This window comes from Malus domestica, chromosome 10 (genome assembly GCF_042453785.1).
Source record: "Malus domestica chromosome 10, GDT2T_hap1".
NCBI lineage: Eukaryota > Viridiplantae > Streptophyta > Magnoliopsida > Rosales > Rosaceae > Malus > Malus domestica.
The window spans coordinates 21,881,125-21,953,213 of record NC_091670.1 but is presented as its reverse complement, the minus strand read 5'-3'; the positions used below and the strand labels follow the sequence as shown (position 1 = coordinate 21,953,213).

At 37.9% G+C, this 72,089-nt stretch overlaps 4 protein-coding genes and 1 long non-coding RNA gene across 7 annotated transcripts; 1 reads left to right on the top strand and 4 right to left on the bottom strand.

Annotated features, from left to right (window-relative positions):
- Positions 1-6,169: 6,169 nt before the first annotated feature.
- On the bottom strand, positions 6,170-8,298 carry LOC114827633 (thaumatin-like protein 1). The gene is made up of 3 exons (XM_029109743.2): positions 7,958-8,298; positions 7,142-7,811; positions 6,170-6,670 (listed from the first exon to the last, which is right to left on the bottom strand). The coding sequence occupies exons 1-3, from the start codon at positions 8,028-8,030 to the stop codon at positions 6,346-6,348; spliced, it is 1,068 nt and encodes a 355-aa protein (XP_028965576.1). The 5' UTR covers positions 8,031-8,298; the 3' UTR covers positions 6,170-6,345.
- Positions 8,299-34,656: 26,358 nt separating this feature from the next.
- LOC103412608 (thaumatin-like protein 1b) lies at positions 34,657-37,351 on the bottom strand. Of its 2 annotated transcripts, XM_008351163.4 has the most exons (4): positions 36,795-37,257; positions 35,992-36,682; positions 35,338-35,396; positions 34,657-35,202 (listed from the first exon to the last, which is right to left on the bottom strand). In XM_008351163.4, exons 1-4 carry the CDS (start codon positions 36,853-36,855, stop codon positions 35,198-35,200), a joined length of 816 nt encoding a protein of 271 aa, XP_008349385.1. In that variant the 5' UTR covers positions 36,856-37,257; the 3' UTR covers positions 34,657-35,197. The 2 variants fall into 2 exon arrangements, with proteins under 2 accessions (XP_008349385.1, XP_008349378.1); XM_008351156.4 differs by lacking the exon at positions 35,338-35,396 and having other exon boundaries at positions 36,795-37,351.
- A 5,524-nt stretch (positions 37,352-42,875) lies between these two features.
- LOC103412623 (auxin transporter-like protein 2) lies at positions 42,876-47,447 on the top strand. The gene is made up of 8 exons (XM_070806876.1): positions 42,876-43,311; positions 43,411-43,596; positions 43,762-43,874; positions 44,030-44,213; positions 44,324-44,421; positions 44,935-45,142; positions 45,299-45,556; positions 46,871-47,447. The coding sequence occupies exons 1-8, from the start codon at positions 43,153-43,155 to the stop codon at positions 47,138-47,140; spliced, it is 1,476 nt and encodes a 491-aa protein (XP_070662977.1). The 5' UTR covers positions 42,876-43,152; the 3' UTR covers positions 47,141-47,447.
- A 7,410-nt stretch (positions 47,448-54,857) lies between these two features.
- LOC103412633 (uncharacterized) lies at positions 54,858-56,318 on the bottom strand. Of its 2 annotated transcripts, XR_525749.4 has the most exons (5): positions 56,121-56,318; positions 55,945-56,007; positions 55,588-55,644; positions 55,434-55,513; positions 54,858-55,079 (listed from the first exon to the last, which is right to left on the bottom strand). It is a non-coding gene; the product is annotated as an uncharacterized lncRNA (long non-coding RNA). The 2 variants fall into 2 exon arrangements; XR_011572179.1 differs by lacking the exon at positions 54,858-55,079 and having other exon boundaries at positions 55,413-55,506.
- Positions 56,319-63,740: 7,422 nt separating this feature from the next.
- Positions 63,741-64,845, bottom strand: LOC114827632 (glycine-rich protein 2-like). Its single transcript, XM_029109740.2, has one exon. It carries the CDS (start codon positions 64,704-64,706, stop codon positions 64,080-64,082), a length of 627 nt encoding a protein of 208 aa, XP_028965573.1. The 5' UTR covers positions 64,707-64,845; the 3' UTR covers positions 63,741-64,079.
- Between the last annotated feature and the right edge of the window lie 7,244 nt (positions 64,846-72,089).

The following is a 72,089-nucleotide window of genomic DNA, read 5'->3' as shown; positions in this document are numbered from 1 at the left end:
ATGGAGGAGACGACACAGAACATTAAGGTGATAAAGGCTAACTTGAAAGCGGCCCAGGATCGGCAAAAAAGTATCGCCAACAGACATTCTACAGACAGAGTTTATGAGGTTGGTGATTAGGTATTCTTGAAATTATCGCCGTGGAAAGGTGGTGTGCGATTCGGCAAGAAAGGGAAACTCAGCCCTAGGTATATCGGGCCGTACCAGATCTTTGAATGAGTTGGGGAAGTTGCTTATCGACTTGCTTTGCCACCAGAGTTGGCAAGAGTGCATAATGTGTTTCATGTATCAATGCTACAGAGGTACGTTTCTGATCTGTCACATGTAATCCCTCCTCAGCCTCTGGAGATCAATCCAGAATTGACCTATGATGAGGTTCCAGTGACTATCCTTAATTGGAAGGATAAGGTTCTTAGGAACAAGACCATGCAGATGGTGAAGGTTTTGTGGATGAACCACTCAGTAGAGGAAGCCATTTGGAAGACAAAAGAATGTATGCGAGATATGTATCCACGTCTATTTTATGGCTTTGATAGTAGTCAGTATTGAAATTTGTGGACGAAATTTTTATAAGGGGGTAGATTTTGACGACTCGTCCCTAATTTTCCTATGTAATTTCTCCCCGAGTATATGTATTGACGATTATGCCCTTATTGGCAAGTGACGTGGACTTATTCTTAGCGCTTTCCTTTTTATTTCTCGTTATCGCATTTAAATTGTACACGCTAGTACGGGTAGGCGTAGATTTTAAAGTGAAAAAAATATCTACTTCGGATAGATTTTGATTTCCTTTTACTGTAGGAAATCTAAAAACATATCCATTGGATTCCTTTTTATCCTACCCGTGCATCTTCTCCATTATTTACTCACCAATCCTAACTATTCCTGCACCCTATCAGAAAGGTAAACATCCTATCTCTCTTTCTCTCTCTTCTCCCTCTCCCACGCCGAGTTCTTCTTATTCTTCCTCTCTGCAACAACCATAAAACACACCAAAACTCACAAACGCGAAAAACAAATTACACCATTGTTATCATCTCAGTCCCACGATCACAACCATGTCCTTGAAATCTGGTGTGGACGAGTTTTAACTCACCAACTCGAAAGGTCGACTCAACGAGTTCGACATATCGATTTTCAAGCCATTTATGGCTTAGGTGAGCTTTGAGAAACCTTTAGAACCTTCATTTCATTTCTATGGGTTGTTATTGATCCTTTGTTTGTGTTTTGGCGTGTGGTTTTACCTAGAAACTCGAGAACAAGGAGGACCTGCGTTTTTCATTCTAGAACTGTGGCCATTTAGTCACTTTCAAGCCATTTTTCTGGTCAACCTCGACCACAACTGGACTTCTTCTAGTACAAACTTGTTCTCTACACTCCTAACTTCAAAATGGCTTTTGAATCACTGAGTTTGGTCAAGTATCGAGTTAGAAATCAACTTTGGAAGTTAGGAAGAAAATTTCAGTTTTTGGAAAATTTGTAACCGTCGTCGTTTAGCCACTTTCAGGCCAAATTTCTAATTAACTCGGACTATATTCTAACTTTCTATGAATTGGGATCGGTAGACCACATTCCTAGCTTTAATTTGGCTTTTGTAGAAGTGAATTTGGTTAAGAATTCGTTAGGAGCTCTGGAAGTTGGACTAAAAATCTACAAAAACTGCAGACTTTCGCGAGGAAGGTGAGTACAGTGTACTCGCAGGGCGCGTGGGTTTTTCTGTTATGTGCTTTAATTAATGCTATTTTTGTTATTTCACATATAGGGGAAACTTATCCCGAGGATTTTCGAGGCCAAGCTAGGCTCGAGGGCTACGACCCAGCGACGTATTTGTGAGTGAGCAGTTGTTTTATACCTATATATATATTTATAGTTTCCGTAAATGCATATTTACTTCACTTTTACGCCTATATTGCCTAGTATCATTATTGTGATATAAACTGTGATAAATGCTACTATATGTTTGTGATATTACTGTCATGGCATTTATACATATTTGTACATGCTCATCTTGATGCACCCGGTGTTAGTACTCACCCTAGGGCTAGGGCCAGTCCTTCATGTGTATGTTCACATCTACACCGTTCGCTCACCTTGGATCCAAGTTAGGTGTCAGTCCTGTCAGGTAAATTGCACTTAGTCAATCCGACTTGTATGTGATGTGCTTTTGCACCAGTCTTCACATGATCGTTGTACTAGAGCATATTGATTATACCCAGTCATGTTCGTGTCAGAATCTATCTGTTCGAACTTGTGTGTCAGCTTAGATGGATGAGCACTTAGCTATACTTGATTATCACCTGATTATTACTGTGGCATTCGATACATCATTACTTGGCATATTTCTGATTATTATACTGCTTTAATAGTATCGAATTATCGTTTATATACTTGAGTAGTATGTTTAAGGAAACTATACTTATTTTACGGCGAGAGGTTAGTATATTCAAAGATAAAGGTTTTCTTATAAGCATTGTTTTGCTGACCCACTCAACTTTGTTTTTCGCCCCTCCAGGACCTAGATAGCTGTACTCTTTGTGGCACTCGAGGAATCCCGGCAGTTCTGACATTTCCTTCTGTTTTAGACGTATGAACTTATCACTATTATGTAATAAGTGTACTTTGGTTGCTTTGACTACTCTTCTGTAGTCTCACTGTCTATTACGCTCTGAATAATTGTAGTGGGTTCAACCCACGAATTGCGCACTCTTTCAATGTTTAGTTCTAATTAGTTTTAATCTTATTCACTTTTTACATCACTTACCCTTATGGTTACGTCACCTCACGATGATGGCCAGCATGCTTCGACCTTTCCAGGTTGGGGTGTGTCACTTTACCCTTTATTTTGTCCTTATCGTTAAAACTCAAAGTTGTGAGATACTTGTGTTAAAAAATTAACTTAGAAAAAATAAAACTTTCTACCACTTATTTAATAACACGTGATATACCATTGTGTTTCAGGCATAATGAAAATTTTCTCGTTAAATTTTCGCAAAAGAAAAGAAGAAAAACTTTTGTTGGGACTAAGGACTCGTTTGTCAATTGTTTTAAAATGATTGAAACCATTTTTAGATAAAATGGTTTTGGATTTTAAAAGTACTTGAAATGTTTCCCGCTAAAAGGACAAGTTATGTACTTCTTGTTGGGAACACATCAAATGCTTTTCAAAAATTAACTTGCATTCTTACTAAAATTTGTTTATAAAATATTGGGAACTTTAACGAAAAGCTCTGGTACTGTTCACTTTAACAAAAAACCACGTTTTTACACTAAAAAGTCAGTCCTTGTACTATTTACTTTACCCTTTATTTTGTTCTTATCATTAAAACTCAAAATTTTCAAGCCATTTTCATTAGTTTTTCTTAAAATATTTTATCTAAAAGTTTAAAAAACTTCTGCCCGACTATAAGCTATCCGCCTACATCGACATAATCACAACGCAAATTGTGCAAAGATTGGTCCAAAAAGTGGGTCTGAAGTTATACGAAAATTTTCAAAGGTGGGCCAAAGAAAACCTAAATTCTCATCTCAACAGTGTCAACATCATGTTCCTTTTACGGGAAGAAAAGCTGAGGGCTTATGATTAGTAATGTTAAAAGAAATCAAAATTTTAAATCAAATTTACAAACTAAATAATATGTCATCAATAAAAAATAAGCATGTTAATAAGTATTTAATTAATAATTTAATTATTAATAACTATATTATTTGGTTTTTAAATTTAGTTTTAAAAATTTAGTCTCTCTAATATTATCCTTACATATCCACTTAGTATCATCCATAGTCTAGTGATATTCTTCTTCACTTGTAAGTGAGATATCTTTAGTTCAATTCTCGTCAATGGCAAATTTGAACTACATTATTGCTAGTCTATTGTGAAGCTAAGCCTACTGTCTCCCCTTTAGTGTAGATAATATTGTTATTTGCACAAATGTGCCACTTTTGGTCCAAATCCCTCTTTATTTTAAGGATTTGTAAAGATTTGATTTGTATTTGTTCTTGGGTCCCCAACACCCACTCAGGATTAAGTTATTTCCCTTTAAAATCCAACTAACGACTTCAACCACAATGCACTATCTCACCAAACCAAAATTATAACATGGAAATAACTTAGGGTTTCGTTCCTTCTTGTGTCTATAATATTTAGAAAATTGTTATTAGCACTCCAATAATCACATTTTACGCTCCTCACAATCATATTTTTTTTTCTAATTATAGAAAGTTTGAAGTGCAAAATAAAATTTTTAGAATGCCAATAATAATTCTTAATATTTATTGTATACTCAACGTTGTATAACAAGTGCAATAAATCTCGATAAATGGATATTCAATAAAATCACAACATTAGTTAAATAATAAAAAGATAATGCTAGAGAAATAAAATTTGCAAACTAAATGATATGTTACCAATAAGAATGAACACGTTTATCAACGCCTAAGTCATAATCCAATAATCAACTTTTATGTCATTCTAGTCTCGACTAGAGCCGGTGTACTAAAATTATAACCTTGCTAAATGCAGAAGATAATAATTTTTTTTTAAATCATTTAAGGCCTAACGAATATAAATTAATAAGTGACGAGATACATAAAAGAAAAAACACATAAATATTCATAATACATATTTAGGATTTTTTTTTTACTTTAAAAACTCATTTGTAAGTGATAGTTTTTAAGTTCATTTCACGTTAAAGGAGAATTCAAATCAAAGTATTATGGTTAACCCATTGTGAGTCCACTCTCATACTCTCATAATGTAGATATCGTATATATTAAAAAGACAACTTACATTTTCTCAATTCAACTTCTCAAAATATGCCTCCAAAGTATATTTTATCTTCGAGGGCATTAAGTTTGGGGGAAAAAAAAACTTGATTTAGTTCTTAAATTATCTTACAAATTTAAAGTCATATATGTACATTTGTTGCTTTTATAAGATATCATGCATCATTGTTAAAAAATAAAAAATGAAACAAAACATAAAATAAAATAAACTTCTTAAATCAAATACTGTTCATTTATTGATATAATGGAAAGGTGTCATGCCTTTTCATGACGGCGTGGGTTCGAAATTCATCGGTGACTAATTTAACATTTAACTTACTACCGCTATCGTTTCACTCAAAAAAAACAACCTCTCTAAAATAATAATAGTTTTTCTTAGGAGCAGCCTCTCCATAAATGAGGGTAAGGCTAGCCGACATTCACCTCTCTCAGATCCTGCTTAAAACGGGAACCTTGTGCACTGGGTACGACCGTTTTTTTTTTTTCTTAGTCCCAGTAATATTCGTTTATAGAGATTGTATTGTAGATAAGTTTTTTTTTATCTGTGATTGCACATATTCAGAATTTACTCCAACAAGTTGTCCCAAAAAATTTGAACGTTGAAGGTTTGAACTCTCACGAGTCATAAGAAAAAAAGGTAGACAGATAGTAAACATAAACTTGAAATGCCTGCAAAGTGGTGCCTCTCTGTCAAACGGAAAGCAGCCTACAATTGTACTCACCCATTCACATTATAGTATTATTCACTTCCCTTTCGAGAGAAACCTTCACAGCCACGAATAAATTCTATTTCTTTTGATAAAAAATCAAAGCAGAAAACAAAACCCAAAAGCAAATATCCAGTTGAAGATAAAAAAAAACTGATCAATACGTCATCGCTGTGTAGTGATATATGATCAATTACATCTTCATTATTAAAGACTGAGTATTTCTACAACCAAATGTCCAAACCCAATCATTCAAGCTAATTCCCCGTTCTAAAGCCATCTAAAGTTAAAAGAACGGTTCTCAATCCTCATTTGTTGCTTTAATAAGTACATACCGGCAGAACTTTCAGACAAGAGCCTTGAGTGGGAAGAAAAAGGGCTTCTACTACTACATAAAGGGCTTGACTACAACTCGGAATGCCTGTTTGAAATCCCGGACTAATTACACGACACTAGTGTTATAGGTTTTCCACGTAATGTTTCATAATTAATTTGAAAAACCGTCACCTTGGCGTATTTGTTTGACAGAAGTCCTTGCTACCCAAAAAAAAAAAAGTTCAAAGAGAGAAAATGATCAACTTTCTTATGCGTATGTTACAATGATGAGGGAATCTTAATGGATTTTACCATCTTGATGAATCTGTAAGCTTTTCCTACCAAAAGCAAAACTCCGGCGACACTAAAACACTCAAAAGCTCTGTAGAATTCACATTGCAGACCAACAAGACAAGGGATCATAGAGTTGGAAGGAAACTTACCTGCGCCCGTTGTTTAACATTTATCGTCATGTGCTACTCACATGATCTAACAAATGTACGACACTCATCACATGCAACGGGTGCATGAAAGTTATGGCCTACAAGTAAAGATAGGACAAGACGATACATAAAATTGCTGGGGTAGTGAGTGTTGAGTGTAGAGTGGGGAGAGGCACTGTCTTAGGTGAGTCTCCCATGGCCAAACCAGCTAGCCATGACCCGTCAGCCAGCATTGCTTCGCCAGCCCCGGTGCCGGAACCTGCCCCAGTACCCGTATCCACACCTGTACCAGAACCGGACACTGCACCGCCTGAGCCGGCACCTGAATCTGAATAAGTGAACCCGGGATCCGACCCGGCAGTAGCAGCCCCTTGTGATGGTGTTGCTGTCATTGGTGTGGTTGAATCTCTAGAAGATTTCTGACTGCATGCCCACATGATCAAATGTTAGGGGAAAAAAAGCATATAAAACAACTAATTTATCACAAACCAAATAGTGTGACAGTCCAAAGTGATGAAAATAATACATATTCACATGCAAAAGCAACCCCAACAACCTAAATTAATTAAATAAAAACCCAAATATTAAAAACAAAATACTCCAAAACATAATCAAACATTAAAAAGAGAAACTTTGGCAGCATGGCATTGGCAATTAGCCACTAAATCATCCACACCAAAGTGAAAATCACAAAATGAGAGAATATTAGATCTTATTTATATTTTTTAGAGAATAATCTTTAACTTTGTTGCTGTTTTATAACAAGTCAGGAACTCATAAGATCTTGTGTTCGAATCCGCTCGAATAAATTTTAAAATGAAAATCCCCGACCGATGAGTTGTACAAAAGCTTGTGAGACAATAAAGCAAAAGCATGTAGCTTTAATTTATTTACCTTGGGGAAGAGGGGCAAAACGTCACCGTATAATCAGCACCGGTGCAAGTAAACGTACTCGTAGCATCGTAGTAGGCGTAGCTATACGACTTGGGGCACGCCGCCTTAAACATCTGCGAGTAAACCGACGGGCTACAAGTGTTGGGTGTAGCATACGCGCCGCTGCAACAGTACTCGGGAGTCCCAAACGCCTCGCACGCGCTCTTACAAGCGTCGCCGTCTCCGACTCTCAACTCAGTCGGGCACATCCTGTTCAGATCGGAGGAGCACCCGGTCGAGGCGCACTGACCCGACCCGCCGGTCCCCTCGACGAAAACGGGCAAGTTGTACCCGTCTACGAGGCTAACGTCATAAAAGTCCTGTCCCCCGGTGCCGAGAGTAAACTCGGCAAGCGTCGCAGGCGGGGAGGCTCCGGCGCCGTTGCATTCGACTTGGCCAGAGCCACAGTCGCCGGTGGTGCAGGACCCGGAACCGGATCCGTCGAAACTGCAGCCGGTTCGGGCCCAGAAACGACCGGACCAGCCGGTTGGGGCTTGGAAAGTGCGGGCGGTTTGTTTGGGAAGCTCGAATCCGGTGGAGTCGAGACTAGGACTGTTGGCGTTAGCGAGAATGCCGGGCCACACTGTGTAGTCGCATCTGTTGACGAATGTGAATGTCGTCGCTAATACACCTGAAAAACAAAACAGAGAGAGAGAGAGAGAGAGAGAGAGTTGTGAAGGTGTTAGTGAAAATGTGAGTTTGGAGAGTGACCCAGATGAGATTACGGAAAACCCATGAAAGCAGAGAGGCTGAGAGAGTGAAAGTTTGGAGCTTTACCTGTGGAAGCCATGGCTAGTAAGAGAAGAAGGATGACGGTGAGAGAAGGGAAGGATGTAAAGAAGGGATCCATGTGGAGCTTGTTATGATTTTTTCTCTGTGTTGGGACTTTATTCTAAAACAAAGTTGGAGGCTGGCGGCGGCCTACGAGGGAGGAGGATGGCGGTGATGTTGGAGGCTTTGGAAGTGAGGACAATGCAGGGGGTTTATGGGAGAGAGACACAGAGGGAGAGACTGGAGGGAGGGAGGGAAGCACTTGAGAGGGAGGGCGAATGGGGTCCAATACAGCTAAAAACGACAATTTTGGTATGGGGAGTGGGGACTGAGGGGACTTGGAGACTGAGCATGAGAGATACAAATCAACTATAAAATAGTAGCTATGTCAGTCTCTGTGTTTTTTCCTCAAGAATATGAAAACAAGTTATACAAATTATATGTTATAGATACACTATACGGTACTAAGCCTTTGTGTCAAAATACAATGTCGATTAGAAATAATTTTATACACATCTTTGCATCATGTGTATGGAACATCATGTTATTTGAACACTATACCACATAACATCTGAAGAAAATATAAACTTATACAATATATGTGTCCATTGCAGAGGTGCAAGAGAGACTTTTATGTGACGAGTTTATTTTTATTGTAGCGTTTCAAACCATTAATATATGGCTATCGGCAAAAACTTTTACATAAGAGCATATATTAGTGATTCGAGATGACACAATGATGATGAACTCATTTCACTTATTGCAATATCTATTGTCCACCTAATTATAATTAACAAATTGTTATTGTACACATGTCATAATATAATCTACACATTTTCATAATGATCATTCAAAGATTGTGTACAATAAATCAATTAAGTTTGAGGTCATTTAGTTATTCATATATATATTAAATTAGTGTATAGTTCATCATGAAGATCTCATATGTTACCAGAGCCGGTCGCTTCATTTGGTAATATAATAATGAACTATCTATAATTTGATTGAGCTTTACTAGAAATTACCAAACATATCGCTTGATTGGCTTCACTTAAATAGATTGGTTTGGTCTAAAACAATCACAAATAAACTAATATAAGCGTTTAGACAAGTTGAATGAGAAATACATTATGAACTAGTCCTCCAAATTTGTACATGAAATGAAATCCCTGCAATTAACAAACCCATGTCTTTTCTCAGTAAAAGAATTCAACATGTTTATGCAAAATCATTTTTATTTACACACCAAATGAACGCGGGAGCTATACGCTATGGATGATGATTCTCTACCCTCCTATTCTCATCCCCTTTCATCCCCTCCTCTTACACATTATTTTTTGTTTTATTATCTCTATAAAAAAAAATCAATATAAGATGTTGATATGCCTTAACCGTGATCGTTCAAATAGGAGGGCATGGAAGGGTAGAGAGATTAGGAGAGTAAAGAATCATCCTCCATAAGCTATTCCAGTACGCGAATCCTTAACAGTTTGATGGGTAAGGCAGTGCATGATTTACTTACACGAGTTAGTTTTTTTTTTTTTTTTTTTTTTGAGAAGAAACGATAGTGGTATTTCATTGAACTTCACAAACAATGACAAGGGTTGCCAATCGGGTACATAAGCTCCAGTGATCAAGAAATTGATCTGGAATAAATTTGCGCAAGTAAGCAAACAACAACAAACCCCTAAACGGCTACCACAAGCACTGCCCTACCCTACAAGATGTTTCTAGTATGAATTTGTCACAAAAACACGATAGACGCAACAAATTAATACTGGCAAACACATAGGTCATTGCATAAGTGCTAGGCTACATAGAGTCATCGCAAGCAAGATCACAATAAGTCATCATTGAAAGACGAGACCACATACCAATCTCATAAAGCGAAGACAAATCCAGTCACTACAAAACATGAGACCACAATTTATAGGGCGAGGCAACAAAACCAACTACATACTACTCTGAGAAAGAAAGGAACCACCGGTCAGTTCAATTCATTGACCAAAACACAAACTAAGACCACACCATTAGCACACTAGTGAGCTCCACAACATCCCTGAAAAGATCAGGTCGCACAAGGCAGAGTCACATGTTATGGTTGCACAAGACAGTTATGCGTCATTGAACGCTCGAGGTAGCAGGTCCACAGGATCTGAGTGGGCAAGGATGCAGCCACCAAATTGGAGAGTAGAGCATCATAGCCACGGAAACAAGCTGATGGAAGTGGAACTAACCCACCAACAACCATAAATCCTACCTCAACTGCTAATTAAGCCACAAATCAAGGAAAGAACCTTGAAACAGACAGCTGCAGATCTGGGTAGAGGCACAAAACAGTGGGAAAGAAATACCGGAGAGGGAGATGAGGCGCAATTGAAACTAAGAGAGGGTAAAGGGAGATGAGGGGAAAGGGGAAGACATGGGAGAGAGGGCGGGGCATTGAAAGGGAAGGGAATGAAGGGTGAAAAACAGAGGCAGATGGGTTACTAGAAGGTTAGGAGGGGAGAGATAGGTTAGGAGGAGGGTGAAGAGTGGATGCGGTCGACTCCAAGCCGGAGCGAGGAGCATACGGCTAAGATTGCAGAAAAGTTAGGGTTTGGTTTTAGGAAGGAGAGTCGGGGAGAGAGCAGGATTGCAGGACATCAATTTACTCACACGAGTTAAGTCAATAAAGAGTCGAAGATTTAGGAAGTAATGCGACCCACTAAGTCTTTTTTCGTTGCGTACTTATCACATCACTCATAATGACACACCCCGATCCTAGAATCAAGGCATGTTGGCCGTCACGTGAGCGTGACGTAACCATAAGTGCGGTGCGGAAGCAAAATAAGAGAATTACGAAAGAGTAAAAACCAACTACTAGCAAGAATAACCAAAAGCATGCTAGAGAGAGTTAAAGTATGCAACACACAATTTCAGAGCATAAGCAACTAGGTGCAGTCAAGTAAGACTATAATTAAGTTACAACACCCGCAGGTGAGTCCTACATTAGGAGAGTCTGTCAGAACGCCGAAGAGAGCCTCGTGAGCCACCAACTGCTAACTAGAACCTGGAGGGGTGCAAAACAAAATTGAGTGGGTCAGTAAAACAAAACTTTTTGAAAACCTTTCATTTAAAACATTTATAACCCCTCGCTGTAAAACCTGTATACTTTCCTAGAAAATAGCATACTAGCATAATACTTTTCATTTATCTCAAATCATCAATCTTTCTTAAAAACCAGAAAGTATGCCATGTTAAAAACTTTCAAAAACATAATGAATGATGCATCAATGTAACAGGTGAAATAATGAATTAACCGGAGACCCTGTAGTTGATCCTGTACGGTTAATTATATAGCTCAACATCAAATCCATCCGGAGTCACCTCGGTGACCTATACGGCACTACACTGCATTTACATCGAAACTACCTGAAGTAGTCTGTACGATAAGGATGGTGTAATAATAATACGCTCTAGTGCTTCTCTCATCAAACATCTGTGTACACAATCTAAGGTCACCTATCAGTCGGAACCCTCTCATGGTCTGTACGACATGCACCTACTTGAATCCAAGGTGAGCGTGCGATGCGAGGTGAATAATATAAGCACTAACACCATGATTGCAGGTTATGAGCTATCAACATAATACATATCAACAATGCACATGAATAACATAAACTCACCTGATACTCACATGTGTGTCCACAACACCAATTCACATATATATATATATATGCATCAATTATCAATTCATATAACTCATATCATGTATGCATGGCATTTGAAAACGTATTTTCGTTCAAACTCAATTTCTGGGAAACATATAAATAGTATATAGGTATAAACAAAAATATTGCACACTCACTGATAAGTCGAAGGGTCGTAACCCCCGTGACGTCCCTAGATGCGCTCATCCTCGGGATAGGTGTCACCTATATGTGAAATAACTATAAAAACGTTATTTTAAAGCATATAACCAACAATTCGTAATAACTTCTCATACGATGCTCAAATCGGGTATATGAATATACCACAGTGACCTACTCGACGTCACGGACGTCGACAAATTTTTAAAATAATTTTTGGGCTTGTCACGCGCCCCCACGCGCGTCTTTTTCCTCAACCAGTCATCGGACCGGTTTTTCCAGTGGCCGGATTCTGGGCATTTTTCAAACGCCTTGTTCTTCGTCATTTCTCAACCCTTTTCTTCGTATTTTATACCAAAATGAAGCCCTAAACATGTAGTTTCACGTTACACTACTTTAAGGCTCTAAAAATCACGAAATCTCACCGGAGAAATTCCAAGAAATCGGCCAACTTCGAACTACACGATCCCGACGTCCAAAACTTCCAAACGAACGTCCCCGAGCTTCATGAAAACCTCTTAAAGCTCACTATGAGCTTGGATTGTCCTAAAAATCAACCAACATAAAGTTCATGAATAGTGCCAAAATCGGTGCTTGTGATTTCGACGTGAAATCGAAAGATTTCTTACCTGAAATGGGTGTGGTTGAGTTCGTATAGTCCTCACGAGCACGATGGTACCTTCACAATCTTCGATCCGTGCTTGTAGGCTCGATGGTGAGTGTGTCCGTACGGTTTCGAGAGTGAGAGAGAGACTGAACAGAGAGGAGAGAGAGAGAGCACGGGGAAGAGGGAGGGAAAAGGTTGTCCCGAGTGTGTGTTGTGTGGTCCATCCAAAAAAACAAGTCCAACTCACAACCCTAGCCACACAAACATACATATCACTTTATTAAATCAAACTTAATTCATTTCCAAGAATTTAGGAATGTATGTTTTAAACCAATTATATGTCACACACACATACCTTAGTACCCGCTAAGGGTAATTCCGTCATATCACGTCCTCGATGAATAAAATCCCGGGACGGGCTGTGACACATAATGTCTCTAAATTTAGAGAAATAGACAAAATAACTCATTTTTCTTAATCTTGGGATAGAAATATGATAAACCGGTCATGCACACCATGCACAAAATCAAAATTACTAAAATACTAAAAACCCTCAGCTTATTGCATCACTTATCACATTTAGAAGAGAATGATGTCGAGAGAGCTCTGGGTTTCTGGGTTGAGCGTAGATCTCTGAGCTCGGATTTAGAAGAGAGAGAAGTCCAAAGAGAGGTAAGAAAAGTGGGCTAGGTTTTGGGTTGATCTCATACCTCTGATTTCGAACATATGGATGTCGAGTGTGAGGTGAGTAGAGTAAGGTTGGGGTTTTCAGGTTTTAGCTTAGATCTGTGAGCTATGTGTGCTATTCTTCCATAACCAAACACAACAAATTGTTCCATCCTTAAAGATAGGACGTTTGTACCATATTTTCCGTTTGGCCAAAAAGTTCCATTTTTTTCACACATATTTTATTGTTAAAAATAATAGACATGTTATTTTAATTTTCTTGAACTTTAAAATTAAGGAACATATGACATCTTTTTATTGGGACAAATTAAAAAATGAGTACATAGACCCAATTTTGTATTGCTTTTTTTCACAAATGCTTATTCACTTTATAGTTAAGCAATAAAAAAATATTTGGTAAAAATAAATTATTCTGTTTATTTTAAAAGTAATGGCCTCTAGACATCGACTTTTAAAACCAGCATTAGGTTACTTTTAAAAATCACTTTAATAAAAAACAAAGTTGAGCCTTTAATTAATATTTTTAATTCCTTTAATACGCTCATTAATTTTAAAAAATGACATTATTTATTCTTATAAACACATTTTATCCTTCATGAACAAAGTGATCACCACTACAACCTTGATCTCTTACACCACCATTTTCATTACCACCGCCATTGCTACCACCAGCACCACACCACAATTGCGCCGCCGCCACCATTATCACCACAACCAAAACTGCCACTACCATCGTTGCTGCCATCGCCACCACTGCCATCACAACAACAATCGCAACTATCGCCATTGTCGCCACCCACCACACCCCTTTATTGGCACCACCACCATCACAACCATTGTTGTCGTCGTCATCGCCCAAACTATCATGTCTATTTTTGTCAATATATACAAATATATCACTTTTACATTAAAATTTACCAAATGTTTTTACACTGCTTTTCTTACACACGACATTTTTAAAAATACAATTGATCAAACCCTCAACTGCTTTATTTTGTAACTGATTATTCTTAAAGCACAACATAAATATTTTTTATTTTTTATTAAAATAAAAAAAAAAAGCAATCTCAAACTGGCTCATAGAGTACTCACTAGTGAATACCTAATATAATATTAATTCTTTTTTAGCTTTAAAAAATAAGTAACACATGCTATCTTTTGATTGAACCAAATTAGAAAATGAGTATATAAGGTACTCGCTAGTGAATATCTACATATAATCATTTGTTCATTATTTTACTAAATTATTTTTAGCTACCCCCTGGAACTCAATTTTAATATCACTTTATTTCTTGTAACTCAAAAGTTGCTTCTTTACTTCTTGAAACTCAAAGTTCGCTTCATTTTATCTCCTGTAACTCGATTTTGATCATATTTTGCCTCTTGAAACTTCACAGTCGTCTCTATAAAACTCAAAATGCGCTTCACATTGCTGGTTAGATATGTTAATTTCTTATGTCGGTTTGATATGAGTGCGATAGGCTAATCAATTTTTTTTTTGTCTCTTCAATTTCTTTTAAATTTAATATTCTCTGATTGTTGAATGTTAACACATAATAAAGATTTATAATAAAAAATATTGCACATGTGGCATAATTTTATTGAGTATTTGGTCTCACATATGGCGACCTATAAGTTTCAGGGAAAAGAGAACCCACAAGTTAAAGTGGAATGAATTTTGAGTTTAAGAGAATATAATAGTGATTTTTGAGTTACAGAATGCAAAATAAGATAAAAATAAAGTTTCAAAACGTTACAGGAAGTTTCAGGAAGTTACAGGAATTTGATGAATAGTTTTTCTTTTGACAAAAATTTAATGAATAGTTATATAATTTGATACACAAATTTGCTGTACATCGCACTACTCTTTTACCGTCCACATAGCAAAGATAATGATTTTCATCCGCCACTGTTTCACGAGGTGCGACCTACTAACGGACATCTAATATGCAGCCACGTCAGATCAAGGGACCCTTGATGTGTTCCGCGTGAGCCAGTGGCTCTCCCCGAGTCCTTGCTGGTTGCTACTGCAAATTGTGTGGGAGGGCATTGGATTCCCTACACCTCTCTTCTTTTCATGTGTTTTAGAATATTAGCCCTAATAAATTTGAAAATTAGGCCAAATTTCTATTGCGCATCTTATGTTTACAAAAAATCTAATGGAAAAATGTAATTTATCAAATATTAAACTACTTTATTTTACAGTTAATTATTTATATCACACAAGTTTTCGGCAACTTAGTTTATGAAAAATATCGAGCAATGTACTAATCAATGATGTTAGGTTAAGAATGCACAACGAACTTGTTTCATAAACAATAATGATTTCAAAGCATTTTAGTCCCTTCATAGAACAATGTTCACATAAATCACACAGGATGATTTGATCCAAGTTCTTTATCAGCATGTTTCAAAAACGCTTTCTCAATATTTAAAATACATCTAGGTTGCCAAATGACGATAGACCTTTCTCTTCAACCCACTGTATCTACGTCATTGTGTTATACAAAGTGCACAAAATCGTTTCAGATGATGATATTTGAGTTTACTTAGAATGTACTACATCATGCATCCTACATACCATGAAGAAGTTTGTTCAGGTTGTTGATCTTATCTGGACGAATCACATTTTTCATGTAAAATGCCAACGAGGTTGGTTAAGTAGGTAATCATCGTTCTCTTCGCTAAATCAAGACCTAATTCAATCCCGCTGTCAGCAACCCCTCTTCTCGAGTGATATGTAAAAATTATAAAAAAAATAAAAAAAGGCTAAAATCCCATATGTAACTTCTCAAGAGACTTCTGGTATGCCATGACCCTCAAGATCCCCAAAAAAAATTTCCCGACCTCCACATTTTTCATGTAAAATATATGGAAAAAAAACTTGCATTTTTAATTTTTAGAAAACAAGGTAAACTTCAATTGGAGACTTATTTGGATCCAAGTAATTCAATGTTTTTGTTTCTACCATACTTCGACCAATCCCAAAACTACTAAGCACCAATCAACGTTATACCGTCAAGGACCCAGAAAAGATTCCCTCCAACCAAGAGGCCAATCACAACTCGACACGTGTCGACATCAGAAGCCAATCATAGCGCGACACGTGTCAACATCAGAAGCTAATCACAACACGACACGTGTCAATGTCAGAATGAAACTAGAAACTCTCTTCTATAAATAGAGATCATTCTCTCACAATATTTCCTAATGTCATTTGTACTAAATCATTCACTAGTACTCACAAAATAAGAGCTTGAACCTATGTACTTATGTAAACCCTTCACAATTAATGAGAACTCCTCTGCTCCGTGGACGTAGTCAATATGGGTGAACCACGTACATCTTGTGTTTGCTTCCCTGTCCCTATCCATTTACACACTTATTCACACTAATGACCGGAGCAATCTAGCGAAGGTCACAAACTTAACATTTTCTGTTGTACCAAAGTCCTCACTGATTTTGTGCATCAACATTTGGCGTCGTCTGTGGAAATGACACTTATTCTCACTCTCTTCAGCTTTGTTAAGCTGATTTCCACCATTCGTACACTCTCTTTTGACTAGACATCCCTCTCCAACATGGGGAGCGAAGGAAGCCACATAACACAAAATGACACCCCTCTTACACCTAGTACGAAGCAACGGAAGAAGGAAGGAAAAGGGTTGCTCTTCAAGCTAAAGTCGATGAGCTAGAATCTCAAAACAACAAGATAGCAATGAAGAATGAGGTCCTCCAAGAGCAGTATGAGAAGCTCTTTGAGATACTCTACCAAACTAGGCGTACTCAAACACGCGAGCTCGTTACCCCTGTGGACATCAACCATCATCTGCCTCCCAACAAGGAGGGTCACCTTCTTTCGACATGGCTATCCTTGATGATGAGCGAGCTAATTATCAAAACATTGATCAACATGAGACTTCTCTCAACCCAGCTGCTTCGACCCGAAGCAAAAGAAGTAGAGGAAGACACCTCATTGCAGAAAGGTTGGAAGGATCGAAAGCCGTTTATCGTGACTGCCGAGACTTCCTAAAGCAACGTCGAGAGAATCCCCTCCACATAAGCTTGAAGATCAATGACCCAATGATTTCTGAAAGACTCGGTCCCCTCCCACGTCCCAAGCTGGCTACCAATTTAGGGAAGGGGCAACAAGTCCTAGAGAAACACGAAGGTATAGGGGACTCAAAGATGTTTCGACAGACATACCTTGAAATTCAGTACGGCGAGTCCAAGGAAAAATCACATGCTCTTGATCAAACCTTCATACTTCCAAGAGAAGATGGAGATTTACGAAAGAAAGTTCCAGTGGTACTTGACTCCACTCAGGACCCTCTTATCCTACAGCTTCTTAAGGAAGTAAACAAGTTGAAGGCTAAACGACAAGCTGAGATACCTGATTGGTACCAACCCAGACCTGGCCCTCTTACAAGGAGGATCCTCGACACCTCCCTCCAAGCAAAGACAAACTAGAAGCTTGGCTTACAACTCTATACTGGAAATGAGGACCCGATTGAACACATTAACCTCTTTGAGTCCACCATGGCATACCGAATGCACACCGACGAAGAGCGATGTCTTCTCTTCCCCTCAACCTCTCTGGCAGAGCTCTAAACTGGTATTGCCGTCTTCCACCTGAAACGATAGACTCATTTGAGGAATTAAGGAAACTGTTTGTTTCTCAACACATTTTCCAGACCGATCGCTTGCATTCTGCAGATGACTTGTACACTATTCGCCAGAAGCCAGACGAGTCACTACGAGAGTATGCCGGTCGCTTCAGCCATGAGTATTCTCGCTGCGCTGAGGCAGATGACATGACCGCCCTCAAAGCCTTTACGGTAGGCCTACATGATTGTTTCTTCAAGTACATGATCAATGCCAACACTTGGAAGACTTACTCTATGCTGATGGAACAGGCTTACAACCATGCCTCCGCAGAGGCAATGACATATCAAGGGAAACGCCTCATAGTCAACCCTTATCAGCGAGTAGGAAGTGGAAGCCAAATCCAACCAAATGAGAAGACCTCGACCTTTCAAACGGCAGCGGTGCCTCCCTGCCTTACTTAATACTTTGCCAAGTCAACAGACATATCAATCTCAGGGAAAAAGGAAAGATTTCCATCCTCACCAGTCTCATTTTAGTAAAAGGAGTAAGGGACACTACTGCGATAACCAAGGGTATCGCCACGATAATCCCCGACCCCAGGCAGTCAACACAGTGGGTCAAGCACGTGTCAGGACATCCCCTACCCTGAGGTATGAGGCATACACACCTTTGAATGCCATATGCGTGGCCATTTACCCCAGCATAGCACACTTGATATTGAAGTCAAAGCCAAGGCACCCGGATTACAAGTCCACGAAGAACACGGGCACGTTTTGCTGCTACCACGAGTATAATGGCCATGACGGCGAGAAGTGTATCACCCTTCATGATCATATTGAAGCTTTGGCACGTGAAGGAAAAATTGATCAATTCCTCCTTCACCCTCCAAGGGGTAACCATAACCAATGCCAGGTGAATGTAATATATTCCATAAGTGGTGGCACACCTATATCTAAATCTTCCAACAGGGCCATGAAAAATAGTGAACGAGCTTTAAGGTTTGGCCACCAAGTGTTTCACGTGGAAGACATCAGGGGAGGCATGTATCAAAAGCCTAACTGGGATCCAATATGTTTCTACCCTGAGGAAGAAAGAGGTATCATCTACCCTCACAACGACCCACTGATCGTGGTAGCTCACATGGCCAACTTTGAAGTACGACGAATCCTGGTAGACACAGGGCTTCGGTCAATATCATGTTTTTGAAGCTTTCAGGGCACTTAATGTAGCTGAACACTTGCTCGATTGCTCGATTTCCCCTCTGATAAGCTTCTCCGGTGATATCGTGCAACCTTTGGGGAGCATACACTTACTTTTCACCATTGGTACTTGCCCTTACACAGCTACCATTATCACTAACTTCCTGGTGGTTGATTGCCCAACAGCATACAATGTCATCTTGGGATGCATAGGTATTAATGATCTCAAGGCCATGGTATCCACATATATGTTGTTGATGAAATTTCCAACCCCTTATGGCAATGGTTACATCAGAGGAGATCAACTTAGTGCACAATCATGTTACAACACTTCGGTCAAGCAACAACACCTACATGTGCCCAAGGAAACCCTTTCTATACATGACCAAGTCATAAAGACCAGCCCAGACGAAGCCAACTTGGATCTTCACGGTGGCAACAGTTAACCCGACAATCCTCGAGATGACTCTTTCACCCAGCAAGCACAACCCGCTGAAAAGTTGGAAAAGGTCTTTATCTCAAAAGATTATCCGGATCGCATGGTGAAGATTGACACCACCTTGTCACCACCCATTCGGTTGGCATTTATCTCTTTTTTGCAAGAGAACACTGAGGTCTTCGCCTGGTCATACGAGGACATGTCAGGCATCTCTCCCGATATCATCTGTCATCGCTTAAGTATTGACCCCAAGACCAAGCCAGTGAAACAGAAGCAAAGATCCTATGACGCTGAACGGTACGAGGCAATGAAGGCAGAAGTTGAGAAACTCAAAGGCATAGGCTTCATCCGCTAAGTCAATTATCCAACGTGGGTAGCAAATGTTGTCCTTGTTAAAAAGAATCCGACCAAAGAAAGTCTCTTGCTCCAAAAGGTCTTGTGAAGAATGTGTGTCAATTAAACCGACCTAAACAAAGGATGCCCGAATGATAGCTTTCCTCTTCCTCTCATAGACAGACTTATAGACTCTACAGTAGGGTGTGAACTCCTGAGCTTCATGGATGCTTACTCAGGATACAACCAAATCCTCATAAACCCTCCGGACTAAGAACACACAGCCTTCACTACTGACAGGGGACTATATTGCTATAAAGTCATGCCCTTCGGCCCAAAGAATGCATGAGCGACTTATCAGAGACTGGTCAATTCAATGTTCGCCGAACAGATTGGGAAGAGCATGGAAGTTTACGTTGATGATATGCTAGTCAAGAGCAAACATGCTAACCAACACATCACCAACCTATCCGAAACTTTCACCATTCTGAAGAGGTATCGAATGAGGTTGAACCCCAACAAATGTGCCTTCGGCATAGGCTTTGGCAAATTCTTAAGCTTTATGATAAGCCAACGAGGCATTGAGGCTAATCCTGAGAAGATTAAAGCAATCCTCGACATGAAGGAACCAATAACTTCAAAAGACATCCAAAGCCTTACTGGCAAGGTGGCAGCCTTAACTAGGTTCATCTCTAAGGCCACAGATAGATGTGCTCATTTCTTCAAAGCACTTAAGGGAAGTAAGAACTACATTACATGGACTGATGAATGTGATGAGGCATTCAAGAACCTCAAAGACTACATGACTAAAGCCCCTCTACTCTCCAAACCTGAGGTTGGTGACACTCTCATTATCTATCTGTCGGTATCAACTTCAGCAGTAAGTTCCGTTCTCATTCGAAATGATGGTAATGTCGAACGGCCTGTCTACTACACTAGCAAGACCTTACAAGATGCGGAGACACGATACTCCAACATTGAGAAATTGGCTCTAGCATTGGTCATGTCTGCTCGAAAACTTCACCCTTACTTCCAAGCACACTCTATCATCATGCTTACTAATCATCCTATTCGACAGATACTCCAAAGTTCTGACACTTCCGGGCGAATGATCAAATGGGCGATAACATTGGGTGAGTTTGACATCTCCTACCAACCAAAGCCAACTGAGAAAGGCCAAGCAGTGGCAGACTTCATCGCCGACTTCACATATCCTGTTGACATTGTTTCTACGCCTAAAGAGTGGTTTCATTACCCTCGGAAGTTCACAAAACAGAACCAACAGCCTCAGCATGAAGCCTATAGGTTGATGGCTCGTCCAACCAACAAGGTTGTGGAGCAGAACTAGTCCTTACGACCCCTGACAAAGTGGCAATAGAGTATGCTCTTCGTTTCAAATTCAAGTCGTCGAATAATGAGGCCGAATATGAAGCCCTCATAGCAGGCTTACATTTGGCCAAACACCTTGGGGTTAAACGAATTAATATCTTCAATGACTCCCAATTGGTGGTTAACCAGGTCACCAACAACTTTGACGCTAAGGATAACTCCATGGCAGCATATCTAGCACAAACACAATTGTTGCTCAAGCACTTACCAGATCACCCAAATTCCTTGAGCGGCAAACAGTCATGCAGATGCTTTGGCTCGCCTCGCCTCAGCGGTGGAAGACAAGATTGGGAGAAAAATTTAGGTCGAATTGTTGGCAGCACTAAGCACCATGGCTGTGGAAGTGTGCAACTTACAACAGAGGGATAGTTGGATTACCCCGATTTATATATTCCTTACTCATGGCACCCTTTCAAATGACAAAGTCCAAGCTAAGAAAATTCGATACAAGGCTACCCGTTACTTGATCATTAATGACCAACTCTACAAGCGGGGTTTTAACCTACCATACCTAAGATGCCTTACGCTCACAGAGGTGGAAACTGTCATTCGGGAAATATATGAAGGAGTCTGTCGAGATCATTCTGGATCTCGATCTCTATCACACAAGGCTTTTCTCCAAGGATATTACTGGCCAACACTCCACCAAGATGCCATCAAAATATCCTGATCATGTGATAAGTGTCAACGCTACGTAACTATTCCTCACTCCCCTCTCGAGCCGCTCACTCCTATGATCAGCCCTTGGCCCTTCGCCCGATGGGGAGTTGATTTGATCGGCCCAATGCCTACAGGGAAGGGCAAGGTTCGCTATGCAATCGTTGCAGCTGACTTCTTCACAAAGTAAGCAGAAGTAGAACCCTTGGCAACCATTACTGAGGCAAAAATAGAATACTTTGTATGGAAGAACATCCTTTGCAGATTCGACATTCCCAATGCGATAGTCACTGACAACAGGCGACAGTTTGACAACAAAAAGTTCAGGATGTTCTGCTCTAAGTTCAACATCAACTTATTTTTTGCCTCCCCAGCTCATCCCCAGTCTAATGGACAAGTTGAAGCCATCAACAAAATAATCGAGCGAACTTTGAAAACCAGCTTGAACAAGGCTAAAGGTTGTTGGCCATAATTTGTACCCCAAGTTCTTTGGTCATACCGCACTTCGTATCGGACATCAACAAGAGAAACCCCATTCTCACTTGCCTTTGGTACAAAGGCAGTTGTCCTAGTTGAGCTTGAGCAAGCAATGTTCCAAGTCCAGAACTATGTGTAAAGCGAAAATGACAAACAACTTACCCTCAACTTAGATCTAGTCGAGGAACACAGAAACCAGGCTCACTTGAGGAATGTCACCTACAAGCAGCGCATCTTTAACTACTATGACTCAAGGGTCAAACCTCGTTCTTTCAAAGTGGGGGATTGGGTATTGAAGAAAAGATTACTCTGCGACAAAGTCCTGAGTGAAATAACACTTAGTCCAAACTGGGATGGACCATTTGAAGTTGTTAGCATCAGTCGCCCTGACTCCTACAAGCTTAGAAGCTCCGATGGCAAGACCTTTGGCCATCCATGGAACACTGATCACTTAAAGTACTATTATAAGTAAACTTACATTGTACAAGTGTTAAGCTTCAGCCGTTCGGCATCCTATGTAACGAAGACTATTTGGCATGAATTCAATAAAGAGGTGATTTAGACAACTCGATCATAATCCTTTTACATTCCTGGCAATGAAACACTCAGGTTCAAAACTTCAACATGAATGCTTCCAACATGAAACAAAGTCTAAGTATATGTCAACAAGACTATACAAATAAACGAACATCTTCATAGTATATTCGTTCAATCATACATTCCAACACATTCATACATAAGCCAACTGTGCTTTGAAAGGGTTTAACATACTTTGTGTCATTCGACACTTGCTACAATGTGCCTAGACACCTTGCCCTTATTCTCACAAACCAGGTGATGAAATGTGAAGAATGAACTCATCTTCATGCTACCAACCAGGTGATGAAATGTACAACATTCTCCTTCATGCCATCAACCAGGTGATGAAATTTACAACTCGTACTCTAATATCATTTGGCAACTTGCCACTTATGCCACCAACCAGGTGAAGAAGGAACTCATCTTCATGCCACCAACCAGGTGATGAAATGTACAACCCGTACTCTAATATCATTTGGCAACTAGACATTCAAGCCACTAACCAGGTGATGAAATGTACAACCCGTACTCTCCTTCATGCCACCAACCAAGTGAAGAAGGAACTCATCTTCATACCACCAACCAAGTGATGAAATGTACAACCCGTACTCTCCTTCATGCCACTAACCAGGTGATGAAATGTACAACCCGTACTCTAATATCATTTAGCAACTTGCCATTCATGCCACCAACCAGGTGAAGAAGGAACTCATCTTCGTGCCACCAACCAGGTGGTGAAATGTGATGAAAGGTGATGAAGGAACTCACCTTCGTAACACCAACCATATGATGAAAGCAACTTACCATTCATTCCACCTACCAGAAGACAAGTGGTACAACTTGTACATGTGAACTCCTAGCATTCACAAATAATCAAAAACTCTCAAGCTTGACAACTCAACTAGGGGAGCACTTATGTCCAACAAGAGTTATAGTCACCAACAAAGTCTTATTGCAAGCTAATAACAACTTCAGTGCATGGCATACAAAGATTAAGCTATTCAGCCCTCTTGCATCTGCTTTAGACATTTCTCCTCTGTAACAATACAAACATACAAATTCTCAAAGCTTCGCACACTCTTGATCAAAACAGTGTGAAGCAAAACCAATTTATGGTGCCAACAAAAGCTTCATCAAAGGAGTTTAACTCTAAATTCTCAAAAGCTTCACACACTCTTGATTAAGACAATGTGAAGCAAAACCAATTTATGGTGCCAACAAGAGCTTCATCAATGGAGGGCAACCACAATTCTCAAAAGCTTCACACACTCTAGATCAAGACAGTGTGAAGCAAAACTAATTCATGGTGCCAACAAGAGCTTCATCAATGGAGGGCAACCACAATTCTCAAAAGCTTCACACACTCTTAATCAAGACAGTGTAAAGCAAAACCAATTCATGGTGCCAACAAGAGCTCTATCAATGGAGGGCAACCATAATTCTCAAAAGCTTCACACATTATTGATCAAGACAGTGTGAAGCAAAACCAATTTATGATGCCAACAAAAGCTTTATAAATGGAGGGCAACCACAATTCTCAAAAGCTTCACACACTCTTGATCAAGACAGTGTAAAGCAAAACCAATTTATGGTGCCAACAAGAGCTTCATCAAAGGAATTCAACCACAATTCTCAAAAGCTTCACACACTCTTGATCAAGACAGTGTAAAGCAAAACCAATTTATGGTGCCAATAAGAACTTCATCAATGGAGGGCAACCACAATTCTCAAAAGTCTCACACACTCTTGATCAAGACAGTATGAAGCAAAACCAATTTATGGTGCCAACAACAGCTTCATCAAAGGAGTTCAACCACAATTCTCAAAAGCTTCACACACTCTTGATCAAGACAGTGTGAAGCAAAACCAATTTATGGTGCCAACAAGAGTTTCATCAATGGAGGGTAACCACAATTCTCAAAAGCTTCACACATTCTTGATCAAGACAGTGTGAAGCAAAACCAATTGATGGTGCCAACAAAAGCTTCATCAATGGAGGGCAAGTACAATTCTCAAACCTTTGAAACAAATTCAAGATTGTTTGAAGCAAATTCAATTTATATGGTTCATCCAAACCTTTGACTACTACAAGGTGTGGCTTGCATCACAATCTATTGCTCAACAGTGTGGAAGCAAAATTTGTATATGTTGTCTCTCCCACATTTTCAAATTTCTAGTTTCCCAAAAAAAAAAAAGGGAAATTCAACAAAGTTTCATCAATGGAGAACAACTACAAATTCTCTAAAGCTTCACATTATCTTGATCAAGATAGTGTGAAGCAAAATCAATTCATGGTACCCAACAAAAGCTTCAACTCCAAAGTTTCACCTACAAAGCTTCAACTCCAAAGCTTCAACTGAGAAGTTTTCCTCACTTGGGAAATTAAGGGAACAATACCTCAACATATATGCTTCACTCTCAAAGCTTCAACATACAAGCTTCAACAAAAGAAAAAATTCAAAGAACTTAGTGAAGAAGGCCTTGGTGTATTTAACACAATACGTTGAAATGAAGTAAAGCTTGTTTATTGATATCTCCGATAAGTTACAAATATGTACATATACATGAATCAAAATAAACAAACAAGAGGGAGCCTTCACAAAGGTTGCTCATGAGAAGTCTCAGCAATTGGCAGAGCCCCAGAAAGAGTAGGCACCGGAGGATGATCATTTGGAGCCTCAGTACTGAGCAGAACCCCAGAAGGAGGAGGCACCGAAGGTTGATCATTTGGAGCTTCATTACGCGGTACAGCCCTAATAGACGAAGGCAATAAATGCCTTTGGAACAAACCCACAAACCTCTGATGATCAAGTAAAATCTGACCATCAGATTTCTGCATCTGGTCAAGCTTCATCTTCATGTTTGTAGCATAGTCATGTGCGAGCCTGTGTAACTGTTTATTCTCATGCTTGAGCCCTCTGATCTCTTCATTGAGACTTATCACTTCAACCGCCAATAATTCAACTTGGAGAGTTCGAGCAAATAGGCGTTGGGTCATATTAGACACAGAACCTGCACACTGAACACTGAGAGCTAGAGAATCCTTAACAGCCAACTCATCAGACCATTTGGAAAATAGTCTGTTATCTTTAGGAATGAGAAGGTTCTTCGCCATCACCGCAGCGGTCATCTCATTCTTCATCACAGAGTCCCCAATGGTAAGAGGACCAGTAGGGGATAAGAAGGATGGGCGCAATATGTTGTCTTGGGAAAGCATGGCTGCCTCTTCACCAAAGTTCAAGTCAAAACGACGATCGAATGAGCCAGACATTCTCAGAAATGAGGTGCAATAAATCTCTTAAGCTAAAAATAAGGGGAAAATTCCTAAGCAATAACTCTCTGAATGTACTTCTTGCAGACAATTGGTGCCCTTATAAAAGAAAGGGTAACAAGGTCGTTGGTTCAAAAATCGAAGAAGCACCACTCTTCAAATTTAGAAGAAGCACCACTCTCCACACGCAACATCAGCTCCTCAGGTACCACAGATACCTTTGCCAAAGATCTCTGACAAAGTTTAGACACATAAATTTTGAAGGTCCAGCTACCTTACTATTACCCACAAGGGTAAAGGAACATCACCACTGCTTGATAACTAGAAAGTCCCAATGTGTGTCAACCTCCCTGCTCCGTGGCAAGGCAGACTGGTAAAAATGCCCAACCTTTACTCACATTCGAGAAAACACTCCCAACAAGATTGCTTGCTCAAAAATCGAAGAGGCACAGTTCTCTGAATCTCGAGAGCCAGACTCCGAACAGGATTACATGCTAAAAAATCGAAGAGGCACCGCCCTCCGAATCTTCAGAGCCAGACTCTCAACAAGATTACTATATCAAAAATCGAAGAGACACTACTATCCGAATCTCAAGAGTCAGACTCCCAACAGGATTGCTTTCTCAAAAATTGAAAAGGCACTGCTCTCCGACTCTCGAGAGCCAGACTTATAACAGGATTATGTGCTCAAATATCGAAAAGGCACCACTCTCCGAATCTCGAGAGCCAGACTCCCAACAGGATTACTTTATCAAAAATCGAAGAGACACTGCTATCCGAATCTCAAGAGTTAGACTCCTAACAAGATTGCTTTCTTAAAAATCGAAGAGGCACCGCTCTCTGAATCTCGTGAGCCAGACTCCCAACAGGATTACGTGCTCAAAAATCGAAGAGGCACCGCCCTCCGAATCTTAAGAGCCAGACTCCCCAACAGGATTGCTTGTTCGAAAATCGAAGAGGCATCTCTCTTCGAACTTCGAGAGCCAGATTTCCTTGGATAAAACTTGTCTACAATCTTCACACGCAACATCAGCCTTCCAGATACCACAGACCACTTTTTCAAAGTGCTCTGACAAAGTTAAAACACGTAAAGCTTGCAGCTCCCACTACATTGCTATGACCAAGAAGGGTAAAGGAATAACACTACTACTTGTTGTTAGGGAGACTCCTATATATGTCGACCTCCATCCTCCACAGCCAGGCAGACCTGCAAATAAAAAAAAATGCTCAACTTTTCTTCACATCCTAGAGGGCACTCTCAGCAGAGTCTCTCGAAATACTCAGCTTTTTTTCCTTCAGATTATACCTCTGCAAACAAGCCACACCAGAGCAAGAGTATCTCATATCATCAGGGTTCAAAGCAAGAGTATCCCATATCATGTTTTTTCCCTGTCTTTTCCTTTAGCCTTGTTCTTACCTGCAAGACAAGGAGAAAGAGAGCAATCAGTAAGCAATTGGAATCAAGCTTCCAGTCAAGAACTGACTGCCTAGAACCCCTTGCCTGATTACTTACCTGGCATTGCTCTCGAGTAATCATCGTCAACATCTTATGCTTCCAGAGAAGATACCACATCTGCCTAAGGAACAGATAGGGTAAGTGAGAATGATACAAAGAAGCATGTGGAGACAAGCGTAATAGAACACGTGCCGATACATCCACTACTTTGTCAACAACAAGAGTATCCCATATCATCAGGGTCGAACGTACTCTAGATTTGATGGACTTTTTTTTACCCTCAAATTCTTGAGTCGGCCTTATACTCTGGAGGAAACCAGAAAACCTTCTAGCCCAGTTCAAGAATAAGCATGTGGAAAGTTACTTCTGCAAAAGCAAAAGTATCTCATATCATATCTTCTCCATTTGCTTCTCCTTATCCTTGTTGCTGTTTACGACACAAGGAAAAGGAGAACAATCAACCGGAAGCTGAAGTCGAACCTCTGATCCAGGTTGCTTGCTTGGAAGTCTGATTGCTTACCTTGTCTTTTACCTCATTCAGCAAATCTACTAGCTCGGAGACTTGGGGGACTCCTACTATAGGGTTTGTATCGCACTTGAACAATTCCGAAACTACAAGTAAGCTTCAAGTGAAATTGATACATTACCTTGTGCATCTTCATCGGTTAAAAATACCACCCCTGGATGGAGGAAAAGTACTTCCAGAGAAGATGTCACATCTACATATGAGACAGATAAGGCAAGTGAAAATGACACCACACTTCGGTACTTAGAAGTTTCGTGATTACTCAATGGCATGGATCTTGCAAGTCCCCAACCAAGGAGCTTCCCTCACTCGGGAACTTAGAGGAGCACTGTTTGTACCATACTTAACCAATCCTGAAATTACTAAGCACCAGTCAACATTATACCATCAAGGACCCAAAAGAGTTTCCCTCCAACCAGGAGGCCAATCACAGCACGACACGTGTCGACATCAGAAGGCAATCATAGCGCGACACGTGTCAACATCAGAAGCCAATCACAACACGACACGTGTCAATGTCAGAATGAAACTAGAAACTCTCTTCTATAAATAAAGATCATTCTCTCACAATATTTCCTAATGTCATTTGTACTAAATCATTCACTAGTACTCACAAAATGAGAGCTTGAACCTATGTACTTGTGTAAACCCTTCACAATTAATGAGAAGTCCTCTACTCCGTGGACGTAGCCAATCTGGGTGAACCACGTACATCTTGTGTTTGCTTCCCTGTCCGTATCCATTTACATACTTATTCACACTAGTGACCGGAGCAATCTAGCAAATGTCACAAACTTAACATTTTATGTTGTACCAAAGTCCTCACTGATTTTGTGCATCAACAATTTTTATATCTGATGATTTATGTTATCATTATGTTCTTCTATGTAGGGTTTGCATGCAGGGTAATGTTAGAAATCTAAATGTATATTGAGTAAAGTAAAGTGATTTTAGTGTTGGGAGAATATAAAAAGTAAAGTGATTTTGTTTCTTATTTATACGTTATGTTAAAAAGTGAATTTTCTTTCTTCTTTTGGGTACAAAGGAGGCCAAATGGGGTCCTTCCATTGTCTTCAGTATAAAAGCATACTTTCCCAGGAATAAAATGAGTGGAATGGTATGCTCACAAGCTCTTCCCGTCGCTTGTTTTAATTTGTTACATGATTCTTGATTCGATTAAAAATAATTAATTTCAAAGATTATACGAGGTTTGTCTACTATGGTAGAGTTTGCGTTGAATGCAAGGGAGATCCATCATCAACTTGATATTCATCTATATCTTAACAGAGAATGCTGAATTTTTCAATCTAACAATTATAATTCCGTTCACATGCAGCTCAGGTTCAAATTGAAGTAAAGTTAAAATATATGACTTGTGAGAGCCTAACAATCATATACAGTAAATAAGGTTCTAAAAGTCGTTAGGTGCTAGTCGGGCGGTGGGGGCCTAGCGCCTATGCGTCTAGCTAGACCGGACCTAGGTGGGGGTTTAGACAATTTTTTTCAATTTTAATTAAATTAATTATATAAACATATAAATAAATGTCTACTTATTCTTTAAAAAAAAATACATAATTGTACGGGGATCAGTGTTTTAAAAAAGGCACCCCGAGAAACACCTAGGTGTTCAAATGAAGTCCTTTTTTCTTTTTGAAGTTGCATAATCCCATTTTTTTGAGTTGTAGAGCTGGGGTGCCCAGTGAAGCAGAGTTCGATAACAAGGGTTTTCTTTTCGTGACTTTTCGTTTTTTTATAATTTTTTCTCTTAAAATATAAACTGACCCCACTTTACTAACATTAATTAACCCATTATTTTCTTTTTTTGTTTTTTGTTCCTCTTTTTTTTATATTATTTTTTCCTCAAATACAAGATAGATTGATAAGTATTTTTTGATAAACATCTTTTCCCAGATTCTCATGACAACCTAGAAAAAAAAAAGATAAACATCTTTTTGTTTTTATTTTTATTTTTTAACGTTACTTTATTCTTTCGTTAAAAGAAACATTATATTATTCTTATTTTTCTTTTTTAAGACTTCATACCCCACCTCAATATTATTCAAAATTATCATATACGTAATATATATATTAAAAAATTTAGGTCTCGTTAGGCTTCGACTCAGTGGAGTTATCCATGAATCGACTCTCCTTTGTCTTTTAAAACATTGATTGGGATACATAAATGGCAAAATAGAATAACATATATATTATAAACTATTAAAACGTATTGAAAACATGAGGAACAAGCATGTAATGAGTGTTCATCCACTTCAACAAGTCTCCTACAATTTATTGAAAAAATAAGATGCAAAATAAAAATAATCTATTTTCTCTCTAAGTGAAAGTTGCGACCTACACGGGTGCCTAAGCGGGTCTAGGTCGGCACCTAGGAGCGCTTTCATAATTTTCAAACGCCTGGGGATTAATCGAGTCAGTGATTACTGTCTAGTACCTAGGCAGCGCTAGGTGGGGGTTTTTCTAATACCCCGTATTAAAAATAAAAAATTATATACATATATGTGTGTGTGTGTGTGCGCGCGCGCGAAGTTATTTTTATGTAATGATTTTATTGGATTTCTATTTATACGTTGTGTACAAGAACTTATGCTTTTGATATGTAAACTAGTCTCAACGTAAGTTCATTTTGCTACAAAATTATTTCATAAACTAGCTTGTATTATTTCATGTTCATATGCAATTAGAGATATTTTTAGTTTGAATCGGAGAAGGGGATTATGATGAGTTTGGTTTGATTTTTCTCACAAAGGCAAAGTGCCATTTTGACAATCATTAGAGAGTAAATAGAAGGTATTCTTCATCACTCTAAAATAGAGGTGGAAGTCTACATAAGGGTGAGTTGGCTGTTTGTAATCATTAGGAGTTAATGATTAGTGATTATTCACCACTCCAAAATGTGGAGGTGGGAAATCTATAGCTTATACGTGTGTCTAAGTGCATGAGTTGGCAATATTTTGTGGTTTTATAGTGTTGATTCACTAGTCTAGAAAAAATCTTAATCATTTGGTTACAATATTCTCTATTTAATTTTGTTCCAAATGTTCCAATGAGGTGAGAACATATCGATTTGAAATGCAAGTGCAGACGTGTTCCAAGATCTCCTTATTATCCAGAAGTAGCAGCCTTGATATGATTCCATTCTCTATAGATGAAGGAGAATAGCTAAGGGAAGAACACAGGGGAAAAATAAACAAAACCTCCTCTTCTTCGTAGACCACTCTTCTCATTTTTTTTTTCATTTACTTTACATGCTTTAAACCATTTTTCATTGTATTTGTAAAATCCTCCATATATAGTGAAATAGAAATACAAACACCATCTCAGTGGACGTAGCCGATTTGGTGAACCACTTAAACTCGGAGTGTGATTGTTTATTTACTAGTTTTATTCTACTATCTGCTTCTTACCTTCCCAACAAGAGCTATGAAAGCACACCATCAATCAATAAAAAAAATAGTTACTTGTGCAAGTCATTCACCGTGAACTACAAATGAAAGGAAGACAAAATTAGGAAGGAAAGGAACCAAAATGGGATACTCTTGGTCATCATGTCAACCTCACCAATGGGAGCCATGGCGGACGATGATGATGTTGGGGTTAAGACTTGTACAACCGAGCAAGCTATATTCCAACATAATTGCTCTATGGAACCCAAATGGGGTTATGCATCAATATCATTAGAGAGATGGAGTAAAATGGTAAAGTAATATTTCTCAATTATATTGTTGTGTGTTATCAATATTTTATTATTGATAATGTAATATAATTTTGGCTACTAACTATTTTTTTATTAGTATTGCTGATTCTATGGTTGTTATAGAGCATGTAATAATTGATACATGGCATACACATAAGCATTCATGCAAAGCAAGAAAAAAAGTTGTGATGTGTCAAGTGCTCACTTGTGTAAAGTGTTTGAGTTGTAAAGATATTCAGGGGCTGGAGAATGCCTTGAATATATAATAATGAAATCTTGTATATGTCAAGCGTCGGGGGAAGGGCTTGAAAATACAATTGGGCACTAGGGAAAGTACCTATATAATAAAGTGGAAACTGAGAATTTAATTCTGAAAATTGGGTTTAAGAGATGAACGAAAGTTAACTCATATTCTAAGGTATTTCAAGCCAAGTGGTATAAGCATGGTATAGGACATGCATGCTTGGATGTCTTAGGTATGTGTTAGCAGGATTAGAAGAGAGTGAGTGCATTCATCCATCTCATTTGCATATATTTCATGCATTTGAAAGAATTGTTGCAATTTAATTATTATTTAATGGGTAGTTTTTGTTGTGGATTAATTTGTGCACTATTGTTATTCCGTTGCATTTTCGATTTATGTAAGATTTTGTTATGGGATATATGGTGTAATCGTTATAATTTTATTTTATTTTCCACCACATCTTGGTTGTAGAATTATTTCTATAGCTAAGATATGGCTCGCACCCTAACTCGTGAATAGTCCTTATTCGCGGGTAGAGGCGTGACAATTTTTTTAACACTGATAGTAAAGTTTGAATATGTTTCCTATTAATTCCCTACTTGTGGACAACTCAATTCTATGGGTGTAGTAAAATTAGGGTTTGATAGCATTTTAATAGACTTCAAATCCGGGTGTAGTCAATTAGATTTTAAAAAAGGATTTTAAAGGACTTTGAAATCATAGTGTAGTCAAATTAAGATTTAATAGGATTTTGAAGAATACTCAAAATTCAGGAGTAGTTAGTTAGAATTTTAAAGAATACATCTAAATTCAAGTGTAGTGAAAATGTCAAAAATTTGTTAGAATTGTAATAAGTGAAGGATTTAGATGGATTTGAAGGTGGTGGTATATATATACCAAGGACAACTAAGAATCCAACCTTCACCCCTCAAATTACTTTTCACGCGACCACAGAAGATGAACATTCATTTTCCCCGTCCCTCCCTTCCCTATCATCACCTTCAACCTCACTGTTTAAACTATAAACAAACAAAAGCCAAGGTGATGGATTGCCATACAGAGTAGGCTAAGGTGATTGCAGAGAAGAAGATGCAGAGCAATAATTTCGTGCAAGCCCTTTGGATCAATTCACACTCAAATCATCAAAATTCAGCAAGCCAATATCACAACCCATATTCCAATTCCAAAACCCACTTCACAGAAACAAACTAAAACCTCCATTTTTCAAAATGCTCAGATTCCATCCTACCCAACATTTCTAAGAAATTCAATACTCACTTAAATTTCATAGAAAATAATTTAACAAATAGCTTCGCCTTTTCGTGCCAAAGCTAGGGCTTTATGTATCGAATTTTCTTCGGTACTATCGGCTTTTGGTGCTTCAGCCATCGGAAGGCACTCTCTTTGGAAGCCATTGAAAGGCACATCAGAGAGGAAAATGGGCAGGGGAAGAAATAGATTTCTTGAATTTTTGTTAATTGAAGTGACGAAATCATTCTTTTTTATTTAATTTTTTGACATAAAAAATTATTTTTTTTCTGAAAATCCTAAAAAATCTATGGAAGACGTCCATACAAATCCATAGAAACTTATATGGAAATCCATATAAATCTGTCAAAATCTATGTAGAATTGTAGAGTATATTAAAATCCTTTAAAATCTATCACTTTAAAAAAATCTATTAAAATCATTTGAAATTCAAATTGACTAGACCCCTAAGTGCATTGCATACAGTACACGCAGATACTCTTCAAAACTTTGTGTTCTGTTGAGGACTGTCATCCTCTTCATAGTAGTTCCACCGGGGCTTGATAGCCCGGCACCCAATCCCCCAAACAACCCAGCCTAATAGCTAGGCAAGAGACCGGCCCAGAATCGATAGATCCATGGGACGGCCTACTTGACGTAGGCTGACGTCATCCACTTATTTTTTATTTTTTGGCGCCAGAGAGGGAGTTGTTGTGGAGGCTAAGAAGCGAAGCTGGTTGAGGCGGGAGAGGGTGTCGGGAGGGAAGGAGCCACAGAGGGAGAATGACGGGAGGACGAAGTGGACGATGAAGAGGTGTGGAGATGCAGAAATTAAAAATAATTGAAAGGCAAAGCTTGGCACCTTTCACGGCCTTACTGCTTAACTTGCGTCCTAAATTTGGAAATAAAGAGTGAAGGACTACAGATATTTAAATAACTGTGGTTCTTTTTAAGAGCAGAGGTTAAAATAAAACAACCGCACACGTAACATGTTCTAAGCCAATTTGACAAGTTCATAGTGTCCCCCAAACATGGATGAGGATTTTCTTCTGGTCTTTTTGTGAGGATCTTCTCCGAATCCTGTTTGTGAGAATCTTAAAGATCAATTCATCTTAATCGTTTGTCGTACATCGTGCGATTATCTTTCGTTAAATACTATTTGTATTTAATTTTAAATAAAAATTTTAAAATAATTTATGACTACAGAATGACTGATGAATGGATATGGTAAATTTATCCCTAAGATCCTTACAAAAAAAATCCGGATAGAATCCTGTTCCCCAAACACATGTAACTTAGGGTCCCCTTCGTATGATATTAAAAAGTATTCCTGTGTTATAATATACGACTTCATATTACACTCATCTTTTGAAGTTTTTCATATTACACTCATCTTTTTAAGTTTTTCAATTTAAGAAATTTATCCCCAAACACATGTAACTTGCGGTTTTTCAATTTAAGAAATTTGGAGTTTCTTTCTTCTAATATTACACTCATCTTTTGAAGCAACAAGTTATCAGAGGCAAAATTCGAACAGTCCTATGTATATACAACTTCATAGGAGTGATCAACTGCACAAAATTCGAACAGTCCTACGTATATAGGATTTCATACAAGATTTTCTTGGAACGGTGGAATTTTTTTCCACTATGCTTACCAGTGAACTAATGGCAACTGCAACGAGGAAGGTGAGGTGTAAAGCTAGTCATCGACCGTGGCACCTGCTCTTCACCCGGGATTTGTAATACTACCTTCCTGGAAATGTGAGAAACAAGGATAGTCATAAAGCACATAAATAGAGGCCGAAACTGGAAAGACCAAATGTGTGCTGCTGCACATGCAGTAGAGGCAGAATGAAGGATTAGAGGCGTCTGGTCTTGCATGGTGGCTCCTTAGAAGTACATCATGGTCTTGTTAACCAGTGGTAGCGCTGCCCCATCTTTTCGAGCTCCCAACACCTTTAGACTGAAAATTCCAGACAAGGCACCAGTTATGTTCACGAGACTTTAACTCAATTGCGTAACGTGATAGACTCAACATATCCATTATTCATTATGCATTGTAATAGATGAAACAAATTAACAGAGCTCCTTCAACTACCCCAAGTATAATGCAGTAAGTTGCAGCTCCAAGAGGAAATACAAGCAAACGAACAAAACCTGCCAGATTACCTCCATTAAAAGAACAGAGCATACACAAGTTCAACAAAAGATAAATATTTCGTCTATACATGGTCCCAAGGTAAAATGTGGTAAGGTATAGAGATATCTACTCGTAACTACAAACTATACTTAGTTTCTGCTCTACTGACAAAACCCTGAATTAACCAACTTGCACATCCGCCTTCATGTTTGTCTTCTACATTATTCTCTGTTTTTGTGGCATTGAAACAACATATTGGCGGCATTTCGAGGACGCCGAAATCGCTGCTATTAGCTCTAAGCAACCCTTGGCGCATGAAAAGGTGCAAATTAGGGAGCATGCACCCCGCACCTTCAGCATGCCCATCATATTCAACAACTCCAATAACTCATAAAGATAATTGAATAATATCCTAAACCCCAAACAAGTTAGGTTACGACACTTTCGGACAGTTTGACATGTTAGATTATAATATCAATCCGATACGTATAATATCAACAAATTACTTGTCTTCGAGTACTTCCTAGGCTAGTACATTTAAATTTTTTTTTTCTCTCTAATTATATATGAAATCAAAAACACATTTCGTGTATGTAACATGAATAATGTTACCTCGTATAAGGCAAGGGGCAGAATATGATGACGTAGTCGGCGGAGGCGCACGTGTAAGTGCTAGTCTTGTCGTCATACGCGTAGCTATACGAGCGTGGGCAAGCATGCTTGAAAAACAGCGAGTACGCCGACGGTTGACATGTGTCGGGCGTAGCGTACCCCTCGCTACAACAAAACTGTGGATCTCCAAACGCCTCGCACGCGCTCCTACACGCCACGCTCCCCCATCCTCCCTCACGCACCCTCAGCGCCCTGGGGCACTTGCCGTTCAAGTCCACAAGGCACCCAGTCGGGCTGCACCCCCCTCTTGTTCCTCCACGCGGCACCACCAGCATCGGCAGGTTGTACCCGTCCACCAAGCTGACGTCATAAAAATCCAAGCCGTCGGCGCCGTTGAGCGTGAACTCGGCCAACGTAGCCGGCGGTTTCGCGCCGCCTCCGGCACACTCGATTTTTCCCGAGCCGCAGTCGGCTGTGACGCAGGAGAAGTTACCGGGCGAGTATTCGGTGCACAGAGTCCGAGCCCAGATCCGACCCGACCAAGATTTGGGTACGGAGAGGGTCCGGGACTTGCCGGGCTTGAGCGCGAAGCCAGTGGGGGAGAGAGGCGCCGAATTGGCGCCGGAAAGTATTCCGGGCCATACTTGGTAGCGGCACTTGTTGAGTAGCTTGAAAGAAGCTGAGTTCACTTCTGCAAGAACCAAAAAAAATTCAAGAAAAAATGAAATTTTGAGAAATGGGTTTTGATTTTCCGGGAAATATAAGAATTGGGTGGGAGAGATAATTTGAATTTAGAGATTTACCTGAGAAGAAAGAGAGTGCGAGAAGTGTGAGGAGAGAGGCAGAGAGTTGAGGACCATCCATTGAAGAAGAATGCCAAAGAAGCTTACTTTTCTTGAGAGAAGACTAGAAGCTTAGAAGAGGGGGGTGTTCGTGTTCATCTTATTAATTTTTCTTTTGCTTTTTGTGGGTTTTGGGTTAAACCAGTAGGGGAAAGCGGCACCGTGTTGGCGCCAAATTTTACCGGTCAAATTTTACTCGACCTTTTTCCATCGCACCAGTCAACTGTCTCCAATGCCTTTGTTGGGAGAGATTTGTATGAATATGGAACGGAACGGAACGTCGAGCCTAGCCGATGGTGTCTCAAGTAGAGTTTATGGAACGCCAAGAAATAGCTGACGAAATTATTGGAGACACTTGTACTTCAGCATTATTGATTTATGCAAGCCATTGTCTATTTGGTTGATTAATTGAATTGAGAGGAAACTCGAGTGTCTACTGCTTCAACCAGGCTGTGTACATTTGGCTTGCCTGGGACCCAGAAAAGGAAAAAGAAAAAAAAAGAGAGAAATGCGGTGGCGAGAGAAGCAAGCATGAAGCGGCACATGGTGTAGTTCAATTATTAGTCCAAGTGATTAAAGCAGTTATCTGAACTGAATGGACTGAGCGAAGACTCGATTGATCAGAGACTCGAGCTCCGGTGACGTTAAGTGCGAGGCCAAGGGCTATTGGCTAGGCTAACGTCGGCCGGGTTGGGTTGCTGTGGGTGCGCAGAATATCGAGCGAATTGTTGCGCGGCAGGAATAGTATTTCATATCTTGGACCAATAATTAGTAGATGATCTCAGCCCGTCCAATGATATTCTTTTCTTATGGGCTGGGACATCATAGGCTGATGTAATTGGCCTTCACAAAAATGGCCTATGACAATTTGGGTCTTGGGCCATACTGAATTTGGCATTCAGCGAACCATTTTATCATGGGTCAAAGTCTCAATCATCTCCTGTGCAGGCTGTGAAAGTGACTGGGTCAGGTTAGTACGATTCTCCTGCTGCTGATTTTAAAAATAACTTGCACTCCTTTATGTTTTTCCACTATTTCTCTTGTTCTATCCTAAATTGTGAATGAAGGTACCGTTTGGTACGTGGGACAGGACGGAACAGAGTAGGAAGAGGCGTTCCGTCCTATGTTTGGTGCGCCTAAAACGGCTGGAACACGCTGTTTCACGAAACGAATTTTGAGTAAATTTTTGTTTCACCTCACCCCCTAGAACAACTCATTCCACATCCGTGGAACACAAAATTATAACCTCTCTGTCTCCTTCTTCTTTCTCCTTGTTTCCATCCGAGGGCATTTTTGCTCCTTCTCTGTTCCGTCCCGTCCTGTCCCATTCCGTCCCATTTCTTTCCGTCCCGTTTGTATACCAAACGATACCGAAGGTACATAAACAAACTGAGGACGTCACGACAAAATAGAAGTGCGAAAATCTTTTACCTGCTCAAAAAGTGGTCATGGTGGACTAGTCCTAATTGGAATAAACTGTCATTTTATTTCTGAAATTATCATACAATTCTCAATTTACTCGCTATACTTATTTTTCAGTAAATTAAGGTCACAAACTACATTAAAATACTCATGTGGATAACCGTCTCATTTTTTGTGATTCCTTATTCTGGCGATGCAATTATTATATTTTGGGCTGCAAGCCAAATGGCCGATGTTCTTGCACAAACCTTTTGCATCTATGTTAACAACCACAAGCAACATCATATAAAATCTATGATTGTACAGAACATTGTTATACTGTAGGCAAAGAAAAACAAACTAAGGCAATTACTTTGCTTAGATTTATTCCAAAAATAATAGATCCAACATACAATTATATTTTCCATTCCCTTTTTTCATGAGTTGTACAATATTATCAAATTGCAGCTTTAAACTGTGTTACTAAAGTTGTACACATTTTCTTTATAGAATTCTTTGGCCCTAAAAATTGGTCTCAGAAAGGAGGGCCAGAGAGCCAATCCAGCATTATTGTGTTTTGTGATATATATTTTCTTCAATTCAATTATTTTGCAGCAATAATTATAAAATTTGACCCACTTCTTGTTTTTTGCTAATGGGGTTGACCATATTTCAATTGATTCTTTAGCACAGAACTAAGGACCCATTCGTTCTAGTTGAATTCAGGTCAATGTAGGGTTCTAAAAAGCCAAGGTAATTCTCCGATGATCACAAAAAGACACCCTTACAAACTGTTCATGAACATATCAAGAAAAAAAGGAGCAAAAGTTTGACCAATTATTGAGTTTTAATCATTGGCAAGGATAAAGCAATATGTAAGAAATGTCTTTAACTTAAACAAATTAACACTCCCCTAAATTCTAAGTTAAGTTTAAAAAGAAAACCATGTTCATGTGTTTTAAGTTCATAGAGATACAGCGTCCACAAATTAATGGGTTAATAATGCATTTGGAGAGGATTGTTTCTCTTGTTGGATTGTGAATTAGTTGACATGTTTTTAGTTTGTACATCTGTAAACCTGTCGTTTGATTTAAGTAAATGAATCTAATAAATATAATGGAGATATTAACAAAAAGAATTGATGGGTAAAATGATGATTCATATATTTAGTCAGCATTGCTGGTTAATCTCAATGATATGGCTCTTGTGTTTTGGTCCCCCACCTTATATAGACTCCAAAACATTAATGTTTGGAAACAAAATTCATAGCAACTAACATGCTTTGTCTCTAGATTTGTCACACAAAGTAACGTTTCAAGAGACGAAAATTTCAGAGACAAATTTAAAGGGGATAACCATGCTTTGTGCCTTTGTCTTGGTTTTAGCCTTCTCGTCGTACTATAGCTATATGAATATTAGAATTCAATTGTCTTGATTTGCAATGTTGTTCAAGACCAAACTACGCAACTAGCAACATAAGAATTGTGTAGGGATTTTGACACACGCAGAGGTTAGCTTTTGGCACTCCCATTGCGAGTGAATCATAACTATAGTTATAAATCACTTAATTTGAAGTGTTAAAAGCTAAATTAAGAGTATGAAAATCAGTACCTGTATTGGTAATACTTTTACAAATAGCGAATGCTAAGGATAATCGGGCAAACACGGAAATCTTATAGAGATCAATTGATGAATTCGGTAATATACATAATAATTGTTGACCCGTGATGTCTATATCATAATGGGCACAATTTGATGGAGTTATTTTTTTGTTGATTTCACATAACAAAACTACAATGGCCACCTAACTAGGGCATCATTTTGCTCTGATGTTGCTTTCAAACATTCTATCAAACCTGTACTAGACTGCTAGTACTACTTGTGATCTGACAGGGAGTGCAAACCCTTGATATATATATATATATACATATCTATCTGCTATCTGCCTGCGTGCTTTAGATCTCCTATCATATGATAAACGGTGATACCACCAATTACCAAAGGGTTTGGATGATAAGATGTAATATATGAGAATAAGCATGCATGTATAATATGCAGAATCATATGGTGCTGAGGGCTCGGTCAAAGGAGACACAAGTCACAGGGAATGTTTCTGGTTCTAGAGACTAGAAAGCATGCCCAAACAAAGAATAGGATGTACGTGGGTGCCCAAGAAAACCCATGAATATGTTGCCCTGCATCCAAACAAAACTTTTTACACCTGGTGAATAACGTGGTGATTTCTTAAAATCATTAGCACTACTGCAGAAATGGGTTTATAATCCTAATTATATAAAAAAGGACAAACTCATTGTGCTTCATCATCATTAGGTGGAAGATAATCATGTAATCTCTCCAGGTGTCTTTGTTGTTCGAATTCAAAACCCTATCAATCTTCACACTGCTTTGAAAAAGGTGAAAAAGTGGAGGAAAATATATACGTTCTTGGTGTAATATTATTACCGATAGTTACCCAAATGTTTGTCATCTGGTTAAAACGGTGAACTATATATATATATAAATATATTGAACCTTTTACTCCTTTTAATCTAGTCTTTTCCTATTGTTTTTGTTAAGAATTATTGTATAGCAAGGTTTAGGAAGGCTGTCTGTTTCAATTCACATGTTTGTGTTAATGGGGAAATTAGAGGACGGTCAAAGAATCACATTGACGTATCAAATCTGATATATATTAATACATATGTGCTAAAATCCTTTGCTGCTAGGTTAGCCAGCAATTTGGTAGGTCACGGGGTGCAATATATGCCTAATTTTTCTTATATTTTCAACTAAATAAAAAGGGATCTAGTTATTACGTAGTTCCTCTTGCAAGTACAAAGAGCTGAAAAATAAAATAAAATCTTATATATAGTTAGAGTTTAGACAAATTATAAATGAAGGCCTTGCATTCTTTCCATCAAATACTTTACATATTATGTTTGCTATTAATCATTTAGATTCAAATAACTGTGGTTATAAATGATCATTTTGTTTAGTTATATTTGTTTGTACGATGTTGGAGAAGGTCCTCAGTTAAATCTTTTAGCCGACAATTGTTGAAGAGAAGTATTATTGACATTCCAAAAATCTCATTCTATACTCCTAATAAGTGTATTTTTCTTTCCAAATATAAAAAGTTTTGAGTATAGAATAAGATTTTTGAAATGCCAATAGCAATTCCCTTGTTGAATAACTAAATTAAAATATGTGATAAAGCTAGCTAGCTATTAATCTAGAAATACTTCTCGTCCTAATGTTGAAATAAGTCACAAATTTTAATCCCTACAATCACATTAAGAAAATGCAGCAGCTAGGAGTGACATTATGAAAGGAGATGCTGTTTTCCAAGCGCATGCACATGATGCAGCAAGCAAAACTGTGGAGACTGGTGTTTTATATTGGCCACATATTTTGTACACAATGTGAATTCTAGTGAAAATAATAAGGAACCATGTGAGAGGTTGTGGAGTTAGTAAATAAGTAAGATTTTTTCTGTTCCAAAGCGGTGAGATTTTCGATTGGAATTTGGGCTTTGTTTTTTACAGCAGCAGCGGTGGTGGTGGGAGTGGGAGTGGGAGTGGGAATGGGGAGGTTCTGTTCTCGACTCCACCACACCACAAAGCAATTGAGGGAGGAGGAGATTTTGAGGTTGGCAAATACAATAGATAGCAAAAGCCATGTGAAAAAAGCAGCTTTTCTTCTTCTTGTAAAGCGACCACGCCCGTTTGGCTGCAATCATGTGGTCTACTTTGTTATAATTCCCCCCCTTCACTCTTTCCCTTGCCCTATGTCCCCCTCCCTCCTAAGCACCTTGTTCTTCTACAGAAATTATGAAAAAAATAAATTTACACGACTTGCATTTTTTGGTTTTACTATATTACCCTTTACCAAACTAAATCTTTGCTTGTTTTAATTTCCTTCCAAAAACACTCCTGAAATGTAAAAATATGCATGCATAGATTCATTAGGAATTTTTTTACATGTAGCCTATTCCCCACTCCCTCTCTCAATCATGTGATGACATATGCAGAAAAAGTGACATCAAACCTATATATGTACATTTTTATAAATAACTTATGCACGTTTTTATGTACATTTTATACATGATATCGCATTATCATCTAAAATTCATTTGCAAGACAAATACAATAACAATTCTCTTGAAAAATTGCAACAAGACACTATATTTAGAGAAAACCTTGCCTACCACAAACTCATGACATCTTTATCTTTATCTTTTTTCACGCAATGTGTCACAGAACGAGAATATGAATATGAACATGTTTTTTGTAAAAGAAATTTATTATCTTTAGGATCCAACAAGAATGCCATTGTAAAGATTATGTTTACTTTTTATCTAAAAGAAATTGTGTGCCATGAAAGTGATTATGTATAGTAAACAAGGTGATTATGTAACTAAACAAGTGTAATAATCACCTAGCCAGCTCGGGAAGCGGGTAGACCCGCTCGTGCGGACAAGCCATTCACGCTCCACATAATTAATTAGTTTACAAACAAAATTCTAATTGACACCACATATTAATTTAATATTATGAACTAAACAACAAAAATTCCCCTAATTTTAATTACCAAAAAGGGCCCGAGAACCATCAGGTTTCGTCAGAGCCACCCACAAACCCCAAAAAGGGTTAATACTCTCTTCTTAAAAATACCCCTCACAAAGACAGAGAGAGAGGAGAGAGAGGAGAGAGAGAGAGAGAGAGAGAGAGAGAGAGAGAGAGAGAATTTATCAGGCTTCCGAGACCCAGAACCCACCTCGTGCCTTGTGTATTTATACCCCTCTCCTCACCCAACTTCCCCACCATTCAATTCAAAACCCACCACATTTCTGTATTGAACAAATTAAGACAACCAGATTTTAGTTCAACCCATTTGAGAAAAGGAAGGAACTTTAGAAATGGAGTCATCGGATAAGGTGGTGGAAACAGTGATAGTAGGAAATTATGTAGAAATGGAGGCAGATGGGAAGGCCAAGAGCTTCAAGAGCAAGCTCTCCAAGTTCTTATGGGATGGTGGGTCTGCTTATGATGCTTGGTTCAGCTGTGCTTCCAATCAGGTTTGTGAAAAGTTTTCTTCAAAGTTGTCTTTTTTTGTTGTTTTGTTTGGTAAGTGTTTGTGTCAATGTCTGTATGGGTTTATGTTATGTGTTTTGCAGGTGGCTCAAGTTCTGCTTACTTTGCCGTACTCGTTCTCGCAGCTGGGAATGCTCTCTGGGATTCTCTTCCAGCTTTTCTATGGCTTGTTGGGCAGTTGGACTGCTTACCTGATTAGCACACTCTATATTGAATACAGAACCAGAAAAGAAAGAGAAAAAATTGATTTCAGAAACCATGTCATCCAGGTAAAAACTTCATCTCACTCTCTAATTATAAATGTTCACAATAATGCGCCGTGTAATCGTTTATGTAACGTTGCTAGACTGTGAATCTTTTCGACATTTTCCACACAACTCATGTTTTTTTTTTTTGGCCAAATTCTGACATGGGTTTTGATATTTGGTGATTAGTGGTTTGAAGTTCTTGATGGACTGCTTGGGAAACACTGGAGGAACGTGGGGTTGGCATTTAACTGCACATTTCTTCTATTTGGATCTGTCATTCAACTCATAGCTTGTGCAAGGTACCTAAGCATCTCTAACCCCTATCTTTAACTCCATCTCCATTTTTAAATCAATTTTTCCAATAAAAAATAAGTGAAAAGTAATAAATATCTGATCCTTTTTCAATTTCCATGCAACTGTGGGCATCTTTCTAAATGTTGTTGTTAATTTGCAGTAATATATATTACATAAATGATAATCTGGACAAGAGGACTTGGACTTACATCTTCGGAGCTTGCTGTGCCACCACTGTCTTTATCCCTTCATTTCACAACTACAGAGTTTGGTCATTTTTGGGCCTTGTTATGACCACTTACACTGCTTGGTACCTCACCATTGCCTCCTTCCTCCATGGCCAGGTAAATAAATTTGGTAACTTTAATCACCTAATTACCATACAAAATCTCCATACATGTTCATTGTTCATGGTAATTTCTGTGTAGTAAAACTGTAAAAAAACTTATGATAGGTTGAGGGAGTGAAGCACTCTGGTCCGACTAAGCTGGTGCTATACTTCACCGGGGCCACAAACATTCTCTACACTTTCGGGGGACATGCTGTTACTGTGTAAGACACAAGCCTCAGATTTAGAATATTGGCTTCTATTTTTCTGCATTTTAATTTATGTTTGCACATTTAATTAAACCTTAATTTTCAACATCAATCCAGACCAGGACAAACTTGAAATGCAGTATACAATTACACTATTTTTTAAATGTTGAGAAAAGAAAAACCCATGTTTTTTTTGTTAATTACAAAATTACACATGCTTATGTAATTTTTTTAAATTTTGAATACTGTTCATGGGACAAAAATTAGCAGAGAACAAGGGGCTTAACGTCATTTGAAAGTGACTAAACCTTCTGTTGTTGGGGACATGATCTAACCAGGGTATCTAATGACCAATCGTTTTCAAGAAAAATCAGATCTTCTTGTTTCCCCTGCTTATACTCCCCAGTATTTACAACTATTTTTCAGAAAATTCCCATGATGCCCTCATTTCATGTAGAAAATTATTATTAATTGCTGAACATGATGATTTAATTTGATTAATTTTGGTGGGGGAAATTGAAATTGCAGGGAGATCATGCATGCTATGTGGAAACCTCAGAAGTTCAAGGCCATATATTTATTTGCTACCCTGTATGTGCTGACACTGACCCTTCCCTCTGCATCAGCAGTGTATTGGGCATTTGGAGACTTGCTTCTTAACCACTCCAACGCTTTCTCTCTCCTCCCTAAATCTCCCTTCAGAGACATGGCTGTCATTTTAATGCTCATCCACCAGGCATGTACACATACACTTAACTCGTTACGCTCTTCCGTCACACTTATGTTGTAAATCCGACTCATTGTAGTCTAGATTCACAGTATTAGACGGTCCCTCAAATTTTTTTTATTGATTCGTGTAATCTAAACTGTGGGTTTTATTGTGTGTTTGCAGTTTATAACATTTGGGTTTGCATGCACACCACTATACTTTGTGTGGGAGAAAGCCATTGGCATGCATGAATGCAAGAGCTTGTGCAAGAGAGCAGCAGCAAGACTGCCTGTGGTGATCCCTATCTGGTTCTTGGCCATCATCTTCCCATTCTTTGGACCAATCAATTCCACCGTTGGATCACTCCTAGTCAGCTTCACAGTCTACATCATCCCATCCCTGGCCCACATTTTCACTTACAGATCAGCTGCTGCAAGAGAGGTACCCCATTACACCCTCACACATGCTCATGAATTTACAAATTTACCACCTTAGCTGCATTGCATAGCGTATATTTTGTCCAAATCTGCAGCGCCAGATGGAAAATCTGAATCAAGTACTTTTCTCAGTCTCTGTGTACTGAGTCATAAATTTTGACCAAACAAAAATATAAATTCATTAATCAATAAGATAATCATTAAAAGAATAAAAGTTTAATTAAAAAAAGAGATAAAAAAGAACAGAGAGGTAGCGTGTGGTCACAGTCTAGCAGACCAGACCCGGCTCTCCCTCCTTAATATTTTAACCTGTAAATTGTATGATCCGTTTGGATAACTGGGGAATTTACTAATTTTCTACCTTCAATTGCTTAATCCAACGGAAAAAGCAATAAATATCAATATATATATATATATATATATATATATGTATGTATGTATGTATGTATGTATTTATGCACAGTTCAGAAAAAGCACAAGATTCTTGCTGCATCAATTGGTCAGAATATCGATTTCGTACCTGATACAGTGTTGTATTGATATTTGATGCTCCTTTATCTGGGGAGTACTCTAAAAATCACCAACTGGGTTTTACTTTTTATTGATAGTTGATGCATTATATGTGCCGTACTCTCTGCATATTTAAATACTCAGATGCCAACTGTATGTGAAACCCTTTGTGTTAAAGCAGAGAAATGCTTTCCTAGGGTAAAATTTCTCCAGAAATTATTCCCTAGGGTAAAACTTCTCGAGAAATGCTAAAAACTCTTTCAAAATGGAATTCTTCGTAAATTTTCTGTCACCTCATGTTTTTGGCACAATGTTTATTATATTGGCATAAAAATTAACATTAAACTGTAAGGTGGTAGAGAATCTGGTGGAGAGCTCCACTTTAAGAGTCCCTTTAGCGTTTCTCAAATTTCTTTGTTGGTTTCTGGTACCAATTACAGTATATGATTTATGGCAAGGTTGTGTTCAGGGTCTACAGCAATAAACTCGTGAACCTTAATTGTATCGATCATGTGTTGACAACATGACATGTTTCGGGTTTACAATCATAAATCACTAAACTTGGATAATGCCTCTATATTTTGGAAATTAGGTAGTCTAGATTGATATATTATACCAGCCAATCGTGCCCATTTTGTGTATAAATTGTGTATACAATTTTTGTATGTATACACTTTGAATTTGTATACAAGAATTTTTTGACATGGTAGGCTTAACTATGATAGAGCAACTTGTTTTTTGCAATGGATTTGTTGTTTTAATCACAATGTGACGAATGGTTTTGTGATGAATGGTTGTGATGATGCAGAATGCAGTGGAGAGCCCACCGAGATTCCTAGGAGGATGGATAGGATCATACACAATCAATGTGTTTGTGGTGGTGTGGGTGTTTGTGGTTGGGTTTGGATTCGGGGGTTGGGCGAGCATTACAAACTTTGTGCACCAGATCGACACATTTGGCCTCTTCACCAAGTGTTACCAATGCCCTCCGCCGCTGCCGCCCATGGTCTTTAACACAACTTCCGCTCCTCCTCCTCTCCGCCACCCTCTGCCTCGCAATCACTCCCTTACCCCTTGATTTATACACTCCCACTTTTGATTACTCCACGCCCGGTAGTAAGCCCAAATGGACACAACAACAAAGATGTGGAGGTGAATGAAAACCCATCAAGGGAAGGAAGAAAAATGCTTGTGGCCTATATTACGATTTCCACACCTTCAAAGTAGACACCACCTATTTTTGTCTTTAAATTTTCTGCCTTGGTTCTTTAGGGTTTAGGGTCATTGCCATGAGTCAAGAAAAAGGGGCAACAAATGTATGAAATATTTTGTTATTAAATTTGTAATCTTCGTTATACAATGTTCAAATGGTTGTCCTTCACCTCTCCAATGTGTTTAACTATGGGTCACTTGATACTTTTTTTTATTTTTTTATTACATCCATATTTTTACACTAGGAGTAGAGGGAGTTCGGCTAAGTCACACAATGGGTGGTCTAATTTGATATTGAATTCGCTATCCACGAGATTCGAACCATAGACCTCTCACTTCTAAGCAAAAAGGAATACTATCAGACCGTAGTATTAAGTAGCAAATGGTAGTAGTTCACTCAATCGAAAGTTGCAAGAGGTCTGTCAAATGGTTCAAAGTATTCTTTGTATACATCTGAACTTACGTGTTTGATTTTATTCTCTCCGGAATATTGCCTCGTAATAGAATAACGAAATTAACCTAATGTCACAATGTGAAAAGATGATAATCATGGATGCCAATTATGAAAGTGAAATACATACTAAGGCTATCAGTAAGGCACCTTCACAAACTGTCATGCATGACTACACATTGTTACTCTTTTCTTCAAAACAGAATTTTTTTTATTTTTTTATTTTTGAGAAAATCAAAACAGAATAAGTTGAAAAATGTGAAGCAGTACAAGTGGAAGAAGTATAATGATCAAACCCCACCCCACATTTTTCCTCTAATAAATAACATGAATTAAAGTATTTACTGTAATTATTAATTTAAACATTGCTCGATTCTGCCCTATATTCATATTTGGGTATTAATGGAGTAGACACTTGAACAGAAGAAAGGTACACAATAAATTGAGGCAAATAATGCAAGATTATAATTACGTAATAACCTTGTTTCATCGTGTGTACTTTACAACCATGAACCAATGCCATACATTATCAATAACGTTCTTTTGGCAAATATATATTGTCATGAAATTACTTAGAATTCGACTAATCAAACATTCAATAAGAGTCAACTTAATTATGGTTTAGATTCACAATACTATCAAATCCTAAACCATAATGACGATCATGAATAATATATTGTTCTTTTGCGATGCTTGCATATGCTGTCATGAAATGCTTACATTCTGAGACTTACCACACATTCTACCAATAATCAATCCAATCCAAATTCACACTAAATTCACACTATTAACGACCGATTTCCTTTGATTGTTTTGGTCACTCAACAACTTAGCTTGTGCGTATGTGGATTGTCCTCTTGGAGCTCATTTAATTAACCTATTAGATTCTGTTGTACAGTTTCCAGCACATCACTTTTGATTTTAAATTTCCTGGAATTCCAAATCCAATGCCTCCATCTTTACTCAGACCTTGAAAACGAAAATTCATCGAGTAAAAGCACATTGCATGCAGCATGCAAGCTATCCAGAAGGCACAGAATATTGCTGAAACAGCTGATAGCTAGCTTCTCTCTCTCTCTCTCTCTCTCTCTCTTTCTTTCTTTTTACCCTAAAATCTGCATTAATTCCGAGCTCCCAGCAGTTTCCATGATTACAAAAGAAACCCTAATGTGCCACGCACAAAGACAAAACCCTAACGATCAATACAGAGAAAAGGAACAAGAAAAAAAGAAGTGTGCCTGACGTAAGGGAATGTATGATACAACTGATAAGGCTGTTTGCATTGCAGCTTTTTTGTTTTTTTGGTTGTGGAGACGAAATAATATTGGATTGGTGGGTGTGGTGTGGGAATCTAATAATCGAAAAACCCTGATCACAGAGAGAATTGTCGGAGAAGAGAGAGCTACAAAGTTCACTTTTTTGAGAGACCATATATACAAAAACTTTAGATTAGCATGCGGCCGGCCCCTCATGAAAAACAAAAACTTTGTACCTTTTTTTGGTCTCTCTTTGCATGGTTTTGTTCTTGCTTTATTCGCTAGAGAACAAGACAATGATTCAATATGGAAGACAAGCTTTGTGATATATGAGTGTCGATTATTGGTGGAATTTGATCCGCAGCTTTTCTAATGTCATTAGTTATTTATATATATATGGTTGCCACTGATCCAACAAAAAGTTTGCGATATTTTCTGTTAAGTTAATTACTTCTAATCAAAGCATTTCTTCTCTTGTTAGGACCACAATCCAAATGGATGAGAGTTATTTTCCCAACTGGAGATGGACATTTGATAATTAATACTAAATATATTATTTTTTTGTCGAAAAAAAAATATATATATATTTTGTATTAAATATAAAATAGTAAAACCAGAGCAAAAAATGTTCGGTAGAAGCGCCATGTGACCAGGCTTGAGGAATCACCCAATAATTTGATACCACGTTGTCAAACTAAGGAGTTATGATATAATCTCAAAGACACTTTGGCTAAAAAAAACCAAGAAAACATCACTACCAATAAGAAACCTTTCAAAAATTTAAAGGAGAAATCTTATCCCTTATTTTTTTAAGGAGCTTTTAGAGATAAGGACTTACTTATTAAAGATGATTTTTAGAATATAACCTGCAAGGTTTTTAACATCTAAAACAGATCCTTCATTTTAATGCACCATGACATGTCACCTATAATATACCACATATTTTACCACAATTTGTATGGTTGCCATCTTAATTTTTTAGAATGTAACCTACACTTCCTGATTTCAGAAACGTAATAGAAGGGGTGCGAAAATATTCATATCACATAATTGAAAACAAAACATGAAAGCAGGCTACAATTGCACCTGTAATCAATGAAAATTTTCAAATTTTAAGATGACAACTGTCACAAAACAGTAATTTAGGTATTGTTACCTTCTACAACTCCATAACAATCTGTTTGAAGCTACAATAAAAAGAGAAATTATTGTTCGGCTTAACGATTCGCTGCCTTCGTCGGAACCCAAGAATCACTTGTAAGCTACGGTTTGTATTTTAATTGTTTTAATCAACACAACAGTTTGTACGGTTTGTGTTGTTGTTGTCTTAATCATAAGCTATATGGTGTGGAAAATGTGTGTAGCTCTCATAATCAACACACTAGTTGATACTTGTGTAGCTTGTTGGTACAGTTGGTATGTTTAGGTTCGATAGTTTTCTTTGTTTTAGCAAGAATAGATTATTTTGCAATGCACACCATGTGTTTGTTGAAAGCCTATGTGGTAAATTTGCATTTGGTGGTTTTGTTTTTAATTTAGGTATGGCCAATTTGGTCCGATCGATTTGGTACAGTCAGTTAGGTACGTAGGATGTGAAGCACAGATGGAAACATTGTAAGTAGAATAGGATGTGATGTGAAAGTGGAGGATGAAATCTCATTGAAAAATAGTGTAATGTACATCACAACTGGGTAGGGATTGAGGATATGGCCTAAAGTATTTGTTGGCTGTGAAATGCCATCATTTTTTTGAATTTTTATATGGTCATTTAGGTCCGGTCGATTTGGTATGGTCAGTTAGGTACGTTACTTAGGATAGGTTCAATCGTTTCGGTACCGTCAATAAGGTACGGAAAACTTATGTTTGATTCCAAACAACACCAGATGACTTGTATTTGATTCTAAACAACACCAGATTAACCATTGCTGCAATTGAAAAACTTATATATGTTTGCTTAGTTCTCTGAGCTTGACAATGATTTTTACAACAATGGGTTGCCTTCAAATCCAACACCAATCAACAATCCCAGATTGGATTACGGGTTCAAAAGCGTGGAAATTGCCAGTCAATATCACAACTGTAGGTGCAGTTGGCAATGAGTAATAAAACTCAAATCACCAAAAAAAACATAGTTCTATCGATTTCGGGTTCAGTATATAGAAAAGAAACGTAAGCATCATCATCAGTGTTGGATATAAATTAACAATCTGTGATTTAATTATATATATGCTAATAAACTATAAATGCGAATATAAAAATTATTGAACAAAGTATGAACAACGAAATAAATTTAAACAGAAAAATTGAAGATTGAGGCTTGCATACCGCAATGTCCTTGAAACAGAAATTTCGTCCCTACTCAATGCTTGTAGTTCTACGGACGTCTGATTCACCAGGATTCAACGATCAAGTTAGAATTCCAGCACCGGAAAACTGAACTTCTGACGAATTTCTGTGTGGTTCTCTCAGAAAGGATGTTTGTGATTGTAGAAGAAGAATATTGATTTTCTGTGTCCTAAATGCCATGCAGATGAATGTATATATAATAGAATGATGCATGTTCGCAACAGGTATGAGAATGAGATGTGTCTGTTGGGAGACATCTTCTCCACAGGGGTGCTTTGCTCTTGTGTTCTTTCTGAACTCTTCAGACTTCATCTGAAAGGATGAGTCTGTTGGTAAAAAATAATTAATTAGTTAAATTTGAAATTAATTAAAAATAATTAATTAAATCTGAAAATAATTAATTAAATAATTTAATTATTAGAGCCCATCTTTTGATAATTAATTACCAATTAATTAGTGCATCACAAAGCCCAACCCCAAGGGTGAGCCCAGTTTTATTCTCCAGGCCTGTTACTCCAATCACTTTATATAAAGGACAAAGCCTTATAAAGTGATAAAATCTTTTGGACATGGCTAATGTGGGACAAAGAAATTTTTACTCAAACTACTCAAAACTCAAATTTCTAACAATACCTCACAATTGAGTTGAAATTTCATTCAAACTTCAACAATCAGCAGAGAAGGAGGGAAAAAAACTTCATTGCCTCCAAAGATGGGGAATTCCATTGTAACCGAAAGAGGAGAGATGTGAAGAATCAATAAATACAAACATTTATTTGTACCTAAGGGTAACTAGGGAAACTAAAACTACAATAATTCTATAAAAAATGATTAAATATGACATGGAATACTATAATTTGAGGTGGAGGATTATTTTTAGTTTTTAATCTTCCATACGTTATTACTGAAAACATAATCTTATTTAGGGATTAAAATGAAGTTTTCTATTTTTTTTAATTTGTCATAAACTAAAATTTTAAGCAATTTGTCATACCAACTTTTCGAAATCATTAGTTTGTCATCTCTCCCTAACTTTGTTAAGTTTTCCATCCAGTATAAATCATGTGCCTTGCACATGACTTGTGTTTAGGGTTATTTCGGTCATTCCAATACCTTACTTCCTTTTTATTAAGTTGTATTCGACAAAAAACTGTAAAGCTTCTAAAGAAACAAAAGGATGTATTGATACGCGTACATGTTCTTAGAATATTAAAGATGGCTCAAGAATATAGTCTCGATGGGACCACCCCCCACCACAAAAAAAAATTATGATAAATTTAGATGAGATTCTTTATGTTTGGCTTTGTTTGTGACTTCATTTTGATTCTTCTGCATAGGTACCACCTATTTCTATGTTTATTAGCTTTCTTCTTTGATGGAATGGCTTTTACTATGAATCCGAATGATTTTTTTTATTTGGTTCTTTGTTTCATTCGAAAGAAATCAGGCAACAAAACAATATTTTTTATGTGATAGCACTGAAATGATCATGTAATGTACTCTCTTTTGATTGCTCAAAATATGTAATGATAAACAAGTGGGAGTTTACATTTTAGCATGTCACGAAGACATAATTTCGTATGGGCACTATAAATGAGAAACAAGTTAACGTTTTGTGCAATAAATGAAGTTGTAAATGCATATGCGCTAAAGAAAAATAAAAAAATTTAAGTGTTTGTACTAAAGAAAAGTAAAAAGCTTGTAAAAATATATTAAAATGACCTAAATAACCCTGAACACAAGTCATGTGCGAGGCACATGACTTATATTGGATGGAAAACTTAATGGGGTTAGGGTGAGATGACAAATTAATGATTTTGACAAATTGCTTAAAATTTTAGTTTATATGACAAATTGAAAAATATGAACAAGTTCATATGACATTTTAAAAATTTTCCCTTTCATTAATTGAAACCTCTTATTCCTTTTCAATGATCCTTTGGTTTCTATCTACGTCATAATTCAAAAATAGTAGTTACTTAATACTACGATCTAGTGGTATTCCTCTTTACTTATAAGTGAGAGGTCTTAGATTCGGTTATTGCCAAAAGCGAATTTGAACCACATTATTAATAGCCCATTATGAGGTTGAACCCACTCCCCCACTCCGTTAGTGTAGATAATGCAGCGGATTTGGTCAGACAGGAATACCTACAAGCCACTATTTTTTAGGGTGATGCGCTGCCAGTGACGGAGTTAGGATTTCTTGTGAGGATGGGCCTCACACAAGCACAGAAGAAGAAAAAACGAATAGTGGTTATAAAATTACAAATGCAAAACATCATAATATTACATCCAAATAATTAAATAGTCAAAATTAACATATCCATAGATAATTTTATCCATTCATAGTAATCATAATTATCCTCAACGAATTTCATATTTTGAGACCGTATGATGTCATCTATACTATTAAAAGAATTATTAAACTCAATAGAGAGAATTACTAAAACTTTGCAAACCCTAAAACTCAAGTAAAAGGTAGGATAGAATAGAAATAAATGTTTTTATAGAGGATAATAGAGTTTTAATAATCTTACTGTTCTTTATTCAATAAATTTGAGATTTGGAATGGTTAAATATATGAAATTCAAGAAGAATAAGGGAATAACTGTGCCAATGCATAAGTGAAAGACATTTTTTTTTTAAATTAAAAGTGAATGATGGGTTTAATTTAAATGTTATTGATTTGTGATAAATGACGATTTAAAATATTATACTTAATTTTGGGATGGAATTTGATGGATTAAAAATAGATAATGATTGGATTTGTCTAAAGTGTCGAGAAGGGTTTCAAAGCAAGGTGTAATACTAATCTTATTTTTACAAGTGAAGGTAGGCCTAGGACTACTCTAGTCCTAGTATGCCTCCGCTAGTGTGCGCTTCTTGTCATAGCAGCCCTCAAACATGATGGTCAAGATGATTTTTCGTCGTTTGGAAATATATTACACGACAACATAACGATGATTAAATCGTTGCCCCAGTGGAAGATTGAATTCAGTGAACGGGAGATGAATAAAGTTGCGGGCAGGTTAGCATGGATGAATTTGAATTGCGTAAATCCTATTATTCGGTTTGAAGAACCTCCTTATGTAATTTTGGGCATTCTCTTTGAGGATAGTAACTCTTAATTTGTTTGGTGCGAGACACTATTTTCCCCTTAGACCGGGTTAAAATCCTCAACAAGGTTTTTATCAAGACCCTTTGCATGCACCCTATCCTCATCGATTTGTATGCATTTCTCCCATTAATGAATATCGTACCTATTTCTTAAAAAAAAAAAAATCAATAATAGTAGATTTACATGTCAGCATATTTAAAATTTTTAATAATTTTCAAAACGTTCATTTGTTATGTTTATATATATGGCTAAATTCGATACCATATATTTCTATTTATAATTTGCAACCATTTTTTAATTTGCAACTTTTAATCTGTACCAATTATCTTTTTAGTTTTAACTAGTAAATTTTACCCGTACGTTGTTGCGGGCGCGAAAATATAACTATAGACTATTTTTAACATATAAATAACCAAAGACTAAGATAAGCATGTAGAAAATGGAGCAAATATTTTTACAAAGTTGTCTAAGTTTATATAACTTATAGGAAAGACATTGTCAAATGCCTTGTCATTGATATACAAAAATGGCTAGTCTAGTATTCCTCATTGACAGTCATCCCAGTGCTTCATTTGTATAATTACTTGAACATGGAATATCCCATAAGAGCACATTTTCCTTTAAGTGTTCACTGCAAATAAAACAATTTGGATCATCCGGAGGAAAAAAAAAATTGTTACAACTGAAACAAAATGTTAATACAGTTGTAATTAATTAGTAGTAATACTTTTACATGAATGAATCGGACAGACGATGGCAAACTACGATATCAATAAATGAAAAAAAATTCAACAGCCATCATTCATTTATATATAGGAATAATAAAATCCATTTGCATTAGCTCTGGATCAAGTTCAACTCAAGGCTACAAAAATTTTAAACCCAAGATTCAGATAGCATTATTCAACCCCAAAAACCAAATAGTACATTTAACCGACTTAACACGATTGAAGGCATAAATCAAATCTAGGAAATTATACTCAACCTGCAATGCAGAAACGAACACTGTAGCTTATATACATTCTCAATGTCCTCAGCAAGTCCTCTATCCAATGGCTCTGCAATCTACAAAAGGTTTTTAGAAGATTATAATTTAAAAACCGAATCACATAAATTTCTTAAATTAGGTTGCTTCTTACCATAGTTATTTTATTCTTCTTATTGGATGTTTCAGCAAAGCATTTGATTGACAAAGGCTACATTATTTCACAAAATGAAACAACATGATCAACCAACAAACAAAAGCATATCCATCAAGAAAAGAAGAAAATAAAATTTTACTTTAAAAAGAAAAAACGTGAAGATCACGAAGATTGTTGGAGACCGATTCCAAAAACAAATACAAACCCAGTAAAATTCAGCTCAAATTCGTGCAATATAATATAAGCCAAACAACCCCAATTTTCTCAGGAAACCAAGAAAACCCAAGAAAAAAAAAACGAAAATGTGAATTCCAAGATCTAACAAAAAGCACAGTGCAAAGATAAATTATATACCTGGCCCAGAAAGGGTTTGCAAACTCCCACAACAAAACCCTAAAGTTGGAAGATAAACGTTTCCTGCAACCAAAAACAAAATCAGACAAAAGATCCACACGAAAAATAGGAAAAAAATAAAGGAAACACTTAGCAGGAATCGAATTTTACAACAATCAATTAAAAAAATTTCTTACCAACCAAGCACAGAATAACGGCACACAGCAACCAATGCACCCAAACCGTTGCGATTCCTCCGCGGAAAACAGCTGGAAAAAACAGACCAACCACCATTCTAAACGATCGGATCGCGATGAAAACAGCGAGTCACACACAGAGAAACGCAAAGAGAGACGGAAAAACAGAGAGAAGAAAAGAAAAGGAAATGAAAAAGTGGAAGATGCTGGAAGTGGAAGTAAAGATGTAATGCTCTTCCAGTATCTTTCCTACAAAACGCAACGTGGCCAAAGCTCAACCAAACACCAAAAAGCACCTTTCAAACGGGAGCAACAGCTGCAAACAAAAATGAAAGAGGGGTAAAACCGGATGGGCACTGTTAATGAACAGTACACATCCCCTGAGCTTTAGTATATATAGAATAGAATATCATTTTTTATCCTTTTTGTGCCACAATCCTGTGGTTGGGTTGAACATCTGATATTTTTTAATCAGTTTTTCGTCCTACAACCGATTTTTTTATCATTTGTTTATCTTTTTCTGTACCACATATCATGTGTGTGGGTTTAAAAAACCAAGAACAGGTTAAAAGAAAAAAAAACTAATGAAAATACCTTGAAAACTTTGAGTTTTAATGATAAGGACAAAATAAAGGTAAAGTGAATATTATCAAGTTTGACTTTTTAATGTAAAAATGTGGTTTTTTTGTTAAAGTGAACAGTACCGTGAGTTTTTTTGTTAAAACTTTCAAAAAAAAAGAAGAAAGGCTTCACAGTCACGGATGGTGGACACGTGGTGTAGAAGAGCACCAAACCGGCCTCACCATTTTTAATCATTTTCTTTCCCTGCATCTAATTTTTTTTATAAATTTTTATAGTTTGTCGTGCCACACAACATGTGGCCGGATTTAATTCACATTTTTTAATATATTTTTTGCCTGCCATCAGTTGCTTTAAACACAATGACAGAAGAATGGCCTAGAAGGGCAAACACGTATTTTCGATGTAGCAAAGTTGGAAAAATTGGCCAACAACAAAGGAATTTGAGGGTGTTTTCGGCTGTTCACTGCTGGTGAACAGTGATTTTTCACCGGGTTTTAGTATATAGATAATGTGTGCCATATATTTAATTCATTTTTGTGCCCATATTTTTAAACTTTTATTTGTACCCTTAATTTTCAAAATATTTTATTTGTCCTAATAATTTTAAATTTTGGTATGCATCCTAAATCAGGTCGGAGGTGCATTTTGTGGTTCACATTTTTCATTTTCGACATTGAGATTGGTATTGATTTTTTTTTTTTTAAACAAAAATGGGATTGGAACATTCTTTTGACAAAGAAAACGTGTATAGGTTAGTAAAGTCGTGTTTAAAGTGTCGCATATCTGGGAATCCGAAAAAAATAATTTATTAGACTTTTAGGTTCGCCATCTCTTTTTACGGAAGTATAGAAAACATAAGAAAACCCAGCCCAGTCATATTAGGGCTTCACTATCAAACCCGTCTATCAATATCAACTGCTCTATTAAACCGGGTCCGCATTGAAATTGACAACTTATTTAACTTGTCGTTTCATGTCGGCTCTAAAGCACACGTCAACCTTAATCCAGCCAAAACACACCACTAATCTATCTTATTTAGTGTCCGTTTCTTATTTAATTATCCTCGACATACTCCCAAATTTCTGAACTATATAAATTAAACCCATCACTAACACCACAAACTTCCGAGTTCACTTGCAGAGCTTATAAAACCAAAAAAACCCGAAACTCTGATTTATTATTCAAGGTAATAATTCCTGCTTCTCGGATTTGGATTCCTTCTAGATCTTAGGATCCTAAGGATCAAATCGGAGTCGTTCATTACACATCCTACGGCCATAAATCATTTGAATTTTTAATCATATCTACATGACATAATGATTTTTAGTCGCATGATATGTTGTGAGTGGCTACGATAACTTGATCCTTAGGATCCTCACAATAAGGATCCGGAGGAGATCCAAATCCTACCCTCAAGTGCTTGAAGCTTCAATTGTCCTTTGATTTACCCGATCACCAAATAAAGATTTTGCCATTTCCAATTCTCCGTTCATTTACTCAATTATCCGACACTAAAAGGGACTTGTTTTATACATTGCCTCTCCTTTCATTTCTTCAAATTCTAAACACTAAGGGAAGATCGCAGAGGAAGGCGAGAGTTTAAAAACTCTAAAACCTGGTATTTTGTGTTCTCAAGAATATTTTATTTCAGACTTCAGTTTTCGAGAATCCATGCCAAACAAGAATTTCCACTAATGCGGAGGAACGAATATATAAAAATAATCATAACACATAATTTTTGGACTTGTTATTTGTAGGTTGAATGAAAGAAATGGATGCTACGTGCTAACTTCGAATGTGAATTAATCTAACACATTTGGTAATTGGAAGCAAGTTTATCCCCTTCATTCCGCACGAAAAATTGGTACGATTGGACGAAGAACTTGCCAATAGGAGGGCTCACGATACGATGGTATTTGCAATACCTAGGATCGTTAACGCAATTCATCTCTTCGGGGCGTTTGCCCTCAGGTAGCTCGATCACGTTTTTCTCCAACAGGTCATCTAGTATTGCGACCACGTTAGTCCGGAAAAGGGTATGTCTTTTGCTCCAACTCCTTTAAGGTGTTTTTGTACCTATCTTAGGTGCGAGAAGGCTCAACTCTTTTTATCTCTTTCGCTTTGTTCATGGAGGAGATCTTGATGGGGGTAGTGTTGATGGCAAAAGCTTCCTTGGTGGGCTTCTTCCCAATCTTGTCTACCTTCAGAGCGAACACCTTGTCCTTCTTGAATTCGGTGATTGGCTCAATTTTCCCATGGTTGGCGATACTCAGCTCCATGTTGTGGGAACGAGTCGCCAGTTCCTCAAATGTCCTTAACTTTATGCCTTGGAGGATATAGTGTAGCCCTCAGTGCATGCCTTGAACACGCATCTCAATGGCGGAGGTTTCAGAAAGCCGATCCTTGCAATCCAGACTTAATAAACGCCATCTGTTGATTTAATTGATAACCGGTTCATCCTTCCATTGCTTCGTACTCGTCGGCTCCATTATGCTTATGGTGCGGCGAATGTTGTAGAAATGGTTGAGGAATTCCCTTTCAAGCTGGTCCCAACTGTTAATGGATTCGGGCTCGAGGTCGGTATACCAGTCAAAGGTATTACCTTTCAGCGAGCGCACGAATTGCTTGACGAGGTAGTCTCCCTACTAGGGGTGGGCAATTGGAACCGAAAACCGAAACCGAAACATGAATTGAATCAAACTGCACCAAACGGTTTGGTTTTGCGGTTTTGAAACGGTTTTGGTTTCAAAACCGAACCGCGACACACAAAATGGTTTGGTTTCGGTTTTGGGTTTTCAAAACCGCACCGAAACTGAAACCGCACCATATAATAAATAAATGTTATATAACTTATATTTTAAACTTTTCAACTAGGTTATAACTTATAGGTTTGGTTTTGCCGTGGGTTTGCACTTCGACTCCACTGCTTTTGCTTGCATCTCTACTTCTGCCTTTGTGACTGTTAGTTTGCGACCTCAACTCTGCAAATTTTGGTGCAGTTTTGTGCAGTTTTTGGTGCAGTTTTGCTGCTGTTTTTTATGCAGTTTTGCTGCATTTTTTGGGTGCAGTTTTGTGCAGTTTTGGTGCTGTTTTGGTGCTGTTTTTTTATGCAGTTTTGCTGCATTATTTTTTGGTGCAGTTTTGTGCAGTTTTTGGTGCAGTTTTGCTGCTGTTTTTTATGCAATTTTACTGCATAAATAGGTGTATATTTTAAATTATACATTTTTTTTCTCAAAAACCAAACCGAAATCGTTTGAAACCACACCGCACTGAACCGAACGGTGTGGTTTCATTTCGGTTTTGGCTTCAAAACCGCACCGCAAAATGTTTTGGTTTCGGTTGTGGTTTCACTCGAAACCGCACCAAACCGCACTGCCCACCCCTACTCCCTACGTCCTAGTATTGTTGCAAGTTTCAATGATATGGGCAATATGTTGTTTAGGATTGCCTTTTCCATCCAATTGCATGAACTTTAGCGGCTGATAACCCCTTTGGCATCCTCAAGGCGTCAATCTTCTTAGAGTAGGGCTTTGAGTATAGCACGGAGTCATGCGAGCTTCATTCGTATTATGCCTTGATGGAGCTAGTGATCATCTGCTGTCGCTGCTGGAATGAGAGAGATCCCATGAGCTCCGTTACTTAGTCAAGCTTCTCCTCCGTTTTCTCCACCATAAGCTTTTCCTTTTCCTAGGTTTCCTCCTTTGGTGGATCAACCTTCGAGTCAGCTTTGTCATCGTGCTGCGCCTCTAGGCGGTTGATGAGTGTGGCAATTTGCAAGTCATTCTCCTATACGGTCCTTGTTAGCCTTGCAATTGCTTCAAGTTTTAAGCTTGAAAACAACGCGTGGATGATCTTCACCTCAAGGGTGCGGCAAATGTGGTGTTTGATGCGGGATTTCGTTGTTTCAAGGGTCTTGGCGACTTGATCTTGAAACGAACGCTGCTACAAGTTTATAAGCTTGCAAGAAAGTCTTGAAGGAATCAGCACGAGCGCTTGTTGATTCTTCAAGGAAGTGCTTTGACTTTGGTCGAGACAAAGCTTCGGCTTTGGTTGAATGCTCTTCGGAGAGAGCTTTAGCAGCGTATTAGTCTTCAAAGGTTTGGCAGAGGTTCTTCTGTGTAAAGATTTTTCAACCCTTATGCTTGTGGGAGGACCTTTTATTTATAAGCTTCTCAAGGCTTGCCCTTGGGTGGAATTAGCTTTATTTGTATCTTGATTCGCCCATGGGATAATTAAGGCATATTTTGTGTCTTAATTTCAGCCACCTTTACTCCCTTGGCCGAAATTTAGAGGCTTTATTGCCTATTTTGTGAACAATCTTCAATTCTTGCTTGTTTTGTGAAGATGCCTTGGCTTTCTTTCCTATTTTAGGATCACTTTAGACCTTTTTGCCAAATTTAAGGGAGTTTTCTCCCTTGAACCGAGCTTTGGGAATGTTTTATACTTCCCTTGCTTGATTTATGCCACTTGTCATTAATGACTTGTCCATTTGTGATGAGTCATATGCCACGTGGAGCTTTGTGATGCATCATTTGTATGCGACGAAATTTGCATGTCTACAGTTGCAAAGCAAGGTGTAATACTAATCTTATTTTTATAAGTGAGGGTAGGCCTAGGACTACTCTAGTCTTAGTACACCTCCGCCAGTGTACGCTGCTTGTCATAGCAGCCCTCAAACATGATGGTCGGGATGATTTTTCGCTGTTTGGAAATATATTACACAATAACAAAACAATGATTAAATCGTTGCCCCAGTGGAAGATTGAATTCTGTGAACGGGAGATGAATAAAGTTGCCTGCAGGTTAGCACGAATGACTCTTAATTGCGTAAATCCTATTCTTTGGTTTGAATAATCTCCTTATGTAATTTTGGGCATTCTCTTTGAGGATAGTAACTCTTAATTTAATTGATGTGAGACACTCTTTTTCCCTTTGACCGGGTTAAAATCCTCAACAAGGTTTTTATCAAGACCCTTTGCATGCACCCTATCCTCATCCATTTGTATGTATTTCTCCCATTAATGAATATCGTACTTATTTCTTAAAAAAAAATCAATAATAGTAGATTTACATGTCAACATATTTAAATTTTTTAATAATTTTCAAAACATTGCATTTGTTATATTTATATATATGGCTAAATTCGATATCATATATTTCTATTTATAATTTGCAACTTTTAATCCGTACCAATTATTTTTTTTAGTTTTAATGTGTGCCATATATTTAATTCCTTTTTGTGCTCATATTTTTAAACTTTTATTTGTACCCTTAATTTTAAAAATATTTTATTTGTCCTAATAATTTTAAATTTTGATATGCAACCTAAATCACGTCGGGGGTGCATTTTGTGGTTAACAATTTTCATTTTCGACATTGAGATTGGTAAGGATATATATATATATATATATATACACATATATATATATATATATATATTTTTTTTTTTTTAACAAAAATGAGATTGGTACATTCTTTTGACATAGAAAACGTGTATGGATGGGTACATTTTTTTGACATTGAGAACTATATATACAGGTGAAATTAATTTTTTTTTAATCCCACAAATTGTGGGTATTAAGTAATATTCTACATTTTTAATAGGAAAAAAAATCTCATAAAATGGGAAGTAATAAAATTTAAAATTTGTAACTCTCATGATAAGTTAATACAAAAATACATTACATTAATATTAATATGTTGAGGGGTAGAAGTCAAAGAACTGTGATAAAAAATTGAAAATCAATAAGATTTTAGTTAAAGAACCTCGAGTCAAGTTTTCTTTTCTTGAAAAGTTGAAGCTCCCAGACCCTCCAAACAAATGATATTTAATAGATTACGAAAAAAATGCCTCCATGGTGTCCACACGAATTCAAAATAAATTCAAAACTGAAAATGATATAAAAACCTTTTAAATTACAAAAATACATGCCACGATGTCGACACTAATTGATATAATGGTGATTTGGTGAATCCTCTTGACTCAAATAGCTGGGATGAAAAGACACCTTAATCTCTATATATATATATAGTGTCCCTGCTCTCTACAACATCTCGATTGGTGCCTTGTAACCCTTGGAAGTCATGCCTGTCTTGTTCTTCTTCTTATGCAGGTAAGTGAAACTTTAGGTATTTATTTACATGTATGATGTGATCCTAAATCCATGTTGTTGCTCTTTGGTTATGTCTTACGAGTGGGTGCCTTATAACCTTCTTCTTCTCCAACATATTTACATAAACTCATCAAACTCTGAAATTTCTACACTAAAATAACGAAATTGATAGAGCGAAAAAAACTGTAAATTTGAATATTTAAAGTGTCGCGTAGGTTGGTAAAGTCGTGTTTAAAGTGTCGCATATCTGGGAATCCGACGGAAATACTTTATTAGACCTTTAGGTTCGCCATCTCTTTTTACGGATGTATAGAAAACATAAGAAAACCCAGCCCAGTCATATTAGGGCTTCACTATCATTATCAACTGCTCTGTTAAACCGGGTCCGCATTGAAATTGACAACTTATTTAACTTGTGGTTTCATGTCGGCTCTAAAGCACACGTCAACCTTAATCTATCTTATTTAGTGTCTGTTTCTCCACCGAATCCAATCCTTAGACGGCAATCGATATCTAATCCAGCCTTAGCCGCAAATCAAGGATTTTGTGGTTTGTGTTAATTTCTGCCAAATTTAATTCGGATTAGTGGGAGATTAACAACATCACCTCCTCCTCGGCGTGAGTTGGTTCAGAAAAGAGGGTCTCCAAAACCAATTAAATGTGAAACGCATTGAACAGATGCCTTCCAATCACCTACCTCAAACCATACGACCCAACCAACCACAACATTATGACACAACTGCGTCGAGGGAGGCCCACAATCCCTAAATGGTACGTTTTCTGTAAATGGCCATCCTTTCCCGGGTGCATTATTGTCCTTTCCCAAACATATTAGGTCGACTGAAATTTCCCAAATCAGATAAACCCTAAGATTCATGGCAATTGGCAAAGATAAACAAATCAACATTATCCCAAAACAAGCCGATAACATTAAGGAGGAGCAGAGTATATTAATGTGTATGAATCAACATCCAACCACTAGCCACAGATCCACATTTTCTGCCAGAATTAACACCAAATCCTCACTAAAAACACTTGACCCAACAGACAGAAAAAGAAGACGAAAAATTACTACACCAAAAGGAATCATCATCCACTTCATGTTGAATTCCAAAGATTGAAATCAAAGGAGATGACCCATAGAACCGAATACTTCCAAACACTCGAAACGAGTTTTTCATTCTTAGAAACCACGACTCAATTAAGCAAAAACCAAACAGACCACCACCACAAGCACAGAGACGGTGAAATGGAAACTACGGGTTTAACCCCTGTTCGGGCACTCCCTTGCGAAATGGCCCGACTCACCACACTGATAACAGCCTCCGGAAGCACCTCCGCCTCCTCCACCGCCGCGTCCGCCACCGCCATAGCCGCCTCCACCGCCGCCGTAGCCTCCACCTCCCTGAGAGCAGTCCCTAGCCATGTGTCCGGATTCGCCACACTTGAAGCACGCACCACCGCCACCTCCTCCACCTCCGTAGCCCCCGCCACCACCTCCGTAGCCACCGCCGCCCGATCCGTAGCTTCCACCTCCGTACCCACCGCTTCCACGGCCACCTCTACCCCCACCGCTACGTCCACCAGAACCACCGTTAAAGCCGTAGCCTCCGCCACCGCCTCCGCGGCCTCGGCCACCACCCCCGCCACCACGGCTACCCTGTACGGGACCCTCCTCTGGGCCAGTCACGTCGACAGCCTTGGTTCGGCCACCGGCATCCTCCTCGATGGTGTACTCGACCGTCTCGCCGTCTCCGAGAGTGCGGAAACCTTCGGATCGGATGGAGGACTGGTGTACAAACAGATCCTCGCCACCGTCGTTGGGGGTTATGAAGCCGAACCCCTTCTGGTCATTGAACCACTTGACGGTGCCGCTCAGTCTCTCACTCATCTTTCTCTCTCAATCGCAAATCTCAAAACCCTAACCCTAGAAATTCCCCTCTCTCACAACCACTGTCGGTCTTTTGGCCTCAGGGTTTGACAGCTACTTATACATCCAATTCGAGTGAAAGGGTCCGACTGCCACGTGGCGACCTAGAGAACCCCAGCGACGGCTCCCTTATGCCCTCACTCCATCCTACGGCTGGGATATTTCTTATTTGTACGGATTTATGTGGGCCGCTGGATTGGGCCTTGGAATGGATACGATGAAATACGAGCAGTCCATTCACAGTGTCATTTTCGTCTTTTCAGTACTACACAAAATATCTTCCCTCTTCTTTCCTCCACGTACTTGTTGTTATTTACCTTTAAGCCCAAGGTGGAGGGGCACTTTCGGGAATGTGGGACAATGGTGCTTGGTTTCAAGCAAAAATATCTAATAATTAAGTTTGTTTGTTGAGAAATATGGCAGTGAAATTACGTTTGGGCTCCCGGGTTCGCATGAAAAAACGAGCTTTTCCTTTGCTGGTGAGGGGACTGCTGCGGTCAAACGGTCAAATTGACGGTCAAAGCACCTGCAGGTAGAGTCTTATCTGCTGCGTCATGTGAGCCTGCGCAACTCTCTTGTCTTTGGACTTGGATTGTCTACCCTCACATTTCGGTGCCCTCCTCGTGCCCTCCTGTTTATGTGATCACGGTTAAACCACGTCAACATTTTATATTACTATTTCTTTTTGTTTTATTATTTTTATAAAAAAACAATATAAAATGTTGACGTGGCTTAATCATGACCACACAAAACAGGAGAGCACGGAGAGGGCACCGAAATGGGAGGGCAGACAATCCAAGTCCCTTGTCTTTCCAACGAATAGGGTTCGTACCTGCGAGATTAAATGGATGCTATCAATGAATATCAATGAATGAGGATCTTCTCCGAATCTTTTTAAAAGGATTCTAAACATCTTTAAATTGTGTTTGTTTACCATATATCATACCGTTAAAATTTATTTTTTATATTTTATTTTAAATTAAAAAGAACTTTAACGAAAAGTTTCTGGTACTATTCACTTTAACGAAAAATCAAATTTTTACATTAAAAAGTCAATATTGATACTATTCACTTTACCCTTTATTTTGTCATTATCGTTAAAACTCAAAGTTTTCAAATCTTTTTCATTAGTTTTTCTTAAATTAAATATGAATAGTATCTGGCGAAAATTGATCGCACAATATATGATAAACGGACACTATTTGAGAATCTCCAAAATTCTCACGAGAATCCTGAGCTATCAATTTTCTCTAAGTGTGTACAACTTATATATTTTGATTAGGGCCGGTCCATAGATTTTTTAGGTCCTGAGTGACGCTAAAAAATATGCCATCATTTCATATAAAAAAATTATTTGTTTTTATACGTAAGACATCGATAAAATTATATTTAGAAAAGCACTTCAAACTTAATAATTTAGAAACACTAAAAGACTAATTTATTTTGTACCGAGAGAAAGAAACCAAAAAACTTTAGGCTTACAAGTAGATAGATTATGAGTTTTGTCTTCCATATGAACTTTTAAAGTGTTTTTGCATAAATCATGAGGTTTTTTTCTTATTTACTAACCTCGTCAATATAAGACTAAAAAAATAATGACATTTTTGAGTCTTTAAGGATATGTATAAGTAATGAATCGGCTCCAAATTAAATCTTTTGATGACGCGTTATATGATTTGCAAATTTAGTCTACGCATTATCCTTTGTTGAAGATTAGACTTGAATTAGAATGAACGTTTAAAAATAGTAACCCACATAGTTACTAGCTAGTAATTAAGAATAAATTAACAACCAAACAAAAATTCGTAAAAATTGAAGAAAAAAAAACATGCACATAGCATTTCGAACTTAGGACCTCTCGTTAATTTTAGATACAAAAACCATTGCTTCTAATTAAACTTTTGATCATTTAGCCAAATTTTATCAATTTATACTGTTATGAAAAGAAATTTGTAAAAATTGGAATTTAAATAAGCACATATGGTGTTTTGAACCCAAAACCTCCTCGTTAATTTCAAACAACAAAATCAACGATTCTAGTTAAATTTATTTATCATTAAACCAAATTTTATAAATTTATACTTGTGACGACCCGTCCTTATTTTTCACTGTAATTTCTTTTCTATTGGTGTGAGTTGATGATTTTACCCTTTTTGGACAAAAGTAGAATCTGATGTGGATGTGGCTTTTGGTTTTCAGTTTCATTTTCCTAGTTTCGTACTAAATTAGTACTCGTCGCTACGAGCGCGTGAGTGCGTGTTAGACTCGAATAAGATCTATAAAGAAAAAGTTACGCTTCGTTAAAGTATGTTAATCATAGGTAATTTTGTACACGCGGGTAGAAATTTACAGTGTCAAAAAACACTGTTAAAGAGGCTGATTTTGTACATTTAAAATTGTACAAAATCCCTAAAAGTGGATCCGGTCCCCTCACACTTAACCAATCAAATTATTCAATTTGATTTTTCCACTAATCCCTCACCACCATTCCTTTTCCCTTACTTTTCTCCTTCACTAATCAGTTGATTTCCCTCATTTAAAAGCAACCAATCAGATCATCACCAACAAACCCATCACCCAATCGAAGAACACTCTTTCTCTCTCGCACATTCTCTTTGCAACTCTTTTTAACAACATCCAAACCCCCTACAAATGTGACTTGTAACCTACACCTTTGAACTTCCCTTAACCCAATGATCACAACCGTGTAACCAGATCTCGATTTGGTTGAGGTTTGACTCACAAACTCGGTGAGTTCTGGATCGATGTTTTCAGGCTGAGTCGAGGAGTTTTGAAGGTCGGGGAAGCTTTCTTACAACTCCCTAAGGTTTTAAGTGAAGGTTTGGTGATGAATCAACCTTGAAGCACAAGATTAAGAGAAGTCCCAGTTTTAGCCGTACATTTCGAGGCTTTTTCAGGCCACCTCCGTCCACTTTTTGGACTTCAAAAAGGTATAACGCGATTCTACTCTTCATAAGCTTTATTTCCATATAATGTTTGTGAAAAATGGTTGAGAAATAAAGAAGATATGAAGGTTTGAAATTTTAACCAGAAACCGGTGAAAATTTCCAGATTCCGGTGAGTTCAGACCGTGGCGATCGGTGAGGACCATCGGAGAAGACGACGGAATATTCCGTTAACTCTGATGGAATATTCTAACGGCATCAGGTAACATCGTTAACTTCTATTACCTTTTAACGAAATATTCCTAACAGCCGTTAGGTCTCTATCAGCTCTACCTGCGCGTGTGGCCGTGCCATAGCCGGCACATCCGGTGTCCAAAAATTATTCTAAAAATTTGTGTAGGTCCGTGACGTCGAGTAGATCAATTTCATATATTCAAACCTTATGTTTGAGCAATCTACAAAGGTTTTATTTAAGTTTTAGTTTGTGTTATTAAACTAAGTTAATTAGTAATTTCACATGTAGGGGAAACGTATCTTGAGGACGTACGGGGTCAAGCAAGGCTCGGAGGTTTTGTTTGAACTGCGTATCTGTGAGTGGGCAGTTGTTTTTATACCTATACATAATTATAGTTTCCATAAATGCATATTTACTTCACTTTTACGCTTATATTGCAAAGTATTGTTATTGTTATATTAATTGTGATAAATGCTGCTATATGGTTGGGATATTACTATCATGACATTCATACATATCTGTACATGTTCATCTTGCTGCACCGATGTTAGTACTCGCGCTAGGGCCAGGGCCAGTCCTTCATGTGTATGTTCACATCGCACCGTTTACTCGCCTTGGATCCAAGTTAAGTGCCAGTCCTGTCGTACAGTTTGCATTAGGCAATTGCGGCTCGTATGTGACGTGCTTCTGCACTAGCCTTCACGTGATCGTAGTACTAGAGCGTATTGATTACACCTAGTCCTGTTCGTGTCAGAAATTATCTGTACGAACTCGTGTGTCAGTTTAGAGGGATGAGGACTTAGTTATACTTGATTATCACATGATTATATTACTGCGGCATTTGATATATCATAACTTGCATATTCCTGGTTATATTGCTGTTGTACTTTTGTTTACATACTTACGTAGTATGTTTTACGGAAACTATACTTGTTTATAGCGACGGGTTACTATGTTAAAAATAAAGGTTTTTCTTATAAATGTTGTTTTATTGACCCACTCAACTTTGTTTTTCGCCCCTCCAGGTTTAGTAGTTGTGCTTACATATAAACGAGGATTCTGGCAAATCTCAGGAGATGGTTACCTTCAGTGGTATAACCTTCATCCTATTTACTATATTGTCTTATGCTTTGACATCACGTGTGAAATGGGTTCAATCCCGCTCACCCGCACGCTCTTTCGATTAGGCACTTTTAAGTTTAAATTTATTCACATTCTTCTTCCACTCCTTCTAGGTGTCGGCCAGCATAACTCGATTCGGAGTTCAAGTGGACATTCCGGGTCGAAGTATGTCAATACTCTTATGTAAATGTATATAAATATGTCACACTAATAATTTTGGTGCCCCTAAATTTTTTTGGGCCTCGGACGATCGTCCTGCCGGCACTGGGCCTGGGGCGGCCTTGATTTTGATTCTAATTTTATTCTTTAAGGTAAATATTATTTTACACTTTCAAGTTTTGATGCAATTGTAATCTCTTATTTTCTGTTTAAAATACTATAATATTATACATAAACGTATATTTTAGTTTTGATATTATACATTCATTAGTTAATTCGTCAATTTTGCTAAACAATAATGTGGCAACTATGAGTTCCCCTTTATTGTTTCATGTGGCTGTAAAAAAAATTCCACATAAAAACAAGCAATAATTTTTTGTGGCAACATTTTTTAAACATTTTGCATAGAAAACTAGGCATCAACCTTTTTTCCAAGATTATGGGAAGGTTGACTCAGACCATGTCCTTTCCAACCTCACCTTTACTTGCGACCTCGCTAACCAACGCCAAGGTCTGCAAGCTCAACCTCATCTATTCCTGCATCAAGTCCATGCGCCTCCGAATCGTCGAGCATGAGAACTGTATTGACAACATCAACCAGACCTTCGACGCCCAGGACTACGAGTCCGCCTGATAAGAATTGTAATTTTGGGTTTCGGCTTAATTGTTGAGATTAGATAAGTTTCTGTTATAGCTATTTCTGTTTTTAGTGATTAGTTATGAGGGAATTGTCTAGTTGGCACTCCTTGTGTGCTGTTGGTTTAAATAGAGCAATAACTTTCTTGCTTTGGGAACGGTTATTTGAATACTTTAATAAAAAAAAGAATATACACGAGGTTTTTGCTTTATCTTCTACCTTTCGCACTCCTTCCATTGTTTCACAGGTCAAGGTTGAGAGAGGTAATCGATTTGAGTCTTATCATTGGTATCACCCAAATCCAATTCTGGTTTCCCTTACTGTTTTATGTCCCGCCACACCCACAATACAAGATTTTCCTTCATGGATGCTTGCGTCGAAGCTTTGGAGGCTGATGTCGCTGCCCTCTACGATACTCTGGAATTGAAGCTCTCCATCTTTTTCGATCAATTTTGCCGGGAGATGGTTTTCTCCAGGGGTAATGTTGGATCCCCTTCGGCCCGTGCTCCGATTGCTCATGATGTTTTCCTTCATTCCACCGATCATGCCAATAATGGCAGCCAAGGATCAAGTTTCCCAAATTTCTTCCTGGTGAGGATCCATTGGCCTGGATCTACTACGCTGAGCAATTTTTTGCCTATTACTCTACTTTGGAGCATCAGAAAGTTGTAATGGTATCCTTCCATCTTGACGGCGAGGCTCTTCAATGGTTCTGTTGGCAGGACTACTTACTGACCACTCCATGCTGGGAGGATTTCATGTGTGCTCTCTGCCTCGAATTTGGCTTTTCCGAGTTTGAAGATAGTGTTGAAGCACTCTTTAAACTTCGCTAATCAGGTACTCTCAAGGATTACATAGCTACATTTCGCCGTTTGGCAAATCGCACACCAAATTTAGGGCCTATATTATTGAAGAGTTGTTTTCTGGGTGGTTTGAAAAAAGAGTTGAAATATGATGTGAAGTTGTTACGTCCAAACACTGTTCATGATGCCATAGCCATTACAGTTTAATTAGATGCCAAATTCATTGATCTTAAGGGTGAGGTGTCTAAGCTTTCTCCACCTCTCAAATCCCACTCCTAACCCTATACCTTCCTCCTCAATGTTGTTTAAACCCACTAACTTCCCAGTCAAGAAATTGACTCTAGAAGAAATACAGATGAAAAGGGAGCGCGGCGAGTGTTGGTTTTGTGACAACAAATGGACTAGGGGTCATAAGTGTATTCATAAGCAACTGTTGATGTTAGATTTGGTTAGTGTGGATGAAGGGGAAGCTAAGCCACCTTTAGCCGATACTTTGCCAGAGATACAACATTTGGAATTGAGCAAATGCACCTTCTATGGTACCAATGCTAAGCACACCGTGCAAACTATGAAAGTTGAGGGTAGTGTTAATGGTCAGCTTGTTACAATACTCTTAGACTCGGGCATCACACATAATTTCATAGATTCTCGATTACTTAAGAAGTTGGGGTAGGCATCAACCCTTACTCGACCTTTTGAAGTCATGATTGTAGATGAATGGAGAGTAAGTAGCTCGGGTTGCTATATTAATACTACTTTAAATATTGGTGGATACACTTATGCAGTGGATTTATTTGCCTTACCATTAGGTGGTTGTGATGTGGTTCTTGGGGTTTACTGACTTTCTTCTATAAGTCTAGTTTTATGGGATTTCTAATTAATGGCCCTGCAGTTCTCTAAGAAGGGTTGTCAATACAAGTTGGTGCATAGTGCTACCACTACACCTCTCATTCAAGAGATATCCATGCAGCAATTGGATAAGGAAATTTCCAATTCCAACCTGGGGCTCTTCTTATACTCGATGGAGCATGACAAACTAGAGGCTTATAGCTTGAATTTTGAGTAGCTTCAGCAACTATAACAAGTTTTCAGCCAATTTGAGGAAGTCTTTATCTTGCCAACCAAGCTACCACCTAGCAGGGATCATGACCATAAAATACCTTTTATCCCTAGTGCTAAACCACCAAACATCTGTCCCAATCACTACGGTTCATTGCAAAAGACTGAAATAGAAAAGGTTGTGCAAGATCTGCTTACTTCAGGTTTCATACGCCCAAGCCATATCCCTTTCTCCTTTCCAGTGCTCATAGTGAAGAAAAAAGAAGGCACATTGAGGCTTTGTACGGATTACAGGGAACTCAATGCCATCACTATAAAGGATAAGTATCATATCCCTTTCATTGATGACTTGCTGGATGAATTACATGGTGCCAAATTCTTTTCTAAATTGGATTTGCGGTTAGGTTATCACCAAATACTTAT

Coding starts and splice junctions, on each gene's coding strand:
- LOC114827632 (XM_029109740.2), bottom strand. CDS start 64,706: ATGAGTGAGAGACTGAGCGGCACCGTCAAGTGGTTCAATGACCAGAAG.
- LOC103412608 (XM_008351156.4), bottom strand. CDS start 36,855: ATGGATGGTCCTCAACTCTCTGCCTCTCTCCTCACACTTCTCGCACTC. Junction 36,683..36,794: donor CGCACTCTCTTTCTTCTCAG/GTAAATCTCTAA, acceptor TGGTTCTTGCAG/AAGTGAACTCAGCTTCTTTC. Junction 35,203..35,991: donor TGCCCCTTGCCTTATACGAG/GTAACATTATTC, acceptor TGGAATTTTCAG/TCTAAAGGTGTTGGGAGCTC.
- LOC103412623 (XM_070806876.1), top strand. CDS start 43,153: ATGGAGTCATCGGATAAGGTGGTGGAAACAGTGATAGTAGGAAATTAT. Junction 44,422..44,934: donor GGGGGACATGCTGTTACTGT/GTAAGACACAAG, acceptor TTGAAATTGCAG/GGAGATCATGCATGCTATGT. Junction 45,143..45,298: donor TTTTAATGCTCATCCACCAG/GCATGTACACAT, acceptor GTGTGTTTGCAG/TTTATAACATTTGGGTTTGC.
- LOC114827633 (XM_029109743.2), bottom strand. CDS start 8,030: ATGGATCCCTTCTTTACATCCTTCCCTTCTCTCACCGTCATCCTTCTT. Junction 7,812..7,957: donor ACTAGCCATGGCTTCCACAG/GTAAAGCTCCAA, acceptor TTTGTTTTTCAG/GTGTATTAGCGACGACATTC. Junction 6,671..7,141: donor TTTTGCCCCTCTTCCCCAAG/GTAAATAAATTA, acceptor GTGGGCATGCAG/TCAGAAATCTTCTAGAGATT.